Source organism: Callorhinus ursinus, unplaced genomic scaffold, assembly GCF_003265705.2.
Source record: "Callorhinus ursinus isolate GAN/ISIS: 27379988/994484 unplaced genomic scaffold, GSC_fseal_2.0 scaffold19, whole genome shotgun sequence".
NCBI lineage: Eukaryota > Metazoa > Chordata > Mammalia > Carnivora > Otariidae > Callorhinus > Callorhinus ursinus.
Window position 1 is genome coordinate 25,922,056 of NW_027397081.1, and position 70,820 is coordinate 25,992,875.

The window sequence follows — 70,820 nt, forward strand, 5'->3', positions numbered from 1 at the left end:
TCTGCTGATGTTGGGCTTCTCTGTCTTTTTCTAGTTTCCTAAGGTGTAAAGTTAGGTTATTGATTTTGATATTCTTCTTTTTTAAAATATGTTTTTATAGTTGTAAATTTCCCTGTTAGAACGGCTTTTGCTGCCTCCCATAAATTTTGATATGTTGTGTTTTCATTTTCGTTTTTATCAAGGTATTTTCTAATTTCACTTGTGATTTCTTCTCTAACTCATTAGTTGTTTAAGAGTATGTTCTTTGGGACACCTGGGTGGCTCAGTCGGTTAAGCATCTGCCTTTGGCTCAGGTCATGATCCCAGGGTCCTGGGATCGCTTCCCGCATCGGACCCCTTGCTTAGCAGGGAGTCTGCTTCTCCCTCTGCCTGCTGATCCCTCTGCTGGTGCTCTCTCTGACAAATAAATAAAATCTTAAAAAAAAAGCATGTTCTTTAGGGGAGGCTGGGTGTTGCAGTTGGTTAAGCATCTGACTCTTGGTTTCATTCAGGTCGTGATCTCAGGGTCATGAGATTGAGCCCCATGTGGGGGTCCATGCTAGGGGAGCCTTGGTGGTGCAATTGGTTAAGGATACCACTCTTGGTTTCAGCTCAGGTCATGATCTCCAGGTTGTGAGATCAAGCCCCATGTAGGGCTCCATGCTTAGTGGGGGGGTCCGCTTGAGATTCTCTCTCCCTCCCACTCATGCTCACTTGCTCTCTCTCTCTCCCCCAAATAAATAAATCGTAAAAAGAAAAGAGTATGTTCTTTAATTTCCACATATTTTTGATTTTTAAAACTTTCCTTCTGTTTTTGATTTCTAGTTTCATTCTATTTTGATAAGAAGATGCATTGCACAATTTCAATTTTTTTAAATTTATTAAGAATTGTTTGGAATATATATATATTTATATGTATATTTGGTTCTGCTGGTTAGTGCATATATGCTTATATTTGTTATATCTTTTTGATGAATTGACCCTTCTATCAAGATATAATGTTCTGGGGCACCTGGGTGGCTCTGTCAGTTAAGCATCTGACTCTTGGTTTTGGCTCAGGTCATGATCTCATCCTGGGATCAAGCCCCTGTCAGGTTCTGCTCTCAGTGGGAAGTCTGGTTGAGATTCTCTCTCCCCCTGCCCCTACCACTCGTGCACGCTCTCTCTCGCTCTCTCAAATAAATTAATTTAAAAAAGATATAATGTCCTTATTTGTCTCTTGTAACAGTCTTTAACTTCATTTCTACTTTGCCTGATATTGTTATAACCACCCTAGTTCTCTTTTGATTATTGTTTGCTTGGGATATCTTCTTCCACCCTTTCACTTTCAGTTCATTTGTGTCTTTGGATCTAGTGAGTCTCTGGTAGGCAGTATATAGTTGGATCATGTTTTTAAATCATTTCTGCCAATCTCTGCCTTTTGATTGGACAGTTTAATCCATTTACATCTAAAGTAATTACTGATAAGTGATGGATCACTAAATCCTACACCTGAAACTAATATTACACTGTACATTATCTAACTGGCATTTAAATATAAACTTGGAAGAAAAAATAAAGTAATTATTGATAGTAAGAACTTACTTCTGTAATTTTGCTATTTAGTTTTTGTATGTCTTATAGCTTTTTTGTTCCTCATTTTCTCCATTACTGCTTTCTTTTGTTTTCTTGATTTTTTGTAGTGACATATTTTGATTCTCTTATTTCCTTTGTATGCATTCATTAGTTATATTTTTGTGGTTACAATTATAATTGCATATAACATTCTGAAGTTAGAGCTACCTAATTTGAATTGATACCAACTTAATTTCAATAGCATACAAAACTCCACTTCTGTACAGCTGTATCCCCCTCCCCACCCAACTTTATGTCATTGATGTAACAAGTTACATTTTTATATATTATGTGCCTATATTAGTTCCCTAGTGTTGCTTTAACAAGTTACCAGAATTGGGTGGTTTAAATAGGAGAAATTTGTTATCTCACAGAGGCTAAAAGTTATCTCTGGAGGCTAGAAGTCCAAGATCAACATGTCAGCAGGATTGCTTCCTTCTGAGTCTGTGAGAGACAATCTGTTCATGTCTCTTACCTACTTCCTGGTGCTCTCCTGATAATCTTTGTTGTTCTTTGGCTTATAGAAACATCACCCCAATCTCTGCCTTCATCTCCAAATTTCCCCTTTTTACAGATTATCCTACCTGGAATTCATTGGCCTTCTTGGGGCTGTAAACTTAAGTACTCTTGCAGTTGTAGATTCATGTATTTCATCAAATTTGGGATGTGTTACCATTATTTCTTTAATCTTTCCCCCATTCTCTTTTCTAGGACTCACATAATGTGTATGTTGGTATGTTTCATGGTATCCCACAGGTCCCTTCAATTCTGTTCACTTTTCTTCATCCTTTTTGTTTCTCCTCCTCAGACTCCATAATTTCAATTGTCTAATTCTCAGGTCTCCTGATTTTTAAAATTGTATTTGCTCAAATCTGCTGTTGGAGCTCTCTAGTGAATTTTTCATTTCAATTATTGTAATTTTCAGTTCCAGAATTTATTTGGTTCCTTTTTATAATTTATGTCTCTGTTGATATTTTCATTTTTTTGTACATCATTTCCTTGGTTTCCATTAGTTCTTTATCCATGTTTCCCTTTATGTTTGTGAATATATTTAAGTTTCTCTAGTAAGTCTGATTTCTGGGCTTTCTCAGGAATGGTTTCTGTGAATTTACTTTGTTTCTTTGAATAAGCTATGTTTTCTGTTTTTATCTATACCTAGTGATTTTTTGCTAAAAATTAGAATTTAGCTATTATAATATGGTAATCTCTAGAGATCACATTCTCCCCCTTCCCCAGGGTTTGATTTTGTGTGTGTGTGTGTTGTTGTTGTTGAAGGCTGTAGTAGTCTGTATTTTTTGAGTGTTTTCCTAAGTATTTTTGTAGAGGCTAATATAATCCTTGTCATATATGATCACTGAGGTCTCTGTGCCTTTACTTTGGTAGAGATTTCTGTGAATCCCAGGAATTCTTCCAGTGTTTGCACATTGGTTCTATGCCAGGGCATTCCTGCAACACTTAGCTAGGCTTGTTCTGAGGCTAGCAATCAGCCTGAGGTGAAAGCTTAAGGTCTTCTCAGATCTTTTTGAAGCATGCATCTTTCTTGGGTGTGCTTGTTGCTTCCTAAATTCTCCCATATATTAATTTCCACTTAATTTCTCATTTGCACCCCAGCTTTTCTTTTGGGCCTTAGATAGACTCTTGTGTTTCCACCTGTAATCTCTTGCCCCAGAAGTCTGTGGGACTGTAGTCATATTTCAAATTTGAGTAGTACCCACTGCTTTTCCTATATGATTTCTGAGTTAGACATAACAGTAACAAGCTCCTTGCATCAGTCCTTCAAGTACCCCCCCAGACAATTTCGAACAGATGTACACAATAGTTTGCAAACAAGGTCTTCTCTGCTGCTTCCAGTTTGGGAGATAGTACTGGGAACGAGGCTGCCTTCACTTTCAGACCAAAACCATTGCCATGCTGGGGAGGGGCAGAGCAAGGGTGAATAAAAATGCCACAAAACTTTCTTACTGTTTGAAGATTGCTTTCTTTTTTTGATTGGGTGTTTGCTTGGTGGCTGTAAACCTTTGAGTGTTTTCCAGAGCTCCAGTAAGATTGGTTCAGATAATTTCTGACTTTAAAAAATATTTCTGAGGGGGAATGAAAGCTTGGAGCTTCCTAGCTGCCATTTTGCTGATGTCTTCTTTTTCAGCATAGTTTTGCCTTCACTTGGACTTTCACCAAAGGACATTAGAGGCCTTGGCATGAGACCTAAATGAAGGTGTGTGCAATCACAAAAAAATGGTGGGAATAAAGACACTCTTAGCCACCATAAAGAAACTTGGCATAAGAACTTGTTTGGGGAGTTAAAGTTTTATAGATGAGGAATCCAGTAGGATATTGGATGAACTGAGAACAGATAAGCTCATGAAATGTTCTGTCCAGGTAGTAAATTGCTCAGGGAGCTAGTGCTTGCTGACAATATGGGACAGCTGCAGTTACATGCTACAAAGGTTTGGGTCTGTTTCTGGATGCAAATTAATTCCAGCTCATGAAGGGTTTTGAGCAATGCCAAAAATGATCTAGTAGAAGAATATGTGAAAATAATGAGATGGCTGGTTCTGGTGCTAAATTAGAGCCTCCCCTCAGGGCTCAAAGAACCTGTCTGATTCAACTCATTCCTAATGGTAGCTGTCATATCAGTTTGTCCCAACCTTGACTGTGGTTCGCAGCCTTATCTCAGAAGTAACTTGGGAAGGTAAGCCTTTAACAATTGTCTCCATCTCTCTATTTCCACCACCACCCCCCCCCCGGTCAATAATACCCCTGCCTCTCCTCTCAGTCTTCTTCTCTGACTGCTTATCCTCCTTTGCTCCCTACCTCCTCAGCAAAAATAATACTCCAAGGAAATCATCTGCTAAATGAATTCACATTAAGGTGTACATAGTGAATAAGACTTGAGTGTAAACACTTTCAGGGGCTATTTGCATTTTAACAGAAATCTATCTTTCAAGATAAAAGAAAAAAATTTCTAATTGTGAAGCTCTAAGTGTTAACTGTTCCACAGGAAAGAGAATTTTTAGAGGAGCTTGTGCCAACTCAGTATTTTTCTGTTTTCTAGGTATTCACTACTCCAGATAGCATGAAGAAATACCAAATTATAAAAGAGCTTTAAAAAACCAAATTTGTCCTCCCAATGTGAAATGAAGCTCTGGGGCTGATTTGAGTATAATGTCATTGGATAATGACCTTTTACATTTTTTCAGGGAGAGACACCAGGGATAAAGCCAAGGCCTTGATGATATTGAGAAGTCAAGTCAAGTCAAGGAGATTTTCACCTTGATACAGGAAAAGCTGTTAAGAAGTAATCGAACAGATCTAATTTAGAATCTGGAATATTTTAGAGGATAATAAGCAGCCTTCATACCTTTATACGGCCTTTCTTCCTAGTCATCATCAGAGAATCTTCATTGGGATACAGTACATAAAGTGGGGAGCTGCCAGTGCTAGCAAAATGGGTACCAGGAAGTAAGAGCTAAGAGTGGGAAACACATTATTATCATGATTGCATTTAACCTCTCTTAGCTTCTGTTTCTTCCTCTGTAATGTGGGAACAATAATAGCTTTTGAAGAGAGTTAGAACTCTTTCGATTTCAAAGCCATATTGAACTAGGTTAAATGGGGGGAAAAAGGGAATTTATAGGCTTCATTCTGGATGTCCAAGGGGCATTGGCTTTTGGGTAAGGTTGGATCCAGAGACCTAAAGAATACCTTCAGAATTTTCTGACTCTCTATTTCTTAGTTCTGCTTGGTTTTGTTTGGATTTATCCTCACACAGTTTTAATTTATGTGTTAGCTAAGAAGATCTAAAAAATGTATATCCCAGCTTAACAATTCTAACAGAAAATCTCATTCAGATATCAGTCCCAGGAAGATTATATTGCCTTGCTCAGGTCAGATGTCTAAACCCTAGCCAATTGCTATGTGGTGGGATTTTTTGATTGGCCAGCCTAAGTCAAATGTGTAACCAGTGATTTGGCCAGTATACCATAGATGACTGCCTTTTCAGGATCACATTGCATGGAGGGAGAATTTCCTAAAGGATTCAGAAGGCAGAGGATGGGAAAGTATGCTGGGCATAAAAATATTATAGCTATTATAATTTATCAAACCTACCACTATAGAATCAAATGAGCAGACACAGGGAAAGTGTTTATAAAATACAATCATAATTAAAACTTTTAATTCAAATGATGATTAAATACCATGATCATCAAAATCAAGAAAGCTGCATTGTATAAGATGGCTTTATTATTATTCATTATTATTAAAGATGGGAAAAGATGAGCCATTCAATACCTGGTGCAAGATAACTGGGTAGGCCTCTGGAAAAAATGAAAGTAGAAGCCATACCTCCCAACTATAACAAATGGATTAAAGCTTTAAATGTAAAAATGAAGCCATAAAAGTATTAGAAGAAAACATGAGAAAACTCTTTTATAATCTTGGAATGGGGACGGTCTTCCAGTCATTCAAAATTCTGAACCCAAAGAATATGACTGATAAATCAAACTACATCAAAATCAAACATTTGTATGGTGAAAAACATCATTTGAGAAGAAGTCAAAAGGCAAAAACCAAATGTGATAAATAGCAGCAGTGCATTGGAGATGGCCTGCACTGGCTCCCAGGGGCTGATTATTAAATTTTCAGGAATTTTGAAAGCTGATTATCAAACACAGCCATTATTTAAAATTAAGTCAGACAAGCTTATAATTAAACGCAGAACGTTACAAAGGTAAGAAATACTCCAAACTCATCACTTTCTAATTGTTTAACTACATTTTACTGTAATCCATGATCTAGGGGTTATTTATGTTTATTATATCTCTACCGTGGAGATATTATATAATGGTCTGCTACTGCACATCTCTTTCCAACTCCACATTTAGAGATGTCATGTTGGTAGCTTGAGACTGTCTGTGGTGGGAACATTTACATCATGGAAGTTGGCAAATGCTATAAACCAGGGTTTATTTTCCCCAGAGACCATTGTTCGAAATTAACCAACACACCACTGGAAAAAACTTTTTGCAATTTATATTACAGAGAAAGGGCTAATCTCCCTATATAATGTGCTCCTGTAAGCCAAGTATAAAAAACTATTCCCCTAATAGAAACATAAGAAAGGTATGAAGTGTCCATTCATAGAAATAAAGAGGTGCTCTGTGTCCGAAGAGAAATGCAAATCAAAACCATACTGAGATATTATTTTTTACCTATTAAAGTAGCAAAAATCCAAGTTTAATAAAACTCTTTTGGAAAGGCTGTGGGGAAACAGGCATTCTTTTACATTGCTGATGAGGATAAAATTGGTATAACTGGAAGGCAATTTGGCAATATATATATATAATTACTAATACATAGACTATTTGACTTATCAGTCCTGTCTCTGGGAATTTATCCTATCATATACTATAGAGTGTTTTTGTTTTTTAATAGCAAAAGATTGGAAACAACACAAATGCCCATCCACATGGGCTGGTTTAATAAATTGTGGCACATTCATACAGCGGAATGGACTGGAACTGTAAAAAAATTGAAATCATTCTCCAAGTTGAGTTTGGAAGAATCTCCAAGTTGCATTTTACCCCTCAGTTTTATTGAGATATAATTGACACGTAACAATGTATTTGTTTAAGATGTACAACATAATACTTTGATAAATGTATATATTGCAAATAATCACCACAACAGGTTTAGTTAACATCCATCACCTCATATAGTTACAATTTTTTTCTTGCGATGGGAACTTTTAAGATCTTGTAAGATCTTAGCAACTTTCAAATATATAATATAGTATTGTTAACTATAGTCACCATTGTCAACGTCTAGTGCGTTGGGGTCCCTGGGTAAGGGCTGCGAAATCACCGGGACACAGGGGATGCAGAGCAAAGGCAGCACTTGCGACTGCATGCTGTCGTTTATTTTCCACATAGCTATATACTTGTAGCAATCAGGTAAGCATAACAATATGTACTTTCACACATAATGGGATTAAACTAACATCCTTGAAGAAAGATACATTAAAGAATTCTCTCAGCCACCCTTCCTCTGGAGACAGCATGTTCTTGTCCTAAGGAGGGACGCCTCTAATCTAGGCAAGAGCCACTTCTTGCAGATCCAGGCATTCAGAACCTGCAACATGAGATAAGGGGAAGAGAACATTTTCTCCTCCTTGCTCAGGTTTGCCTGGCTTTCCTAACTCTCACTGCAGTCCTTGAATGACCCTGGCTCGCAAGGGGCCTGCAAGCCTATGCCATCTTATTTCCCCCTTTTTTCTTTTGTTTTAAAAAAATTGCCTTCCAGAGGGTGGCCATAGAATTCTGGGACGGTTTTATATAGCAGAAATGTAGCAGCGTAAAGCATAAGATAACAACTAGCAACACAATGCCCATTCCTCCAGCAGTATGCCCTAAACTCTGAATGATACCTTTTGGGTCTAATCCCTCAAGTTGTTTAAGGAACAAGTCTGCCAAAGTGGCAGCATCTTCGGTCTCAAATGGTCTACCAAAGATCTTCTGAATATTTGTGTGCAGATTATTGATCATGTCAACCGCCGATGAATTACCTTCTAAGTATCTTTGGATAACGCTCCAATCATGCTGTGACTTATTATATTTTAAATTGGTAACATAAAAAGTCGTAGAATTCCAATCGCAACGAAGCCAAATTTGCCTCTCTAGTGTCAATACCTTCTTCTCTAACCAGCCCACTGTCTGCCTAAGGACATCTATTTGTGTTGCAAGCGAGTATCAATCATAGTTTGTGAAAGCCAAAGATCCCGAGAGTCACGGTGCCAATTTTCCACAAAATGTTTGGTTTGCAGAGAGGTATGTAATGCTATACCTGATACTGCGGCCAGCGTGGTAACTGTGATTAAGCTTAAAATAACTGCCACAATAATGCCGACAAAACGTTTTGTACGTTTCAGCATCTTTTTGAAAAACTCCAAAACTAAGGCGTCCACGGGATTTTGGGCCCACAGCCGTTCTAGATTCACCGGAAGCCAAATGTGAGAACGTTGTTGCAAAATCATAAGAGAATATCCCGGTTCAAATTCTATAGAATTATTAATACAAGAGTACAGTCGACATCTGGTACAGTTAATTCCATTATAGAAACTAAAGTTCCCAACCAGAAATAGATATGGCAGAGGTACACAAGCAGTTACATTCATTTCTTTAAAAATAGTGAAGTTATAAGTTGACGCAGAGTTCGCTGTGCCAGAAAAAGTTCCATTGTAAATTCTAACAGTCTTAAGCGTGGCTGCAATTTTCCATAAGTGTGTTTGAATATGATCAGGAAATTTCTGATGTGCTACACGAGGATCTGCAATGCCGCCATCTCCCCAGGCCATCAATTGATGATTTACCATTGGCTCACTCCAGTTGTTCTGCGGTGGTATCCTATAAGTTAAAGATAAATCACAATGTGTTTTATTCCATTCTGAGCAATTCCGAAGAAATTGACCATATGGCCCCCACATAAGCAAATTCTTGTAAAATTTTGCAAACTTTCCAACACATTCCTGCCATACAAACGGCTTATAGGCCAGTCTTATGTATGTGAAGTCAGGACAGACAGGAAATGAGGGGAACTTATCAAATGTAACATTTCCCCATGTCATGTTAAGAGACCATGCCTCAAATCTTTGTAAATGAGTTCGGGATCCATTAGACATATCGCCGGGTAGGATCCAGTTTTGCCAGTTCATTTCGGCACAGGGAGAGGGGCCAAGACAAATGTAAGGACCATCCCCTTTATGTAGAAAATCAAATAGGGAGCCATCATCTTGATTAAGGTAAGTAAGATTTTTCCAAGGGGGTGAAAGTATCACTGGGGAAGTATAAATAGGAATATCCGCACTTCCCCAGGGTGCAGGTTCCATCATAGGTGGGTTGGGTATATAGGCCCAATAGCTTACATCTGTTGCTTCAGCGGAGGATGATACAGTAAGTAAAGCGCACATGGCCAAAAACAAATTTTCGGGTGTGCAAGCCTTCCCTGTCCGCTGCAAGATTTTTTGCCCTTCCCCACCAAGCCTTTTAATTTGTCCCCAGGTAGGCAAAACAGTAGCAAATGTTTGCCGACGGCGATGTCGTCCCCCCAAATTTAGGTGTGCCATGGCCTGTATTGGAAGTTCATCGTGGTCTGGATTCCTTGTTCGTCGCCTGACAGGATACGGTGCCGTTCGAATTGGTCCTTGGCTGGATCCACCTCGCGGGGAGCCAGGAACAGGTCCGTCCATCCTCTGTGGAGACATAAGCATAACCCTTCCCTCTATAAAGTAATAGCCCTGGTTGCCATTCTGCATCTGCAGCCGGTTTAAACCATATTTTTTCATTTAACGGAGGAGGAGCAGCCTCTCCCTCTATGAAATGCTTTTCTGCTCGGGAAAGAATATCTCCTTGCGGAAGATTCAAGAAATTGAGTGTAAATAGTGCCTGTATCAAAATAGAACGCGCATTAGATTGAGTAAATGATAATATATGATCCTTTTTCCTCCTTTTTAATTTTTTTAATTTGTAACTTTAAAGTACCATGCGTACGTTCCACAATAGCCTGTCCTTGGGGGTTGTACTCAATGCCTGTTTTATGCATTATACTATATTGTTTACAAAAGGCTTGAAATTTTTTGCTGCTATATGCAGGGCCATTGTCTGTCTTAATGATAGATGGTAGGCCCATCACAGCGAAAGTTTCTAATAGATGGGTGATGACATGTTGTGCAGTTTCACCAACTTGTGCCGTAGCCCACATGAAATGAGAATAAGTATCTATTACTACGTGCACATAAGAGAATCGGCCAAACTGCGCCACATGAGTAACATCCATTTGCCAAAGTTCATTGGCATATGTGCCTCGGGGGTTTACCCCAGCTTTTGTAGTGCGCAGATGTAAAGGTCTACAGATTGGACATTGCTTCACGATAGATTTTGCTTGACGGTATGGAATTTTATATTGAACATGTAACCTTCCGGCATTGGTATGCAATAAATTATGTTCTTCCTCCGCAGATACAAAAGACACCAAAGCGTCCACTTGAGCATTACTATGTGTCAATGAACCAGGAAGATTAGTATGGGAACGAATATGAGTCACATAAATACGAGCATTCCGGCTTCTAAGCAAAGTTTGCAAAAGTAAAAATAGGTTAAGTAAATTGGACTTATGTGAATGTACAACAGCAGTGTATATATTTTTAAGGACTCCTACAGCGTAAGCAGAATCAGCGATAATATTTACAGCGGAGGGAAAATCCTTTAACACCTGAGTAATGGCGAACAATTCATTTTGTTGGACTGAATTAAAGTCTGTATACTGAACCCAATATTTAGTAGGGGTCCAGTAAGCACTTTTAGTTTTGGAGCCATCGGTAAAGACCGTGGGTGCATCAATTAGGGGCTGATCACTGATGATATCCTGAATAACAAACTCTTGTTTGCGAAAACAGTCCCATAATTTTCCTTTGGGAAAATGATAATTAATTTGACCAACATACCCTGCAAGAGCAATTTGTAGTTCTTCCATATTTCGTAACAAAAATGAAAATTGATCCTTGGACAGGGGGATAATAATGTCCATAATATCATAACCAGTTATGGTTATAGCCCTGTCTCGAGCTTGTTCTATCAGATATGCTATTTGAATACCATAGGGCGTAATATTTTTTGAAAAATGATGTTTAGTATAGATCCATTCAATGGGTAACTCATTTTGACCTAGTATAGCCGTGGGATATTGCCATGTATGAAGAATATACAATTTTAGAGGCAAGGAGGGATCAATTCGGGTTAAGAAAGCAGATTTAATTTTTTCCTCTACAAACTGTAGTTCAATTTCGGCTTCAGTAGTAAGTTGTCTGGGGCTATTGATATCAGGGTTTCCCTGTAGGGTTTCAAATAAGTTATGCAATCGGTAAGTAGGGATACCTAGAGAGGGTCGCAACCAATTAATATCCCCTAATAGTTTTTGGAAATCATTTAAAGTTCTCAAGTTATCCCTACGAATAGCCATCTTCTGTGGCCTAATTGTATTTCTTTCTATCACATATCCCAGATAATTGATGATATCTCCTTTTTGAATTTTCTCTGGGGCAATTATTAAGCCAAAAGGAGCAAAGTACTCAGGTAATAATTTTAAAATTTCATCCAATTCATTTTGATGAGGGCTAGCGAACAGGATGTCATCCATATAATGAGATATGTATACATGGGACCACCTTTGCCGTACAGGGCGCAAAGCAGCATCAACATAAAGCTGGCACATAGTAGGAGAGTTCATCATGCCTTGAGGTAAAACTTTCCATTGGAACCTTTGATGAGGTCCCTGTCTATTTATAGGGGGAAGGGAAAAGGCAAAGCGTTTTCTATCATCTTTATGCACAGGGATAGTGAAGAAACAGTCTTGCAGATCAATAACTACAGTATGCCAACCTTTTGGTAAGACAGCTGGCGAAGGTATACCAGGCTGAAGGGCCCCCATAGGGAACATGGAGTTGTTAACCCCACGTAGATCAGTAAGTAGACGCCATTTACCTGAGGTCTTCTTTATAACAAAAATTGGAGAATTCCACGGGGAAGTGGAATGCTCAATATGTTGCTTTTGCAATTGTTCTTGAACCAATTGATGGGCAGCAGTAAGTTTTTCCTTGGTTAATGGCCATTGTTCAATCCACAAAGGATCTTCAGATTTCCATAAAATTTTGATGGGTTCCATCTACAATTAGAATTCGAGATGAGCTCCCCACTGCTCTAGGACATCGCGGCCCAAAATATTTAAAGGAACATCTAAAATATATGGTTTTAGGACAGCCATCTGACCATCCTGGGAAGTAAATGTCACGAACTGAGTAGCTAGGCCGATACTGTGAACGGGAGTATTGCCAACTCCTTTTATGTGACAAGGCACAATAGTATAGGGGAGCTTCTCAGGCCAATCAGCAGTCTTAATAATAGCGATGTCTGATCCAGTATCTAGTAAAACAGTAATATCTTTAGTATTCAATTTAACTTTCATCAAGGGCTGCATATGAGTTATCTGTGTAGTCCAAAAAACATTTTTTGTGTCTGTACTACCGAATCCCCCATGTCTAATAACAGTAGACTGACCGACAGAAAGGTAAGGTAATAACAATAATTGGGCAATGCGTTCTCCTGCTTCAAAAGATATATCAACTAGGGAAGACATAAGAATTTGGATTTCTCCCATATAATCAGCATCAATTATGCCTAAATGAACTGTTACTCCCTTTGATGTCAGGCTTGAGCGTCCAGTTAATAAAGCAAAGGTGCCAGTTGGCAAAGGTCCATAAATGCCAGTGGGCACTCTCTGCGGTTTGTCCCCTCCTTTTAAAGTAAATGATTTTATGGCTGGTATATCCACTGTGGCGCTGTGTTGGGTGGCTGGGCTAAGGGAGAATATAGTTGGTTTCCCCTGTTCGTTTGTCCTGGGCCCCGGGGTAGGGCCCGAAATGGAGTTTCCCTGGTGCTTCTCTGCAAAACTGGTATTTAGTTTAGCACGACATTCTCGAGCCCAATGCTTTCCCTTTTTACATCGTGGACAAATTCCAGGCCCACGCCCTTTATCAAGTTTCTTCCCTTTACAATTCTTTCTCAAATGTCCTGGTTGCCCGCAGCCAAAACATTTCATCTTATCTAGTTGTTTGGACTGCAAGGAATGCCAAGTAGTGGCCATAGTTTCAGCAAATAGCTGCATCTTTCGACTTTCTGATGTTACATCCTTACAGGCCTTCATAAAAGTGTTAATGTCTCCTGTATCCTTAATAGGTAATATAACTCTCTTACAATCCTCATTAGCATTCTCATATGCTAGTAACCTCAACAATTGTTGTCTAGCTTCCTCTCCAATAACAGTTCTTTCTAAAGTTAATTTTAATCGTGATAAGAATTCAACATAAGGCTCATTAGTCTTTTGAATAACTTTAGTCCATGATCCATAGTGCTCCCCTGTTGGCCGAATACGTTCCCAAGCCTCTAAACCTATCTCCCGCAATTGCTCATGAATTTCTTCAGGGGTATTAACCTGAGTAGCAATATCAGAATATTGACCTATCCCTGCCAACATTTGATAACTTATAACCTGTATACGAGGGTTAGGACTTAATGCATTCTGGCGAGCCCAATCCATACATAGTTCAGAAAACCACATCTGCCATTGCAGATACTCAGGCTCCTTCAGAAGGGCTCTACAAAGGACCCTCCAATCTTCAGGAGAGAAATTATTATAATGTCGAGCTAATCCATTAAGTAGCTCCTTCACATAATGTGACTGTGGTCCATATAGAGACACTGCCTTTTTCAAGCGACCGATATCCTCTATTCCGATACCTTCATAATATGGCGCTTGTGCTACTCCCTGGACCGGGGGAGGCCTAATAACAGGAAAAGCAAAGACAGAATTACCAGCCTCGCTCTCATCATCGCTATCTTCTAGCGCATCAAGCTCAGCCAAGGCAGCAGAAAGGAAAGGATTCTTAAGAGAAAGACCTGGTGCGGGTGGCAGAGGTGGAGCGGAGGGTTTTTTAGGGGGCTTCTTAGATCCCTCTGCTATAGCTAGAACCCGCTGGAGAATCTTTTGTAAGTGCTCCGTCCCGGAATCCGATTTTACTTTTGGTTTTGTTTCAATGTGGCCACACTCACTCGGTTCCTGAGACGGTGCAAGCTCAAAAGTATCTCTTACTACCGCCCTTTTTTCATCTGTATCAAGAGGAAGATCTTGTATAGAAGGAGCCATCTCCTCATGAAAATTCCCAACCGTGCGGTCATCCTCCATTGCCTTAAGTACTGTAAATATAATTGACCAGATGGACCAAAATCGCACGGGAATTTTCTCTCCTTGCCTCATCGCCTTTTCGACATTATGTCGAACCCGCCGCCAGCTATCCATATCCAAAGTACCCTCGTCTGGAAACCAAGGATTCCATTCTCGAATTACTTTCAAACACATCTCAATATCAGTAGAAGCAACAGTAATGCCATAGACAGCAAGTCAATGCTTCAGCATTCGAACATAAGGAGTAGAAGTTTCTTGTCCCATAACCCTGTTATTTTAAGTTACTCACCCTTCCTGAACGTCCTTCAGGGTCCCTGTTCGGGCGCCAATTGTCAACGTCTAGTGCGTTGGGGTCCCTGGGTAAGGGCTGCGAAATCACCGGGACACAGGGGATGCAGAGCAAAGGCAGCACTTGCGACTGCATGCTGTCGTTTATTTTCCACATAGCTATATACTTGCAGCAATCCGGTAAGCATAACAATATGTACTTTCACACATAATGGGATTAAACTAACATCCTTGAAGAAAGATACATTAAAGAATTCTCTCAGCCACCCTTCCTCTGGAGACAGCATGTTCTTGTCCTAAGGAGGGACGCCTCTAATCTAGGCAAGAGCCACTTCTTGCAGATCCAGGCATTCAGAACCTGCAACATGAGATAAGGGGAAGAGAACATTTTCTCCTCCTTGCTCAGGTTTGCCTGGCTTTCCTAACTCTCACTGCAGTCCTTGAATGACCCTGGCTCGCAAGGGGCCTGCAAGCCTATGCCATCTTACACCATGCTATACATTACATCTCTAGAACTTGTTTACCTTATGACTGACTGGAAGTTAGTACCTTTTGACCACCTTCACCCATTTTGCTCATCCCCCCCACCCCTTGCCTCTGGCAACCAGTGATCTGTTCTCTGCTTCTATGAATTTGTTTGTTTGCTTGCTTTTTTAGATTCCACATATAAATGAGATCATATAGTATTTGTCTTTCTCTGTCTGACTCATTTCACTTAATGCCCCGAGGGTCCATCTATGTTGTCCAAATGGTAGGATTTCCTTCTTTTTTATGGCTGAATGGTATTCCATTATATATATATATATTTTTTTCTTTGTTCATTCATCAGGTTACATTATTAAGTGAAAAAAGGCAAGGTTGATATCAGAGTGTATAGTACATTCTCTTTTGCATAATGAAATAAAAATATAGTTGTATATGATTTGCATAAACAAACTCTGGAAGGATAAATAAGAAACTAATAAAAATGGTTATAGGGGGAGTTTGCTGGGCAGAATGTGGGAACTGGATGGGGGAAAACAGGGTGAGAACAAGACTTTGTATTATCAGGGTGGCTGATAGGTGGCTCAGTCAGTTAAGCATTTGCCTTCAGCTCAGGTCATGATCCTTGAGTCCTGGGATCGAGCCCCACATCGGGCTCCCTGCTCAGCAGGGAGCCTGCTTCTCCCTCTCCCTCTGCCTCTCCCCCTGCTTGTGCTCTCTCTCTCTCTGTCAAATAAATAAAATCTTTTTTTAAAAAAAGACTTTGTATTATCCTTTTTACACTGAAATAAATGTTGAACTATGTCAACACACTACCTTTTTACAAAATTAAGTGAAAAGAAATAAAAGCTTCACTAAAGAGCACCTGGTTCTTTGATTCACCGGACACTCAATAGTTATTGAGCAGTGACCGTGTGGCAGGCACTGTCTCAGGAACTGCTCCCAGAAGACAGCACCAGATCATATAAGTTGTGATCTAAAGCTAAGAGTTTAGTGGTTGTCTTTAGTCTCATAAACCACTCTTGAAATGCCACATCTTCTCTTATGCCCACCCAGCAGTGTTCTCTCATCCCATTTGGTCTCATATTCATGACTTCAGCATGGGAGGAACAACTCCCAGGCCCTTCAGGTCTAGGGACAATTTAATGCTTGTGTCTTTGTGTATGTGTTCTGTCAATGTTTTCACATCTTGGTTGCCTTTCTTTTTGAGTGTGCTGTTTAATGTAATCGATGGAACTTGATATTTTACAAGCTCAGGGCTTTAATTTTATGGACAGTGAACAAAATGGACAGCGATTCCAGTGAATTTACATTCTAGTGCTGGTCCGGGAAGGACTTTGTGAGGAGGTGATATTGAGCACAGACATGAAATGTATAAGGGGATGTGCTTGTCAGTATCTGGGATTATGCTTATAAATGCATAGTAATTATTATTTCTGCTGCCCTCGGGGGGATTGCAAAATTACACATGCACACTCGCTCACATTTACCCTTATTTGTGAGTATATACTGCGCCGAACTAAAGGCTATGTCCTACTGATGGCATATCTGGTAATGATGGTAGGTTTGAATGGAGTAAACCATCTCTGGTTTCTTGCTCTGGCCCCCAGTAACCAAGGTCACAGCAGACATTAGCTAGGCCTCTGGCTTTGATTGATGGATACACCTCTGGGGGTGGGGGCTTTATCCTCATTCCAAATGAAGCTAAATGGCCCATAAAATTAAAGCCCTGACCTTTTAATATCAGATTCTACCAACCAGAGTAAACAACACACTCAAAAAGAAAGGCAACCAAGATGTGAAAACATAGAGAACACAGAGGAGAATAAAACATTCTATTATTACTAGACCTTGACATTCACGGGGGATACTTTTACCATGCTGAGGTCACAGATATGAGACAGGTTTGGGGGAGAGAACACTGTTGGGTGGGCATAATGTTGGGGGTGGCACATGAAGAGTAGTTTATGTATGTTTGAAGAAACTCACAAATTCTTGAGCTTTAGATCACAACTTACATGATCTGGTGCTTGTTTCCTGGGCTCCTGCAGTACCCATGCTCTCTTTTGTCCCAGCTCCTATAGCTCCTATTGCATTTTCCCTTTTCTGTGATTGTTGACTAGGTGGCGAGCTCCTGAGAGGAAAGTTCTGTACATATTTCCTCCATATCCCTAGCACCCAGCACAGCCTTGACATTTAGAAGTCTCCATTGAAAGACTGGTAGCGACATGTCCCATGAAGCAAGAAACTGGATAACCTTGTAGCTATCTCTTTGGTTTGTGAGATGTGGAGTCCAAGAGGCATGCTTTGTTTTTCAGTCGGGTGGGCTGATGGACCGCAGGGTGTTTGTGGTAACTGTTAAGATTTCCTCCTCCCAGTTAGCCTGCATTCTGCATGTACCCACAGTGCAGCGGGCTCAGCACAGCTGACTGTGACAGTTCTCAGCTCCTTGCCAGCTCGTTAGGCTCTCCCATGAATCTGTCCCAGAGTCTCCCACACCCTGCGATCTGACGGTAATCCAATCCCCTTCCTTAGACTTCTCTGATCGCCCGCCCTGTGTTTTCCTCACCTCTGTCCCTTGCTGTCTGAGCTTCTCAGACTTCAGCAGCCATGCGGGACTAAAGCAAAAGTGAGTTCATCCACAGAGCATGTGCCGGAGCAGCCAAGTACTCCAGGTTTGAATAAAATGACCCAATCTGTTTGGTATTCGCTGGGCAGTCACACAGGGACATGTCCATTCTGGGATGTCCCTCAGCAGGGCAGATGCTGCCTCAGCCAGATTTGCCAAAGGTCCTTGAATCTGGTTCCCGGTGGAGGCTGGTGGGGGGTGGGGGTTGGGGGCGTTGTCCATAGTCTACCTTCCATGGCTGTTCTGCCAAGCCCCTTATTCCAATAGGAATTTCTACTCCCAATTCCATTTGGATTCTTTCCAATTTGAAATCTCTCACCTGGTCTGTAACTGCAAATTTAAAAGACTCAAAATTGCAGCTTTCATAAACAAGGGACTATTTTATTTCTGAGGGTAAAGAATTGGCACTGGCTAATGAGTTATATTCCAACGTACAATGCCCTCTGATTGTGTATTATATATTAGCACTCTGGACTTGAAAGAGACAATTGTGTAATGTTTGCCCATTAATTGAGAATAATCATCTCAGCTGCACAGTATTGCATACCAGCCAAGCTTGTCATTCCCATATCCAAAAGCTTTTAATTGTTGTATTGCCCTTTAATGGCAACCTTTCTCAGAGTTTGGAGAACAAAAACAGAGACTTACCTAAATATCAACTCCTTCCCACCCTGAGAGAAAAGAATCCATTTAGATGGAAAGGATTTGAGTTTTCTAATCCCCAGAGAGTGATCATGCCGTAGCAATTTCCATATCCATCAAATCTAAATGCTAAGGCCATGGGATTGCTTCTTCCTAATAAAGTTACGAAATGTATCAGACAAGAAAAAGACTTGCACGATTACATGGTAAGCTGGAGACTAAAATAGAAGAAATGCATTAAGATCATTGTCAGGACCCTTTTGAATGCAAGTAACAAGAAAATCTAAATCAAACTGTCTATGTCAAAATTTTCCTTGGCTCACATAAATGAAAAGTCCCAGTACGGGGTTGCTTCAGCATGTCTAGATTCCAGGGCTCAAAAATATCTTCAAGCTTTGGTCCCATGCTCTCCATGTCTCGACTCTTCTGTGCTCTCCTGCTGCATTCTTAGGTGGGCCCTCCCCATCCTCTGGCAAGATGGCAGGTGGCAGCTTAACTCCAGGCTCACATCTCTGGTGAAAGTCCCAAGATGGAATTTCACTGGACCAGCTTGGGTCATGGTCTTTATTCTGAATCAGTTATGATGGCCAGGGGGGATGGAGTATGTTCACTGGCCAGGCCTTAATCATGCTCACCCCTGGGGGTGAAAGGCAGGGTCAGATCCATCAATCCAAACCATGTGAGCTAGTAATAGAAGGTGGTGGTGATTCTCCAACAAAAAACAGGCACAGTTACCAGAAAAATGTGACTGGAGGCTGAACCTGAAAAACTGAGGTACTGTACTTTCATCTCCACTTCAGGGATGAATGGCTTCGTAGGTTGGTAATTCAAGCCTAATGTCTTCTTCCAGAACCTTCTCCATAATAAAGATGACCGTTTACTGAGTGTCTGATGTTGTGTGTGGGGTTTTACATATATCCTCCCATTTAGCCCTACCGGGCAGGTGTGATTAACCCCTCTTCGGAATAAGGGAATGGAGGCACAGGGAGATTAAATGACATGCTCTAAGCCAAACAACTATTAAAAAGCGAGTCATTATTCAACCCTGCCCTAACTCCAACAGGCATGCCTTCTCCCCTTTTGTGTGTTTCCCAAACTTACCCATTGGCAAGACTTTCTGGAGTTTTTATTAAAAATACAGGTTTTCAGGCACACTCTCCCTTCTCCTCCCAGCTCCGCCCCAGAGATTCTGATTCAATAAATCCCGGCTAAAGTCTGGGAATCTCTTTTGTTAACAAGCGTGCTCCAGTGATTCTTATAATTAGACTAGTTTGAAAATGCACAATATCATGCTGCCTCCCACAGGTTAAAAAAAACCTGCCAATGACCGCTGCCCAGTGCTAGCCCCGCTTCCTGTCCGCTCCCTTTCCTCCCAGAGCACCTGAGGGAATTGCTTTAGCTGCTGGCTATGCTCAGGCCACTCTCTAGAGCAGTGGTCTCCAAGGATGGGGTGCATAGAGGTTCTGCTGGTGTCTGGGGAAAAAAATATTTATCCTTTTTTTTTTCAATTTCTATTTGATTTTTATTAAAAAAGAAGAGAAATTCAGCTTTACTGAAGTCGATATCCAAATTGACACTGGCATTTTTCCTGAGGCACCTTTGAGACATCTATGGTACCTGAGGTGCCTTAGGAGGAAGGCGAGTGGTCTGACAATGCACAATGGTGCCCCCATCCTTTGCAGTTTCCAGGCCCCTGAGACCTGATCTGTACCTAAGGGGAATCGCAGATTATATTATCCCAAAGTCACCAGGCTCAGAGGGTTTGAGACAAGTGTTACAAAGTCATCAACAAGCATACAATCATTATATTATACCTGTTTCAGATGATAGAAAAGGGAAGAAAGCTACCCAGATCTTTCTATGAATTAGTATAACTTTGATACCACTGACAAGGACAAAACAAGAAACTGATCTATTAGTCACACTTAAGAATGTAGATGTAGGATTCCTAAATAAAGGGCTGGTAAATTTAATTCAGCAGTGTAATAAAAATAATAGGTATCCATTTGCAACAACTTGGATGGAGGTAGAAATAAGTGAACGCTAAGTGAAATAAGTCAGTCAGAGAAAGACAAATGCCATATGATCTCACTCATATGTGGAATTTAAGAAAAAAAAACAAGCAACCTGGAAAAAAAGAGAGACACAGATCAAGAAACAGACTCTTCACTGTAGAGAACAAACTGGTGGTTACCAGAGAGGAGGTGGATGGGGGATGGGTGAGCTAGGTGATGAGGTTGAAGGAGGGCACTTGTTGTGATGAGCACCGGGTGCTGTATGGAAGTGTTGAATCACTATAGTGTACACCTCCAACTAATATAACGCTGTATGTTAACTAACTGGAATGAAAATAAAAACTTAAAAAATAATAGGTAGCGAATACTTCAAATAAGTAGGATCCGTGGGACACAGCCATGCTCTGGCATTATTTCTTTCTGCTCTTGTCCTTATGAGCTGATTTATGGGGCTAGTTCTTTCTTGCCTATGAATAAATGAAAAGGCATGGACTTTTCTGGCCACTCTAAGTAAAAAGTCCTTTGCTCATGAAAAACAGTTTCAATTTATGAATTAAGATATATAGTCCCCGGTAATAGTTAAACTTATAGTATCCCAAAGTCAAAGCTTATCCTTAGCCCCAGCCTGAGCCTGCAGCAGGTGGAAAGCTTGTGGTGGGAATAGACAGCAGGTATGTGTCTCATCTGTTCCCCACAACTGGATTTCCTTCTCCTTCTCATGCACTTGTTAGTTGTCGCTGACTCCTCTAGGATTGAAGCAGGGGAAGGGAGGGGAGCAGTAAGAAGGTCCTACTTGCCCAGCACTGTTATGAACTGGCATCCGAACACCCCGGACTGGGTAGAAGCTTAAAGCTGACTTTTATTTTTTTTTTTAATCATGGAACTCTCTGTGGGTTTTCTTTGAGACCCTCTATTTCTGGGAATCTCTCACTTACAATTTCATTCATGCAGAAGAGTGCACCTTTTCTACTTAGTTTCCACCCATAGCAAAGCTAGTTCTTTATAGAAGCTGGCCCTCTTACATGACTCTAAGATGATTCCACAAAGGCACATATTCTCTTACGGCTCACAACTGGCCCATGAGAACTGTCTCCATTCTCTGCTCAGATAAATTCTGGGAATGTGGGATTTCTCTAATGCCTCTGTTTGCGCTGCATCGCAACAGCTACCAGCCAGTCTCTCCCTGCTCAGATTTCTCAGATGTTAGAAACAGTCTACACTGTTCTTCAAGTTCTAGGAGACTTCATGGAAGAGCAAGGATCCAAGAAACCCGGATGCCATTTTGAAAAAGGTGGTGGAACTTGTTCTATGAGATATGTAGACTTATTTTTAAAGACATCTTAAAAATTAGGACATGGGATAGTGCAAGAATTTGGAAAATTAATTGATGGATTAATTCAATTAATTAATTGAAAGATAGGAAGCCCAGAAACCCACTCACACATACATGGACACTTGACTTGGTATATGATAAAGGTAGAATTACAAATCTGGAGATATAATGGCTGTTCAATAGTGGTGTTTGGGAAATTGATTATCTGTATGGAAACACACAAAATTGGAGACCTCTCTCATCTTACGGGTGGGTTAAAGTCCTGCAAGTAAAAAAACCTAACTTTAAAATTTTAGAAGAAAATATTGGTCTTCATGCCTTTGTGTAGAGAAAAGATTTCTTGTTTAAGATTTTATTCATTTATTTGACAGAGAGAGAGAGAGAGCACAAGTAGGCAGAGTGGCAGGCAGAGGGAGAGGGAGAAGCAGCATGGCTCAATCCCAGGACCCTGGGATCATGACCCAAGCCGAAGGCAGACGCTTAACCGACTGAGCCACCCAGGTGCCCTGAGAAAAGCTTTCTTAGGGGCACCTGGCTGGCTCAGTTGGAAGAGTGTGAGGCTCTTGATTTTGGGGTTATGAGTTCGAGCCATATGTTGGGGGTAGCGATTACTAAAATAAATAAATAAACTTAAAAAAAAAGAAAGAGAAAGAAAGATTTCTTAGAGTTTACACCAAAACCTCAAACCATATAGGAAAAAATAAGGATAAGTTTTATTACATTATATTAATAGTAAATTTTCTGCACCAACTGAAGATACCGTAAACAAAATAAAAAGACAAAAATGCAGACATTTGGGGAAAACTATTTCAAATGCAAAATCTGACAGAGAAAAAGTATCCAGAATAAAGAAAGAGCCCTTACAAACCAATAATGATGATAATGGTAATAGCCAGGCACTGTCCTAAGCACTTGAGATGTATTAACTCATTTCATCTTTACTGTGTTCCTATGAGAGAGGTATTTATTGTCCCCACTTTATAGATGAAGAAACAGGCATAGAGAGTGTTCGATAATTTGCTTCAAGTAACTGGTAGGACGGAGTTTGAGCCTAGAAGTTTGGCTCGGGTTCCTATGGTCTAAGCTACTATGCTCTCATACTCAATAGAGATAGCAACCCAAGTAGCCAACACACATATAAGAAGAATCTCGATCTCACTAGCAATCAGAGAGGTGCAAATTAAAATATCAAGGAGAAATCATTTCACACCCGTGAGTTGGGAAAAAAAAAAGTCTGATAATACCAAGTTTGAGTGAGGATGTAGGAAGAAAATGAAACCCTTTATTTATTTAAAATTTAAAATTTTGAGTATAGTTGCGACGCGGTGTTATCTTAGTTTCAGATGTACTTATTTATTTATTAAAAAATTTAAAAAGATTTAATTAATTTATTTGTTTTGGGGGTGGGCAGAGGGAGAGGGAGAGAGAGAGAGTTTTAAGCAGGCTCCATGCCCAGTGTGGAGCCTGATGTGGTGCTCGATCTTACAACCCTGAGATCATGACCTGAGCCCAAGTGAAGAGTTAGACTCTTAACCGACTGAACCACCCAGGTGCCCCAAGGTTTTATTTTTTTAAAGTAATCTCTACACCCAACTTGGGACTTGAATTTATAATCCCAAGATAAAGAATCAAATGCTCCACTGACTGCGCTAACCAGGTGCCCCTAAAATTTTTTTTATTTGAGTATGGTTCGAAAATGAAGCCTTTTGTACACTGCTGGTGGAAGTATAAATTCGCACAAACTTTTTGGAGAGCAATTTGGTTATATCTAGTAAATTTGAAGGTGCTCATATCCTGTGACCCAACAGTTTTATGTCTAGAAATATATGCTAGAGAAATGTTCATGCTGCGCACAGGAAGAGGTGTTCAAGAATATTCATTTCAGTGTTGTTTGTAATAGCAAAATTTGAAAACCTAAGAATTCATTAACAGGAAAAAAATTGTCATAATATATACCATGAAATAACATGCAGCAGTTAAAATGAACCAGCAATATATCTACCGATATGGATAATTATGAAAAAAATAGTATCATGTAGGAAAAAAACTGGTTGAAGTAAGATATTTATAGTGTGATAGCATTCTGTAAGATTTAAACAACTGTAAAACAATGCTATTTAATATTTATGTATACAAAATATGTGTTAAAAAATGAAAACTTGAACAAGAATGATAAATAATGTATTCATGGTTGTATTTACCTCCAACAGAAAAAGAAGGGCAATGAGATCAGGGATATGTCTGCATAGGAAGTCTCAACTGTATTCATTAATGCTTAATTAGAAAAGTGTTTAATTAAAAAAAATCCTGAGACAGGTCTCCAAATACCATTTCACCTGGAGAAATGGCTGATCCCAGGTCTGGGAAAGAAATGTAAATGATGAGGGGCGCCCGGGTGGCTCAGTCAGTTAAGCATCTGCCTTTGGCTCAGGTCATGATCCCAGGGCCCTGTGATCAAGCCCCATATCGGGCTCCGTGCTCAGTCTGCTTCTCCTTCTCACTCTCCCGCTATGCTCCCTCTCTCTCTCAAATAAAAAAATGAAATCTAAAAAAAAAAAAAAAAAAAGAAATGTACATGACGAGCCAACTTGTTTTGCAAGGAAGTTCTTCCAGACTATTTGAGGTCATGTCAAATCAACACAGGAACCACTTCACAGGGGCTCCCACTCGCCAAAGTGGGGTCATTTCTGCATCAAAAAGAATAATAACTACAATGGATTAAAACCTGTCAAATACATAAAAACCATGAGTTCACAATGATACCTAAAACAACCACAAAAACAAAATACAGCTAACACTTTGCCTTTGGAAGTTGCTAGATAATAATTAATTATTCTGAAAATGAATAAATAATGAGAAAGCCTTTATTTTATTCTTTCTATGCCAACTATAGTTTAGAGTTACTAGATATTTGATAAAAGTAGGTCCTATATAGAAGAATTCCAAATAATAAATGCAGAAGGAATGATAGAATTTAAAAACACACACCATTTTTGACCTCTAATGAGATAGTTGATTTAAGCAACATTCGTTGATGAGGCTAAAACTTATTAGCTGAACTGTTGATGGGGAACATTATAATGGAAGGGTCAGGCTGACACCACCCACACCCTGTGATCAATCTTGGCCTCCTGAAAAGTTGGACAGCCTAAATGTTACATGCCTTATGAGATGAGATACCAGGAAGTATTTCTTATGATGTTTCTTGCCTAAAAAATTGAACCTGATTCCAATCGAGTCTTTAGAACTGCTACTCGTTTACAGGAAATATAAGGGATAGAAGAACTGCTCAAATGACAAGGATGTGGTTGGCTAGATCCCAAAGAGAGGACACTCTATGGGAAATGTGACCTGGTTTCTCCAAATATGCATTATGCTCCAACAAGAATGGCATTAGAGAAAAAGGGAGGATGAGTTATTATAGGATAAAATACACCGAGGAGAGAAAACAGCCAAACGCATTGTGAGGCCCTTGTTTGGATCCTGATTCAAACAAATCAACAAGAAAAAGAGCTGTTGGAGAAAAATCAAGGAAATATGCATAGGGATTGGTAGGAGAGGTCATTAAGGAGTTATTGTTATTTTTGATAAGTGTGTTGAAGGTATAGTAATTATGTTTAAAATGTCCTCGGGGCGCCTGGGTGGCTCAGTCTGACTTCGGCTCAGGTCATGATCCCAGGGTCCTGGGGTTGAGCACTGCATCGGGCTCCCTGCTCAGCGGGGAGTCTGTTTCTCCTTCTGCCCCTCCCCCTACTCATGCTCTCCCTTTCTCTCATAAATAAATAAAATCTTTAAAAAAATAAAATGTCCTCAACATTAAGATAAGGACATTTTAGACAGAGGGTAACATGGTGAAATACATGCCTTTCCAATGGTCTTTTACCCCAACCTTTTAGGGAAACTTAATTATGGAAACCACTCAAATACTTCACTCAAGGGTTGAAACGGTGATATGAGAGCGTAGGAAAAGGATGAATACAAATGAAGAGGGCTGGATTTCCCGTGCTTTGGTGAGGTGGTGTTGGGGTAGAGTACTAGGGTACCACACCCAGGTTTGTGGGGCTGGCACAGTCCCTCAGCCCAGAGTAGGGGCGCCAACAGGGTTGGTGCAGCTAGGAGAAGGGCACAGTGTCCTGGGAACATTGGGTGTATAGTGGGGGCTGCCAGGAGGAAGTGGAGCTTCTGGAGCACACATCAGATGCCCAAGAGCTCCTGGACTAGAAAGGCAGGGGAGGAGGACGTCCCCTCGCAGGGGAGGAGGAAGTCCCCTCTTAGGTGAGAAGGGTGTCTTGAATATTGTTCTGTCAGGGTTCCCACTCCAGGCTGATTTGGCCTGGAGACATTTGACCTGCACTCATAGAGCAGAGATTCAGTATTTTATAACAAGCACAACAGTCCTAACTCAGGATCAAACCCATTTTACAGCAAGAGAAACAAAGGCACAGAATCATTTAGCTTTTTATTTCTCTCTCTTTTTTTTTTTAGCTCAGGGTGGGGGAGTGGCAGAGAGAGAAGGAGAGAGAGAATCTTAACCAGGGTCCATACCCACCATGGAGCCTGACACAGGGCTTGATCTCACGACCCTGAGATCATGACCCGAGCTGAAATCAAGAGTCGGACACTTAACCGACTGAGCCACCCAGGCGCCCCTACTTAGCTCTTATAAAGGCTGAGTGAGAACTCCCTCTTTGTGCCAGGCTGCTCTAACCACCACCGGCCTGTAAATTTTCTGGGCACTTTTGTCTAACATGCAGAAAGACTGTCCAAAGAGTTGCAGGCCTCAGGCCAAGGGTGTTAATAGCTACTATCTTCTTTCTGGGCTTTTATCAGGAACTGCTGTTCTCACAAATCCAACTGTGAGAACATTTGCCAGAGATTTCCCAAGAGCAGACTTAACTCTTCCTGTTACATCAGAATTAGCCTCTGTAGTGGTCTTCACACATCTTGGGGCCTGGGGCCACTACTAGGCCGGGTCCATTCTGTCCCTAGAAGCGGGTGCTCTGCTCTTTTGATTTGATGCCTGCTTCTCTGGTTGGACCTGGGTCTGTTGGAATGTTTCTGTGGCAGTTTGCCAGCAGCAAGAAGACTAAGCTTGCCCTGAGAATTTCCATTTGTAGGCGCTGAACCAAGTCCAGGGAACCATCTACCAGGGAGAACATTTTGATTATATTTCTTTTGATTTAAGTTTCTTCCTTGCCATGTCCGCAGACTCTCATCTGGGAATTACTTTCGATCTTGAAAGACTTTTGCTTTCTGGACTTATGTAGACCAGGTCTGCCTTGTTTATAATGAGAAGGACATCATTCTACTATAAGTAAGTGTTCATCTGTACATTCTCTGAAGGCATGGGACCAAGAAGGGGTTATTGGAAAGAGGAGGAAAAGAACTAGGTGGGGTATCTTTTCTGCTATCCGTGAAGATAATACCACGATACGTTGCCAGTATTGAAAAGACAGATACTAATATAGAGCAGAATCGTACAGAAGAAAGAGCTCTACATTGGGCCATCTGACTTTGACAAGGCTTTTAGTCTATGTTGGCCTTGGTTGCCTGGTCTGTTTAAAGTGAGACTAATAATAACTAACCTAAGTAAAGGCAAGAGGTTCAACCTGATAAATACCTGGAGTGACTTTCCTTTTCCTTAAATGTGGGAAATGTTGACAATGCCTCTCATTCATTCAATGAGTTATTATTGCTTTATATCCTCATTCATTCATACATACATTCCTTCACTCAACAAATACTCACTGAGGACATAGTATATGAAATTAACGATGCATGATACTATGGGAGATAAACAGTTCTGCTCTCAGGAATTTCCATCTTAACTGTAGAGAGAAGACGTGCACGGGAAACTATAATGTACAGGATGCTAAATGCCATCAGAAAGGTGCCAGATGCTATGAGAGTTCGGGAAAAGAGAAATGGCTTCCAGGAGGGAACTTCAAGGAAGATTCCATGAAGGATGAAGTGGTTGGACTGAAGAATAAATAAAATGTGGATAGTTGTGGGGAAAAATATTCCACAAGCACAGCAAAAGCCTGAGCAGAGACCTGGAGAGGGGAACGTATGGGATATGTTTGGGAAACTGTAAAGCATCTAGAAAAGAATTGGAAACTCTCGAAGCTATTCAAGTCAAAGAACAATTAGGAGGCAAGTGCCACCGTTCAAGGGATAGTTAGTGAGCATTTGAATTCAAGGCATGAACTCAGGGGTGAGGGAAGAAGGAGATGTGAGTTTGGCCAGGAAAGTATGAAGGGATGGAAGTGAAGGAACTGGAGGCCAGAATCTTGATATTTGCTTCTTTTCTTCAAGGTTGGTAGTCACTTTCCAAGGCCTGCTGCCTCTCTATTTTTATATTTGAATAGCACTGGTTTTAATACCCAGTCATCTGTTCAGAGACGGTCAGAGTCTGGCCAAACAGCGATAATATTTGCATCGTGATCTTCATTTTGGGTGGTATTTGTGCTTTACTTAAGTGTGCCATTTTGCTCTAAAAGTCAATGAATGAGTCAGCAACATTTATTCAAAACCAATTGAGGCTTTACAATTTGTACGTGGTTTCAATTAAGAGTTTTCTTGAATGTCTCTGATGTTTAAGGTGGTGTAGGGGGATGGAGGAAATTATAGCTTGCCTATAGGAGTTTACAAACTCATTGGGGGAGGGAAAGCTGTGTATGTAAATAATTATATAAAACAGGATATGTAAAAAGTACCACGAAATTAGAACAAGTTCAATCGAGGGAACATTCGGGTCTCACAACCTAGGAAAGCTTTAGGAAGGAAGTGGCCAATAAAAATATGTGTCTGTCTGAAAAATGCTCAAGGGTGGGGAACTGGAGAGGAATGAGAGGCTGGTGGCATGGAACTAAAGATCTGTGTAGCAGCAGTGGATTTTGTCAGGGGGAGCTGCTCACCAGTTGTATCTCTCAGGGCCTTTGAACTCCGTTTAACCAGTCCCCACCCAACCAGCTACACCGAGTTCTGCAATCTGCTCTCCTTTGGCTTAGTCTCCGGGGGAAGGGCAGTCGTAGAATGTGTCTGATGAATCAGGGGATGAAGTTCGAGTAAAGTAGGGGCCCTCCCATTGGCAGGGTTTTGACAAGACTCTAGTCTGACAATGAAGCTGATAGGAATGAGACATGTGGTGCCCCCAGGGCCCCTGGCCTTGCCTCCCCATCCTTCAAAATTGGTGTGGTTTGTTTAAAAAATCCCACCTACGGCTTTTACCAAGACCAGCTTTCCACACTCTGAGAATGGATTTCTCTTTGTGGTCTGGTAGGCCACTGTGGTTTCCCCTGCTGGATTCCTTTTTGTGGTTGGAGGTCAACCCCTTTCTTGTCTGCTGCTTCCAGGAACGCGGGGTGTGTGTCCCGGCGTGCTACACGGGACGGTTTTATTTGATCTCTCTTGAATGGAATGGCAGTCATCCAGCAGGCCTGGGTGCATGTATAAATAGAGGGACGCGTAAGCCTGCCTTTAATATCCAGAACATAAACCAGCCTGCACTGCGTGTTACCCCATCATGTTTTGATGAAAGGCTGCTGACAGCACCACAGACCATGCTGTGGGGCCCAGCAAACCACCTAATCCCACTGCTCTACCCCAGGCATCGAAAGGACAGAGCTCCCTGCCAGGAACAATTTCTTTCCAGAGACCAGCAGCTCTGAATTTCTTTGGCTTTTCCTGCTTCTGTCGCCCATTACTCATGACCCTTGGGCAGAGAGGCCAGGGTGAACATGGGAAGATGGAGATGTACAGCTAAACCCCAAATCTTGTATTTCATTTTTCTTTAGGCAGAAGATTTAGACTCACTCACCTGTGAATCCCTGGGACAATGGAGCTAATGTCAAAAGGGCCCATTGAAAGTTCAGCATTTCGAGATCTCCTGCTGACTTCCTACAATGTGCCCCAGGAGAGCATCCCTTCCTGGCCCCTGCAGGATGAAGTATGCATTCCCGCCATTCGGGTTCTTTACAGTCTGGTTCCAAATACTGTTCCCATCTTATAGCGCACCGCATCCTTACTTTAGCTTCTGTTTAACTGGATTGCTTTACTTTCTGTTTTCCTGGGCCACTTATACCGCTATGCCGTTATTGTATTGGTCTCCTCCCCTAAAATCGTTCCCCTTCTCTTTGACTGTGGAAAGGCTTTCTATCCATCAGGCTGAGTTTAATTCTGGGACCTCCATGACCACTCCCATCCACAGGTGTCTTTCTCTCCATAGCATGCCTTATTTGTACTATTTACTCAGTGAGTATTTGTATTACTTGTGATATATTCCTTGTAGGCTTATATACTGATTAGAATTGACAGACTTTAGATTAGAATTCTGGTCTCCCCTGGGATGGAAAGCCCATGAGGTCAGAGGTCAGGCAGTATCTTCTTTGTCACTCTGACAGTGTTAAGTACTATGTTATATACATAAGCCGGGCCAGGAAGTACTTATTGATTGAATGAATAATAATCTCCTACTGAAAAATCAGAGCTTTGGCAGTATTTATTAGTGAATCCAGCAACCTTTCGAGGACATTCTCTGGCTAAGCAGGGCAATATGAGGTAATAATTAAAGTTATTCTCAGGTCCAGTAGGGAGCTCAGAGACTATCACTCCACTGAAGTTCCCTGGAGCCATCTAGAATGTCAGCTTAACTCAGCTTCCATGTTGGGTTGCTTCCACAGTTTTAGGTTTCCTGGGATTCTATGTTATGAACTCAGAAGACCTGATTTGTATGATTATCATCCCATAATGGCCTTCGTATTCATATTAATCACTACTTACTTGATGATTTGATTAAGCAAGGAGTAGTATGTCTTTTTCCTAGATCTCGTGAAGAATGTCTGAGATGTTTGTATCAGATGTGAATGCTTTTTATACAAAATTTAGGTTTTGAACACTGCCTTTGAAATTCTATAAGTACCTGCAAAACAGTCAGTGGTGGCAAAACTTTCTTTCAATAGTGGCTTTGGCTTTTGTAAGCTTCTAAATATAATTTTTGGATAAATCTGATTAATAAAATGCAGACTCAAATATCGTGATATTTTAGCACAAAATAAGGAATACAAAAAAAAACGGGAAAAAAATCTATGATTTTTGCATGTGGCTTATAGACAGGCTTTGAAAGTAATTTTAAAAGAGAACATTCAGAAATGTATTAAATTATAGAATCATTACTGTAATAATAATAGCTTCCACTTACTGAGCATTTGTTGTGAGTCGTTAAGTATTTGATATTCAAAATCTCATTTAATCCTAAAAGCAGCCCTGTGAAGAGGGATTTTATTAGCTCCATCCTAGAGGCATGGAAACTAAAGGTTGTAATGGTTAACCTGGATTTCAACTCGGATTTTTTAGACTCCAAAGCCCATGCGGCACTATGACGACCACCTTGGAGAGGACAAACACTCGATTGGATGTGCTCAGTTTAACGCCACTGAGGACTGCTCACTACAAACTCCAGGGGGCGGCACTGAACTCCTGTTCACAGCGTATCTGGATAGTTTTTATGACCAATTTCTAACAGATGGCTGTAGAGTGTCTTAAAAAAGATTTTGGTTTTTCCCCCCGTAGTTGCTTAAAAATTGTTCTCCGTGCTCTATTGTCACATCTAGAAGGCAGAGTCCTTAAACTGGAGGAATTTGAAATCCTGAGCAACTTCTAGATGAGCCACCTTGAAAGTGACAAATGAGAGTTCTTAGCAGGACCTGAAGTGATTATCTCACTTGCCTGTTATCAGGGCACTGCCTTTCTTCTGTCTTTGGAGTGAATGTATTCCCTCCTAATCCTCTTAGTTATGAATGTAATTTAATGGAACAAACACCATATTGAGAATCTCTTATGTGGGTGTTGCCAGGACAGACCCTTGACGGGAGGAATGTGGCATGGGGGGGCGGGGCGGGGGGTGTGTGGAGTGACGTGGTGGAAGTAGAAATTCAAGGGAGGATGCAGAAATGGATATGTGGCCTTGATTTCAATTTATAAATTGTAGAAGGGACTGGATGGCGAGGACCATACATAAGTATGGTAATGGGGGGGGTATAAGTAAAATCCTTTGAGAACAGACGGGAGAGAGCAGGTTATTCTGTCTGGGAGAGCTGGGCAAGCTTTCATGGAGGATGGGACATTTGAGCTCCTTCTTGAAGGATGGGCAGGTGCCTGACAAATGGGGAAGGAAGGAGGGAATAGCAGCAGGAAAAACACGAGGCGGAATGGTTTAATAGTTAAGGCAAAAGTGAGGTGTGTGTACAGGTGTTGGGGCAGGCAGGCGCAGGGGTTTGGGGTGCAGCAGGAGATGTAAAGACACTTGAATATCCTCTTAAAGAGTTTAGATACAATATGGGCAATGGGAGTCTCGGAAGATTTTTGAGCAGGAGTATAGCATCTATTCATCTTTTTGTTTTCCAGAGTTGGCTCCTGTTGTCTGTACAGCTATTGGACGGTGTTGGTTATATTATCTGGCACGAGTTGCACTTTTCCTTTTCCTTTTCAGGGGAGTTCTCTCAAGGAAAAGATACTTACTGTGCTTTTGTCCCCTTTGGCCTGGAAAAAAAGTTTAGTTTGATTTTCTATTTACCATTTCTCGTCTCTCCTCTGATGCCTTTGGCAAGGCAAGAGTTCTCCCATCGGTTCTTGCGATTGGCATCTGAGTCAGGTTTCTGACTTCTGCTACCACATGACTATTCTTTTCGGTGAATTACATGGGACATCACTGCCTATGGGTTGAAAGCTCAAGAAAGTTTAGGGATAAAAGAGTTGGGGAAAGAGGCACATAGACAAAGAGGTGGGACATGCATCAAAGCACAGGACAGCACATCGTGCATTGAGAGAGGTCTCAAAATAGAAAGTACTTCTCTTGGGATTCACACCACAGGCCTTGGCAGGCAGCCCACCCTTATCACCATTAATTTTTAGAGTTTGGAATTGGGCAACACACTCTGGTGTTAAGCTGTTAACCTCCAGCATCAAGGCCACAGCTGCTGGGAAGAATTCCTCTTTCAAGCCGTGGTCTCATCACAGTTCTTCATCTGGACACACCACAAAGGGCGAATGTTCCTAAATCCAGTCCCATGATTCCGGGATGCTATATATACCCGGGCACCTCGCACTCCTTTACTCCAGGACGTGCGCACACAGGGCAGAGCCTTCTGGTCGTGGATCGTGGCACAGCCGTTGCATGCTGTGCGCATGCGTGTGTGCGTACGTGCGCTGCAAGAGTGTAGCTCCTTCGATGCCTAGTATGAGAACCGCTTTGCAGACTTTTTGTCTTCTACTTCCATAAAGAATAAAACCTGAAACAACGTGCGTAGTCTGAGACAATTCAGGACTTTCTAGAACCTGGCTTTTCACAGCAGAGGGCTGCTCCAGGTCTAGAGACACGTTATGGCTCTCAGGTTGGAGAGTTGTGAAGACTGCCCAATTTTCCTTGCCTTGTGCTATGAATTTACACCCAAGCCATCAGCAGAGGGCTCCCTCAACCTTAGAAGCTGGTATTGATGCTTGCAAGGCCAAGCAAAGTAAATGAGAGAAGAAATGCAGATCTGACTGTGAGTTTAAAATCCAATGCCCCAAAGTGCTTTTGTAGAGAAGAAACCCTAACCCATCCTGAAAACAGACCACTTCAGCAAGAAGGCATTTGCTAGCGTTTACATTAAATGACACTGTTTAAATTCCTGGATCAAGGTCAGCATAATGTTTATGCTCAGAGTAACACGTAGCTAAGTTATCCTTCAGAGAACCTGAGAAGCTGAGCAACTCCCTGACCAATGGTTTAATTGCTTCTGGACTGGTGGCTCGATGCTTCCTAAGTGTTGAATCACAGCACTCTTGATCACCATGGGTCCCAGGCCTGAACCAAAGCTCTACAGATGCCAGATCCCTACGTGGCATTTGCCTAGATCAGGCTAAACATCAAGAGCACCAGATTGACAAAGCACAACGCTAAGGTATAGTGGTCACGATCTGTGAGGGCAACTGGAATTGGCCAACTGCTCTAAACTGAAATGGAGAAGGCTGCATGGTGAAAATGAGATCAGGAAAAGGAAACAGGACCCTGCCAAAACAACATCTATCTAAAGTTAATAGCTCTTGAGACAGTTCAGACTTTCCCCTCTGAAGACGCCGAAGCCTAGGATCCAATGCCAGGTATTAGTTAGAATCCTTCCTCGGAAGTTGCTAGACAACCTCTGTCCAGGTTTTATTACCTAACTCTTTTCCCTCAGCTCTAGGGAAAGAATGACATTCCTTTATCATAACTTCATCGGAGACGTGTTACAGTGAATGCCACCACTGCTTGTTGGACATCAGGTAGGCTTGGGAATTATAGAGGAATGCCCTGGGTTCCTTGACTACATTTGGAAGGTATTCTTGGTCTTCTCTTTGGGGGTGAGGGGGACATACACGGTTAGTGGGTGAGGTTTTCTGACCTTTTCAAATTCCAGGGAAAAGAGGCAGCACACTGTGGACAAAACTGACCTCCCACCTGCCTTGTATAAAAACGTATCAAGGCAACAAGGGCAAACAGCCAAGGGGCAGACTACAGCACAGCACACTGAGTGGACTTGAGGGAAAGTGGGATTTGTGAGGTCATGGTTAATCATCATGATCTGGAGACTTTTCCGAGAAGAAGCATGTGTCCTCCTTGTGATAGAAAAGCAAACGTATACGAGGAGAAACCAGGCTACTGCAGTGGGAAACTCGGCAGTTTCTGTTTGTACTGGCTTCTTTCATTCAGATGTTTCCCATCAGTACATTCAGATTGATTCCATTTGCAAAGCTCTCCTGGCAGCCTTGGTGGAGGAGGCTTGGTGGCAACATCTCTGGCATTTTCTGAGCCTGCCCAGGCCTTGCTCTTCTTGTGTCGTTTCTTGGCACTGGGGCTCCTAAGCAGAAATTGGCGAAGCAGACGCTGCTGCTGAACAAAACCAAATGCAAAACAGAACATTGGAACACTGAACGAAGAGGCTTTTCTAAATGTGGGGGGCGGGAATGCAGTGGAGAACAGCGAGGGATCAGGAAAGGGAGGGGCTTCCTTAGAACCAGGCTGAATCATGCTCTGGTGAGGTTTGTCATTGACCCATCTTGTCAGCATCCTCGATAATTGTGCCAGGTCAGAGGTTACATCTTTTTTACTCTTCAATCTCACCTAATGGATGCAATATAAAATATTTGGGTCCTGTTTCAGGGCCATTCTCTCATTTTCTGGCGCTTACAAAAGTTTGTGACCCACGAAACCCTGACACCACTTATTTGTTCCCCCTAATCCTTCAGCTTAGCCTTGTCGCCTCGTATCACCTTCCTTCTGGGCATCCACCTCCCCAGCCCCACAGTTTTACACGTATGACCCATCTTTGATTCCTCCACCTGATGCTAACTTTCTTTGTACTCTTAGGGAGGACGCTTGTCACCAAAGCAGCGAGAGGACATGCGGTTGGAGAAATTTCCAATCCCTCTCTTCCCTCGGCTGAGACCGGGAAAGAGGGGGCTGTGTCCAGAGCCCGTGGCTGTCCCGCCTGGAGACCGATGGCATGTGTTCTGTTGTTCCTGTCCTTCACAGTGCTGTCTGGATTCGGTTTCCCCCCACATGGGTCACGGAGTCTGAACTTAGGGTGGGGACCTAAGTATTAGGAGGTGGGGAGCCCACTGACTTTGGGTCCAAGACGTTTATGCAGTCCAATAACACCACACGCACACACACACACACATATGCATATGTGATGCAGGCTCATCGTTATACAGTTCAAAATTCAGAAGGCACAAAAGGGCAGAGAGTGAAAAGTCTTCCAGCATTACTACTCTCCCGGCTTCTTAGTCCTGGCACAGAAGGGCAGAGACTGAAAAGTCTTCCAGCTTCCTACTCTCCTGGCTTCTTAGTCCCTTCTGTAGAGGTAATCAGTGTTGACAGTGTCTTATATATCCTTTTGGACATACTTCATAAGTCCATTAGCAAATAACACACACATACATATGCGCATACATTCCCCACGATTGGTAGCATACTATGTATTTTGTTCAACACCTTGTAGTGTTTTCCTTCTTAAATGGCTGCATAGTATTTCATTGACTGAATTTCCATAATTTATTGAACGAGTCCCATCTGGATTGGCATCTGGTAGTTTCCAATCTTAGGCTATCATAAAAAAATAAAGTTGACATTTTGGTCCTCAAATCTTGTATTTATTTCCCAAAGACTCAGTGCTCAGAGGGGAGAGGAGGGTGGTCCATGCTCCACATGCCTGCCAAGCTTGGTATTGGATTTGAAGTCCTGGACCATGAGTCAAATACGGCCAGGTTTGCCCTTTTGTTCTCCCTAATTCTCTCCAATGTGTCATCCTGCAGCGAATTATGCTGTGCGTCCCGGTGTTCACTCAATTAGGTACTTTTATTCTTTTCATTCTCTTCTGCCTACATCCTCCTCCTATTCAGGGGTTTGATTGTAACCGGAAAACTCTTCCAGCAAGTGATGCCCCCAATCTCCTAATCCTTAAGGCACTGAATTCCCTCCATTTCTGTAGAATGTTATGATTTGCCAAAATAACTTCCTATAACATTCTTTCCTTTGATTCTTACACAGATTTTCTGAGGTTGGCGGGACATTTTCTAGATGAAGAACCTGAGGCTCAGAGGGACTTTGTGGCTGGCCCACGGTCACCTAGTTGATGAAGGACAGATACACATCTTGAAGCCAGATCATCTGATGATTCGCCTACTGCTTTCCTAATACACATGCTAACCCTTTCGCCAGGTATGTAACCTCAGGGTCAGGTTTCAATTTGGAATATGGTGGGAGACCGGAGTTCTAGCAAATTCTCCCCCAAATTTCATTTCAGTCAGCAGATAGATTGAAGCTATTCACACAGGAGGAATTATGGACTAATTCCTGCAACGATAGAGTATACACTGGGGTAGTCCATAACACGATGAGGGCAACGCCAGTTGTCCAGGGAGCAGGAGGAGGTATGGTGGGAGAAGTACCAGGGCTGAAAGCACAGGTTTAATGTGGAAGTGGGGGGGGGGATGGGCTTGCAAGAGGGGGGACAGGAAGAGAGGCAAAGAATGTATGCAGATCAAGTGTCTGCCGTGCCACGCTCACCCATTAATCACTCACCAACCTGGGGAAGGACACATGCAGAGATAGGACAGGGCCGCCCCAGTTTTCTCAGGGTGTGACAGCGGGGGGTGATGGTGGTGCTGGGGTGGTGGGACTATCTCTGCTCCCCCCAGCAGGCAGGCGACAGTTCCCTAGGGTAGCAAGCGGCTGTGTGACTGGTGACACCTAGTGCTGGGGGATAGACACCATGCTTGTCACAACCTCCTCCCTCCAGGAAAGAGGGACTCAGGTCAAGCTCACATGGGTGGCTCTTTCCTCCCGTGGATGTGTTTTTTCTCTGGAGTTCCTCAGCTCCTATGAGGTCAGGTTTCTGGCAGTTTTGCTACATCTGGTGCCGAGGCCTCCTCAGTTGCACCACCTCTACTTTAGTGCTTTATGCTTTCAGGAGCTTTGAACAGGGTCCAGTGCCACCACAGAGAGGAGGGCAGCCCTGAGATGGCAGGGAAGCGGAAGAAGACAGGAGCACCCAACATGCTCCCGAAGGAGAAAGGGGAGCTTTCCAGGGGGCACCGTGGGGAGAGACACTGGACAGAGAGGCAGGGGCTGGGTCATCACAGGCTTAGAGGTTGTGCCAAGGACTTAGGAAATTATCCTATAGGCAGAGGGAATCATGAGGGAGCTTTGGGTGAAGGAGTAACAAGCTTAAATATGCATTTTAGAAATCCCACTCTGTCAGCAATTCACACATTTGTTCCCTGAACACCGAGAGCACGTACTCTGGATCCTGTCCCTGAGTTCGTGTGTTGCAGCCCTAACCTCCAGGGCGATAGTATTTGGAGATGGGGCCTTGAGGAAGAGGTATGTTTAGAGGAGGTCATGAGGGTGATGAGATTTCTGGCCCTATGGGAAGAGATTCCAGAGAGCTTGGGTTCTCATTCTCTCCCCATCAGTGTGAACCGAGGAAAGGGGGCCGTCTGCAAGGCAGGAAGTAGGTGTTCACCAGGAACTAACCATGGCGGCGCCCTGGCCTCAGACTTCCAGGCTCCAGAAATGTCTGCAGTTTAAGCCACCCTGACTACGATACTTCATTAGGGCAGCCCGAGCCAAAGGAGCCCACACACGGCCATGTGGCTGGTTCTAGCTTGGCTCTGGGTATCCAGCGGCAAACAAAGAGTTCTTGTCCTCATGGAGGTTCCAGTCTAGTGGGGAGGAGAGGGAGGCATGACATGAAAAATGCACATAAGATATGTATAGTTATTAATTATGAAAGAGAGTAATGGGGCCTCGTTTAGACTAGGGAAAATGTGGGAGGGCTTCCTGAGGACGTGACCCGCAACTTGGGACGCCGAGGATGAGTTGAGGGGACCCAGGGGTGGGCAGAGGAAAGAGCATCCTAGGCGTGGGAAGGGCATGTGTGAAGCCCTCCGATGAGAAAAGGCTTGGTGAGAAACTGATAAGACACAAATGTCACCAGAGGGGAGAGAGTGACATAAAATAAGACTGGGCGCTGTTAGGTTCACTTAGGAACTTGTCGGTCTCGTTAAGAGTTTTAGATTTATATTCTTCGTGGACTGGGGAGCCATTATAAGGGTTGAGTGGGGAAATGAAGTGATCCAATTTTCATGTTCAAAAGCTAACGGAATAACGTGAGCATCAGATTGGAGGGATATCAAGCAGAATGGGAGAGGCCTACTGTAGCCATCCTAGGGGGAGGTGACACTGAGCAGCAGTGGGAGTAGAGAGGAGTGGTTGCATCTGGGAGCCAGGGGGTAGGGTGGGTGGGGAAGAAGGGGAAATGGCAGATAGGTCATAGTCACAACAGCTGGGAGGAAGAGGGTGAGTTTGAGGACAGAGTCTGGTGGGAAATTGGAAAGACACGGGTCTGTGGTTTGGGAGATAGCTCCAGCCAGAAAGGAGTCAACACAGCCGGCCTGCCACCGCTGTCCTTAGAAAGACCTGATGGCATGGTGGGCCCTTGGCTGGTGGTGTCTGGGAACTTGGCTCTCAGAGTGTCCTAGTCAACAGTTGACTGATAAGGCTGGTTTCCTGCACTGTTTGTGCAGACAAGATGATTTATGCTGAACATCTACTTCCCTTCTGGGAGTCTGGAATTTTGGTATGTGCTAGGCAGAGGCTGCTTACCTGACTGTCCCCATTTAAAACATAGGGCACTGAGTCTCTCATGGGCTTCCCTGGGCAGAAACATCACGCGCAAGTTTTGGAGCAAGACTGGGCTCTGTGTGGCCCCTCATGGGAGGAAGAGAGCACAGGGAAGCCTCCTGTGGATTCTTCCAGGCTCTGCCTGTGTCTCTGTCTCTGTAATAAACCTCAGCCATGAGAATAGCTACATGCTGAGTTCTGTGAGTTCTTCAGCGATTCTCCAAATGACGGCATGGTCTTGGGGACCCCTGACACAGCCTCAGGATTTAAATTTGGGAGTGATCAGCGTGTGGAAAAGACTGAAACTGTGGGAGTGTATGAGATCACCCAGGAAGACTGAGTAGATCCCTGAGGATCTCCACAACTACGAAGGAGGGCCAGAACTCGGGCGGTAGGAGAGCGGACTGTCTGGATTTAGCACAAAGTCATTGGCGACCTTGGCAAGACAGTCTCTGTGGGCAGTTCTGGAAGGAGCTGGATTGTTAGGGGGTGAGGGGTGTAGCAATCTTCTGAAATGTGACTTGGAAGGAGCAGAGAGGAATGTGGGGGTGGTGTAAACCTACTGAAGTAGAAAAAGACTTGATCATTTGTGTTTTCATGTATGAAGTGCCTGCTGTATGCAAATGAACACAACATGTAGTCTGGCTATCATGGACTATGGGTCTGCAGTGAAGACTGTGTGCTGCGTATTTGAAACGTGAAGTGCACGATGCCATGAGGGTGTTTAACCCAACCCCGGGGGGTTTCTTTGAGGAAGTGACCTTGAATCTGGGGCTCTATGAATAAATAGGAGTTTGTTGAAGTGAGGAGAGGAGAAAAGGGGAAAAGGACATTTCAGGGCAAGGGAAGAATGCATTTGGAGGTCCAGAGGGAGCAAAGAGTGCATACGTTGGAGGAGCAGAAGGTGCTTAGCAAGCGAGGGGAGTGTGAAGAGATAGGGCCGCAACATGACAGCGGCAGGATGAGGCAGCGCCCTTCAGACTCTCATGGGAAGGAGCCAGCCGAGAGAGGGAGAAGCTAAATCTACAGGAGAGGGAGGGATCCTTGAAGGACTTGAAAAGGTGGACGGCGGTGGTGTCCAGAAGGGCTTAATTCTGATAAGGAAATAACTCATCATGTAACAGAAACAGGAAGAGAGGATGGGTTTTAAAAGGATAGGTGTAGCTACAGCTAAGACCCTAGGATTGGTAGCAAGAAATTGGGCATCTCGTATGATGACTTTCATTTTCCTGTGGGGCAGCTTTTTCCTCCCTCCCCCCCACCCCATCCCCCTTCCTGAAATCTAGCACATTTGGAGGCTGGGAAAACAAAAGGGGCCTGTAGTAAATAACTCAAGATGGAGAAGAGGGACACATTCTTTCAGCATTACAACACATCAGGGATAGGCTAGCGGGAGGCCGAAGTTAGCATGGTGGGAAGTCTATTGTCTTTAGGATATGTTGTCCTTGGATCTGTCCCTGTGAGGGCTTTTTCCTTTTTCCCCTCCTCCACCCTTGAGATCTGAAGACCCAACTCCACGTAGCAGTGCCTCTACATGGAACGGAATGACTGACAAATCCCGTCAGGGGCCAAGTCCAAGAAAAGGCATTTCGCTGGGTAGAAAAGGCACTTACTCTGTGGAGAACAGAGGGGTCAACAAGGATGGTAGGATGGGGAAGCTGAGCCATGTATGAGCCCTGGGTGTCTAGACCTGATGTGCTGCGACCTTCAGCGGAGCTGAGGGATTAATTTAATAAGGTAGAGAAATTATCTCCTGTATCTTCACCCTCCTGTGGACTTGACAGCAATTGGAATATACCTCTTGAATCCAAAATAAGGTAGAATTATAATGTTCCTCTAGATTCATGTCTGTACCTTGACCTGGCAACAGTGAGGCTGTCTCTCCTCGCTGAGCCTCTCTCCCTTCTATCATGGGAAATGTAATGTTTGGTACCACTTGGTAGTAGGAGGTAAGGTTATCTACTCATAGGAAGGGGAATGTGGCAGGATCATGAGCTTGAAGATAGTGGAGAAAGTGTATAATAATTTCCGAGAACAAGCAATAGAGCTGACTAAAGAAGCCTGCTTGGGTCAGAGTTTTTCCACTGGGGACCATAATTTTATAGTGGCACCTATGTGATTTCCCTCAGTGGTGTGAAGCCAGGCTGTTAGCATGATGATAATAAGCATGAGGCAAAGAGGTGAGGGTGTCTGGAGTGAGGCTCTGCTTGTTGAATTCCACAGAATGTCAGTGGGACAAGGAAGTTGGGGCTGTTGGCAAGACTGAGGTGAAGGTTCTGGAACATGGAGTCTAAACACCACAGGGAGAGACGAAGGGGAGACCGAGGAGGTATAAAGACCGGGCAATGTGTATGTATGGAGGTGGTTAAGGATCCGGGGGTCCCTAGAATAAATTTAGTGGGAGCTAGTGAGAGATCTGGAAGGATAGGAGGTCATGGTTGGTAGCAGGATATTTAAATTTATGACTTCAGAGGCGGAGAAGTTCTGAGTGGTAAGGAAGTGGGGGATGTGGCCTTGGGAGGGCCCACACTGACCCTTGTCATCACCGGGACCCTCTCCCTGATCCAACGTTCACATGGCTTTTCTCTCTTCTGTCAGCCTCTGCTGTACATCCTACCTCAGCTACCCTTTTCCCACTTCCTGGTCCAGCAAAGGGAACTCACAGCATCTTTTCTTACTTCCGGAGAAATTTTTTCCACATGTGTCTGATTCATTTGCGTTTACTGAAATTCGAAATCTCCAGTGTCCAAAACCTCTTTCAACTTATTTTCCCCCTGCCCTTTCTTAGAAACAGGAAGTTGTGTTTGGCTAAGGACAAACTCTTCCAGTGACCCTGGGACTTGCAAGAAGTTTGGAATGAGGAACGGTGAGGTCTGGGGAAGGCTTCTTTACTCACTCCTTTCCTGGGGCAAGTGTGTATCTGCCAGGGGTAGGCTGGTTAGCTCATGGGGATGGAAGACTAGCCAGAATTTTCCTGTGTCTCCTCGCTCAGCCCAAGGCCTGAGGGAAAGTGTGTTCTACAAGAGACAGGTGGCTTTGAAGCTTCCTGTATTTCTCTCTCCCTGCACTAGCATCTATGGTTCAGAAGACACTTCTACATTTGGTCTCACTTTTCTCTTCCCAACACTTGGGCAGTGTCTGTGAGGAGCCCTTTAATTTAGTTTTTGAGAGGTGTGGGCTCAATTTTAAGCAAGGGAGGCCAACTACCTCCTGAAGAAGAATGAGCCAAGCTGTGAAGGGATCACATCTATTGTGATAAGCCTGGCCAGGTTGTTGGCAAGGCTTACCCTAGGAAGCAGACAGGTGTCTGGTGAGGGCTGATGTGGTACCAGTGAGGCAGGGAGGGCGTGGAGGTCACAACCCAAGCACTCTGCTCACTCAGCGCTCCAACATTCACTTCCCTTCAGTGTGTTATTTTCTCTTGCTGAGAATTTTTTCATATGTGAGCCCAACATGACCCCAATATATCACTTTCATGATGATCTAAATGGAACCAGCAGGAATGTCAGCTTAGGTGAATGACTTCTCTCTCTCACCTTCCACATGTAGCTTTCTTGAAGGACCACAGGAAAATACGCTGTGCCAGAAGAGAGCTTTCTCACAGACATACTGTCCTGCAGCCAAGGGCCACCGAAGGTGAGCAAACCCATTCATAGTTCTCAAGGGCGGGAGTGGGGCTCCCTCCCTCCCCTTCTCTGCCTTCTGTCCTGGCGCCCATGGGCACAACTGCTCGAGGCCTTGGGGTGGGGAATGCTGGCGAGGAGGATACGCTTCTCTTTACTTAGCGCCTTCCCTCTCACTCTGCATAGAGCAGAGCAGAGTCAGGGCGGAGAAGGACAGGTGTCGGGGACGGTAGCTTAACCTTGCCTAAAATGTTGCCTTCATTGTCCTCCTCATGCTCACTCTACCTCATGCTTTGTTTTGGCTCTATATCCCGTAATTGAGCTTCAACTGACCGAAGAGGCGCAAGGAAGGGATAAGGCCGTGGCAGCAGAAATCTGGGAACCTAAGGATAATACTACATCTGATTCTCACTGGTAGATTCCATATTTTTGTTCACTCTCACAAACCATTCCTCATTCCCCGAAGTGAAGGGGACATGGCTGCTTTTCGAAGGGGCTTGGTGATCTGAGGCAGAGCACGTGGAGCAGAGATTGCTGTGGGCTCAGGAGCCTCTTTTCCTTCACTCAGGGGAGACTCAGACCCTGGGAGGAGGGACAGTCCTTATTATGAGGGCCCACTTGGTTAAAAAGCCCAAACACGAAGAACCTAGTGAACATCATCAGAGGGGCAAGATGTGGAGCGTGGAGCTAGTGGGAAGATGGTCCCATCACCTCTGGACCATGTTCCTGGGAGGGGGATGGTTTGCTAAAGTGGGCTGGGGAGCAGTAATGTTGCATAGTTTTGGAACAAATCCTTCTGTTCAGCTACAGGGGAATAAAGGGCAGAGAGTAAACCCCAGGCAAGGATGCACTGATCCTGAGGATGAAAGAAATGAACTTTGATGCTAACGCACCACCTCTGAAATATTTCTGGCAGGTGTTTGGAGGATCCAGATGAATGACTGCTGCAGTTACCTGTCGAGTCAGGGCCTTAAGGACTTTAGGGGACGCTAGTACTAGCTGGAAAATGCAAACTCTCAGCAGAGGAAATGTATTCTTCCCTTCTCTGGGCTAAAAGAGTGGTCGAGGTTGGCCAGGGGAAATAATGGTGTGGTCTCTCTCTGCAGATCTATTTGCCGAGTCCCTGCACTGCAGCTGTTGAATTTCCAGACACAAACAAGTATGTATTCTGTGAGCCTGGCCGAGCCCACACAGCAAGGAAGAGCCAAGCTGGATTCCATTCTGCTTTGCACATCAGCCGCTCTGCCGCAAGCTGAACTCCAGGGCAAACGCTCTGCCAGTAGGGATGGCACCACTGGACTGATATGGGCAGTTCATGGGGGACACTCCTAGCCTTGGTTATTTTGGGGAGAATGAGAAACAGTAGATGAAGAGTTGCAGAAACATACATCAGTTTCAACAAAACTGGTGCACAGCAAGGAAAAATCTGGTTTTACTAGTCATCCTCAACATGCCTGTGTGTGTGCTTGTTTATGTTTAGGTAAGCCTGGCCTCCCACTCCCTAACGAGTCAGCAGACAGGGGAAAAGTGGCCAACTCCATGTCGAAGGCCACAGTGTGCACCACACAGAGGTGACCAGCAGCGACCAGCCGAGGGCACGGTAGGGGCTGAAATCCCCCTTGTTTTGTCTCGTGCCCCCAGGGCCAGTCCTCCCAGAGGGCTCCTTTTTCCTCATTCACCCCAGGGCTCCATATAGCACCTTCTCTGCCCAGCCTCACCAGTTATTTGAAGGGGTCTTGAGAGAAAGTGAAAGAAAAGGACAAAGGGGTCAAAGATGATAAAAAAAAGGGAAGATGTAAATGTATATACGTTCCTTCTTTTCACTAGAATGTCAGTCCTTGATGTGGTCGCCTGCTTCATGTCGCCCATTTGTGACCAATGACTACGCTTCCTCTACACTAGACCATATGGAAGACTGAGCCAGGAAGAGGTGAGGAGATATGGAGTGGAAGATGGGATTTTGGGGGCTCTCGGGTAGGTTTCAGGTGGCAGGTGGGAAATGCAGTTCTGCGTAGAAAGGGCCGATGGGGGGAGCCTGGATGGCTCAGTCCGTTAAGTGTCCGACTCTTGATTTCGCTCAGGTCATGATCTCAAGGTCGTAAGATTGAGCCCCACATCAGATGCTGCACTGGACGTGGGGTCTGCTTGAGATTCTCTCTCTCTCCCCCTCTGCTCCTTCCGCCGCCCCCCCCACCCCCTGCTCACATAGGCACATGTGTGCATGCATTCTCTCTCAAAAAAAAAAAAGAAAGAAAGGGCTGAATGGAACCCTTGCACGTTGTTGGGGCCAGAAGAGTTGTGAGGTGGGGATAAAGTTTGATATGAAGAGAAGGAGCTGAGGTCCTTGGGATGATGGTGCTTAGATACAGTCCAGCATTCCTCAGGTCCTAAGAGAATCTGGGATCTCTGGCTGGTCGGTATATCAAAGGGAGGATGGGATGTTTGCAGAGTGGAATGGGATCGTCTTCCTCAAGAATGATGAGTCCAGAGACATCACGTTTGCCACTGTTGCCTCCGAGTCGGACATTTCCTCTAGCGCGGTGGTTCTCAAACCAGCAGGCTCCGCATCACCTGGGAACTTTCTAGAAATGCAGATTCTCAGGACCCCCTGCCCACCCCCCCCCCCCCCCCCCCGGCAACCCACTGAATCAGAAGCTCTTGGGGTAGGGCCCAGCAATCTGTATTTTAAGAATCCCTCTAGATGATCCTAATGCCCAGTCGAGTTTGGGAACCACTGGTCTAGATTATAAAGAAGAGTTGCTCGAGTGAGCCGGATTCAGCAGGAGGAAGGCCCGAGAGACGGAAGCAAGGTGCCAACTTCCCCAGGTGTGTTCAAGGTCTGCTGACCTAGTTTTCGCCTCTGTCCTTGGGCTCTGGGTCCTCTGCCCTTTCCAAAGAAATACTGAACCAGCTCAGACCACTGCATTGGCACAAGATCACACTTTAGTTCAGAGACACATTTGCATAAATACTTGAAATGGATCCACCCCTGCAGGTGGAAGCCCGAGAACCCGTGGCTCTCCACAGTCCTGCGACTCTGCAGCCCTGCAGGCGATGGATTTGAATACCGAGGACAGTCACGTTCATTTTTGAAGACAGCCCCGGGGGCGCAGCTATGGCGCTTTGACATTCGTCATCGACCTCCCCACTCTGCACCTCTCTTTTACTAATTGTTTTTCCCCTCTGAGGTAGATTATTTATCGGGGAAACCAAACAGGAAAAATTTTTTTCATTGAACTCTGCTAGTCCCTTGCAAACAGGCTGAGTCTCCCGTTTGGGTCAATAAGTGCATTTTTTACCTTTTCACCTATAACCTCTACCTGAACCCGCACTAGGTCCAACCCACCAGATAGTAGACTTTAGGATCTATCGTCCCCATTCTCGTCTCCCCATCGTGAATTCATGCCAAATTGGAGTGGCTGTGGCAATGGCAGGCCTGGATAGGCCATGCCGCCTCCATAGGTCGGGTCACCGCAGTGGGTACGCCGGTCTGCACCCCAGCACCCCGAGTCCATGAGCACGAGACCGGCCCCGTCCCCCCCACCCCCCCACCCCCACCCCAGGGATCACAGCGGGCACGGCTGGGTTCCACAGGGCTTGGCATCCTCGGGTTTCAGAGCCTCACTGCAGGTGGCAGAGGCCTGGCCGTTGGGGTCCCGGCACTCCACGGTCCGCCGCTGCCGGCCAGCTCCGCAGCTGCTGGAGCACTCAGACCAGTCCCCCAGGACCCACTGCGCGTTGAGCAGGGGCTGGATGACGTTGGTGGTTGCCCTCTCTTTGCTGTTCTGTGTGCTGAAGCTCACGTCATTTGGAACGAAGAAGGTATATTTGACTTTGGGGGGAAAGACCTCACCAGGGACAGTCAGGAGCTGCACGGTCAGAGGCTCGGGCAGGGGCCGGAAGCTCTGCAGCCGCTCCAGGGTGGCAATGGAACCGCTGTATTTAAGGATGGTCCCCTTCACCAAGATGTCCTGCTCTATGGCAGAGATGGCCAGGTTTCCATTGAGCAGGTACTGCCCATCGGCCGTCTTCAGCGCCAGGTAGCTGCCGTCGTGCTGGACCCCCGGGTGGCTTCGTTGTTTCACATCGATGTTAGTAGCACCAGCTGGGATGGTGACAATGTCATTGTAGCCGTAACTACGGTAGGGACAGAAAGACCCCCTGAGGACCAGTGGCTACCCAGCCCAGCCGCCTCAGCAAGGTAGCATGTTGGTGACTAGGGTGGGTGGTCACAAAGTGCTAGCAAATCATCAAGTGATTGCCCCAAAGTTCCACATAACTTAGCTGCTGGGGCCGACAAGAATGTTTTGTACATTGGGATTTTCAAGGGTTTTTGCTTTGCCTGGTAACTCAGCTTCAAATGTTTGGAGTTTGGATGTGTGGATCTGGATATCAGCACAGAGGAAGACATCCCAGAAGGGCTTGCAAAATCGCATCGGTCCTGCCGAAGCCCACAGCTCTGGGCTCAAGTGAGATCTCAAACACACTCAGCTCCCTGCACAGGTATAAACCTTTGCTTGGCCCCCTTCATACCCAGGGTTCAAACCCATGTGGAAAAATCTGCTCCACACACCAGTTCCAGAATCCGACCAGAATGGACATCTCGCTCCACCTCTTAGAGCCAATCAGCCCCTACTATTTGGTTAACATGGCCCCAGGGCAGGAGCCCGGGCGATAAAGCTGCTTCTAGTTGCCTTCCTCCGTGTGTCAACTCTCTTGTAGGTCTAGAGCTTTACGTGGGATGGAGAAACCTTAGTTTTTATTCTTCTCTTCTGGGGCAGAAGTGTTTGGATTACATAGGCCGGGAGAAAAGCAAAGAAGATTGAGGACAGGCGGTCGGTTCTCTGCTACTCTTGCCTTCTGCCCACTCAGCTAGCTGCTGAGTCTAGGGTGGCTCTGAAAGAATGCACAGCCCCATATGTCTAATGCCTAAGAGGAAGCCAGCTAGCAGACCTGCTATCTGAATATCGCACACCACATGCTTCTTTTTTCTCTATCCTTTGAGTTTAACTTTGAAGACTGCCAAGCTGTCTGCTGTGGGCTGGTTCTGTTCTCTGAGGCCGACCAGGTGAGAGGTAGCGAGAGACAGAGGGGAGCACAGTGTGGCCACGTAACATATGCCCTGGCCCTTCCTCCCTGGGAACTGTGTGCCATGGCAGGAGAAAACCAGCCCAGGAATTAAGACACCTGGGCTCTCTTCCTGGCTGTTATTAACTATCAGTGTGACCTTAGGAGGGTCATGTGATCTTTTTGTGCCTTGGTTTCTTCATCTGTAAATGGGGAATAGTAGTATTGGCTACCTGATGGACTTATTTTAGGAATCAAATGAGGCCATAGGAATGAAAGCACTTAAGGAAAAAAAAAAAAGAAATGAAAGCATTTCAGTACTAGGGGTTTCATGAACATATGGTGTTCAGGTGTGCGAAAGCGTCCAGAGTTCTCAGATCCATGAAAGCACTAAGGCCACCAAGACCCCCCTCTTTGGACCCCCTCTTTGAAAGATCCACCTGCAGAAAGGATGGGACTCACCAGGTGTAGGGTGAGATGTCCTTCCCAAAACAGGCCTGGAAGAGCCACTTTCTGGCAAGGGCCCTCGTTACTCAGCATAGCTCTATTGCTGGTTGACTCAGAGCTGATACACTTCTATCCTCAGGGCCTCTGGCGGCCCTGTGCACTGTCCTCTCTGTGGGCCAGACCTTGTGCCAAGCGTTCCGCCCATCTCATGACTCGGTATGATGATTCCGAGATAGAAGGGACTCCCAAAGCTTTACAGAGAAACTACAGCTCAGGGCCGCAGGGGTAATAAGCAGCTGCCACGATTCGCATTTAGGCCAGTCTGATTCTAAAGCCTGTTCCGCTCTTCTGGAACCTAGGCACAGAACTATGGTGAGACTCACCTGGAGGGGTTGAGGGAACCAGACACCTTCCTGCATGAATTGCCTTTGCCCCCACACACCCCACATTTGTCCAGCTTCCTAGGCGAGTCCACCACGTGGTCACAGCCAGCCTTGACACACTGGCCACGGACGCAGATGGCTAGAGTCTCTGGTCCACACAGGGTGCCATCGATCACCTGGAGCAGGGAAGCAGAAGGTAACAGAGAGCGTGGTGTGCACAGAGGCCACCCACAGGTGGGGTCGGAGCAGGTGGCCTTCCTCCCCACTTGTGGTTCTGAGCTCCAGAAGGACTCTTACCTTGGCCTCGAACACTTTGAATTCACTCCTCCCCCGGGCTCGGCAGAACAGCTTGCAGCGGTCCCGGGGGGACACCCCCGCATACTTGGGGACCCACTGTAGGAGGTTCCCATCCATGTCAGTGTAATTGTAGGCATTATACTTCTCACACTGCTGCTCCCTGAAGCTTTTCCCTACAAAGAGTAAGAAACGGCATGCAGTTAACATGCCTTGCTGAAGCAGAGAGGACCCAGCGGCAGAAATGCCAGCATTCAGGGCCCTTTTCTTCCTCCTGGTTTTGACCCAATCCCAGGACATAGGTTCAGTGTCATCTGGGCCCAACATTCCTAGACACTCCCGACCTAGGTCCACGTGGCAAGGAAAGGAGCATCCAGCCTCAAGCTGGGCTTTCTGGGATAAATATCCTTTCCGTCTGGGGGAAGATAGCAATTCTATCTTACAGATGAATAAACTTAGTAGGAACAGGGGACAATTCAGTAAACTTGAATGATCCGTGGAGTATATTTTTGGGCCCCTGCTAATCGTGCTTGATTTTGACTTCCTTCATGACATTTAACTGGTGACCAAAACCCTCAAATCGACATCTCTAGTTCTGATCTTGCCCCTGTAGCTCACCCGCTGTAATTCTGGATGTCTCCGGGGGACCTCCATGTTTAGCAGGATGATTACCTTTCAGCTCAGAAAAAGCCTAACCCCATACGGCTCCTCCACGAACTGGTTTAATTTTCATTTGGGGATACTGCCACATTCTGGTGTGAGACAGGCATCTGATGTCTGCTGAACACTTGAGTATCTACGTCGACTATTTCCAACCTGGTCCTTAAGTCCTACACTCTATTCATGACAATCTGCGATTTTACGTGTCTCCTTCCCACTCTCACCATCTGAGTCCACCTCCCACAAGCCCAGGCCTCTCGGTTCCATGTGAGACCTAGTGCCCAGCCTCTTCTCCCATCCTGCTGCATGCTGCTTCCGGAACAATCTGTCGGAAGTAAGAAATGGGTTTTTTTTTTGCCCCACAATCCTGAAATTAAACCTGCTCTTACTACTGAGGTTCTCTACCCCTGCATCTCTGCATGGCCTGTGGAGACTTTTCAAAACACAGATGGCCGTGCCCTACCCCTAAGATTCCGATTCAATGCATCTGAGCCGTCGGGGACGCTGTGTTTCAACAAGCTTCCCAGGTGACGTGATGGGACAGCCTGCACGGAGAACCTCCAGATACCATTTCAGCTTTGACAGACCTTTGCTGTGTAGCCTTAAAATGCTAGTATGCTGCTTGGCTCCACTCAAGTACATGCTAGCCCCTCTCAAGCCCCCCGCCATCTCCACGCAGGCACGTGCCCTCCCACACCCCGTCACCATCTCCATCCTCCAGGCCCTGCTCAGCCCTAACTCCCCGTGAAGCTCTGGACTAGCCCAGGCTTTTCCTTGCTCTGACTTCTTCATAAGCCGGGGGTCCGGGCCTCAGAGCTTAGGCTTTAGTTGCTTTGCAAGAGGCATGTGGATCTCTAACTAGATTGCGAGTTCTTTGAGGACAGAGACCATGCTTTGTGCATTTTTACGATGTCATTTGTAACATCTATTATAGTTCAAGCCACACGAGAGGCACTAAAAACCACTTGTTGACGGAGAGGATGATCCTGGTGCAGCTGAAATCATTCCGTCTACCTTGTGCCTTATCTTCATCCCCTCCCCTTCTTCTCTCTCTCTCTTCACCCCACGTGCCAGGCAAATTCTCACGATTCCGGGGCAAAGTTTCTAGAGCCGCGGGCCGCTGCCGATCCTTCCTGTCTTGCAAAACTGCAAAGCCTACAGATTCCCTCATTAGACACCAACCCAATGTCAGTGTGTCTTTGCACTTGGATGCATCTCTCTTAAAACTCTGCTTGTCTTTTGCCGCCTGCCAGTATTTCCTGGAGCTGCACAAAGGGGAGTTGGATGGGATGGTGGGGAAAAACTGCTAATGGTTCCCTCTCACCAATTTTGCTGCTACCCCGGCTGCCTCTGAGTTAATGTGTGTTTTTTCCAGTGGGTACTAGGAGGTAGGAATGTATGCCAAGGGGAGGTAGAGGCAGTGCTGCTCTCTGGTAAGGTTCCATCAGGCAGTTGCCACGGGCTCGAGGGAAGATGGGCAACTCTTCTCAGAAGGAATGTGCGTTAGAATCAGATTCAGAAACCCTCCCTCCACCCTGGGCTGAATGTTGGCTGGAAAGACAGTGGAGGTTTGGCTCTGACACTTGCTTTGGAAAACACTTCTATTCTGCACACAGACAAGGGTTCAGATGCCTCCAGGAGGATTATTATCCTAGATGCTAGCCCCTCTGCCGAGCTCCTCCCAACTCCTTGAATAAGTTTGGTTGGGAATGTCATCCTCTATTTCCACATCTTGGAAGATCGGGGCAATTTCTTTCCTTGACTTTGCTACACTCTCCCAGCACAGTGAGAGTTGTCTAGCGGCTGCTAGGCTTTGCCCTAAAACTTGGTGCCTTGCAGGGTCCATTTATGTCTGGCTCACAGGACAGCTCTGCATCCCGGGAGGAGACCCACCCTACTTTTTGTCTGGGGATCAGCTGCAGTGACAACAGTAGTGGCCATCAGTGGCGATTACCATCAGGGGGGCATTCCTCTGTGTGGCACGACTGATACTTGGCTCTCCGACCCAGGCAATATCTTCCTCCATTCTGAGGCTCAGGGTCCTTGCATTCACGGTGTGAAAACTGTACTCCTCCTCCGCAGGTCCGGGAACATTCTCCCCAGGGTCCCCATGGGGCCCAGCCTCCAGCCACCACAGCCTGCAACACACAAGGCCACCCTGAGTCAGGAGCGGGGGTCGGGGGGGCTCAGCTCTCAGTGTAACAGGGGTCCCTGGCCCTGACCTCTTCACCTACTTATGCTCATCCTGGTGGGTGTTGTTCAGTAAACTGCTCTAATCATTTGTTAGTGACTGTGTGGCTTGCTTGGCGATTGGCCTCTTGAACACAGAGGATGTGCTAGACTTCTTCACTGCTGACTCCCCAGTGTCTAAAACAGTGCCTTGCCATTAGTAAGGTGCTCGGTATTAGTTGTTGAATGAAACAACATTTTATGGAAATAAAGTTGTGTCTAATGCAGCAGTTCTCCATCAGGGCCGTTTTTATCCTCTGGGGACATCTGGCAATGTTTGAAGACATTTTGGTTGTCACAGTTGGGGAGGGTGCATGCTGCTGGCCTTTAGCGGGTAGAGGTTGGGTGCCGCTAAACATTCAACAAGGAGCATTCAACAGTGAACACCCACCATGAGCAACCAATAATGAGGTATCCAACAATGAACATCCAATAACGAGCATCCAACAGTGAACATCCAACAATGAGCATCCAACAATGAGCATCCAACAATGAGCATCCAACAGTGAACATCCAACAGTGAGCATCCAACAATGAGATTCCAACAATGAGCACCCAACAATGAATACCCAAGAATGAGCATCCAACAATGAGCACCCAACAAGCATCCAACAAGCATCCAACTACAAGCGTCCACCAATGAGCATCCAACGAACATCCAACAGTGAAGAAGATAGCCTCCTACAACCAAGACTTATGCAGCCCCAAATGTCTCTAGTGCCGAAGTTGAGACGTCCTGGTTTAAAGGAATAATTGCTGGGAACTGTTGCTATTGGTCTACCAGCTACCAGTTCCAATGGTAGGATAATGCCTGGGAAATAATCAGATTTGCTTCCATCCTTACAATCAACCTATGAGAACAAAGCTTTGCCCTTGATTGGCTCACAGAATTTTCAAAAGGGAAATAATTTAAAAAAATGACAAAAGTTGCTTACATAAAAAATGAAAAATACAGAAAAGTATAAAGAAAGAAAACAACACTTAAAAAAAACCACTACCCAAATAAAATCACTGATGTGGTTTTCATCAATAACCTCTCACACTTTTGCTCTGAATAATCATAAAGATGTGGTGTTTTAATTTTACATAGTTATGATTCTGTCATATATATAGTGTTCTATGATCTGTTTTTTGCCCTTAAAAATAGATGATAAACATCATCCCATGATCATTCCATGTCAAACTCTCCCTGCATTGAGCTTGGCTCTGGTGCCGAGGAATGTTGGACAGACCTCCTCCCCTCAGTAATGTGTGAAGCACGTGCTTTGGACGGGGTAGAGGGAGTCAGTACACAGAAGAGAAACTCAGTGTCTGAATGGGGAGGATGAGAAGTGGCTGAGGCTGAATCTGTGAATCCTGCCCTGGTGCAAGCTTAGCAAGAGTGTGGCTTACCTGGCCCAAGCAGGATCCTGAGCCTCAGGGCAAAGGACATGCCACTGAGGACAGCCCTCTGGAGAGTGAGTGCTCAGGCCACCCTGGTGATTCAGTGCTGGGCCCAGACCAGGCTGCGAAACTCAGCGGATGCTGTTTCATAGGCAGGGCTCAGTGACTTGCAGTAAGAGAAATGTGATCAGCCTCACAGTTTGGAAGTATTAAGAGCAGGGCAAAGAAGCGAATCACTTAAAAACTCTCGCTGGCATTGCCTTGGTTTTTCGTGTAAGTTTCCTCAGTCCTGGGCCAGGTTTTCTCTGCCTGGTCAGAGACAGCTTGATTCCTTCTCCCCTCCTGAGTATGGAATTCCCACAATTAGTCTCATTCTCCTGACCTCTGAAGATGAATGCAGCTCAGACATGGGTAGGTTATGAATACTTTTCCCTCAGCTCTTGACTGAATGTTCCTCTTCTGCCATCACACTATCTGTTTAGAATGGAATGCATAATGGCCTCCCTTTATTGAACAGCCACGATCTGGTCTTTGTGCTGGAAAGCTTCATGCCTATCACCTGTCCTCATAAGCCTCCTAGTCCACCCCAGAACAATTGCAGAGGGGAGTTCTCAGAAGGCCCTGAGCACTGGTGGTGTCATCCATCTGCTCTGAGTCCAGCCTCGAAGGGCTCCTCTTGACTTTGGGTAAATATGCTTTGCTTCGTTTGTTAAAAGACGAATGATTTTACTTAAGACGTCCTAGTCGCAGCCTGGCCCAAAGTCTCTTAGTTCATGGCTCTCAAGTGTGGTTTCTTCCTTGAAAACAGCCCTCCCCCTCCCTCTCCTCCCACACCCCCAGGTGGCCATCCCTCACCTTGGGCCTGTCCACTTCCTCCTCAGGCAGACAGCTGCCCTCCCAGCAGAGGTGCCCAGGCCCACAAGGCGTCCCATCAGCCCATGGCAGACTGCCATTCTTCGTGTGGCAAAGGGGCTCGGTGCCATCCATGTGGCACCAGAGCTGGGCGCAGATGTCCTGTGCAGAGGTGTTGGGGCAGTGGCGGAAACCCAGCCCAAAGATCTGCTTGCACTGCTGGTCCAGCTCATAGAGGGCCCTGCGGCCTGGCAGGTCTGTCGGGAGGGGCAGGGCCGACGTGGGGGCATCCAGGAGACAGTCTCCTGAGAAATGGAGGAAAGCAGAGGAACAAGACAAGAATGAGGAGCAGGAGTTTCCCTCTCTCAGCTCCCCAGTGGAGGAGCTCCCACATTACACTTAAATTCCTACTGATGGGGTGTAAGGCCTAGCCGTCATAATTTCTTTGACCATAAGCTAAAAACTGTCAACACTCAATCATCTATATGAGCTTATCCAATTTTTGACTATCAGTTAAGTAAAATTTTATTAGGATTGAATTTTTTTTTTTTTTTTTTTGTTATCCAGAACATCTTATATACATTCAGTGTGTACCTAGGGAATGCCAGCTAACTGTAATACTAATCTACAGCACACGGAATGGGGGATGCAAATATGCTCTCAAAAACCATGGCAGGCAAAATAAAGCCTAAGTACTGATGTTTGGATAATCTATTACTTTTGTATCTTAGGTGTCCCTGTCTCCTTCGATGAGAACAATCAAGAGTAAGTTGTGTTTTCACTGCTTTACTGAATAAGTCCAATGCTTTTAACCCGGCATGCCCCCCACCCCCATCCCCCACCCTTGCTGTCGCACTGACCTGTTCCCTGCCTCTTTGCCATTCCTAAGCTACAGCAGGATCTATCTCTCCAGCCGGGATGCTCTCTTCTCTCCTCTGTACTGCGTTCTTTCATTCCTTCAAGCTCTGTTCAAACCCACCTCCTCCAGACAAACCTTCTCAGACTAATTCTACTGGCTCTGGGACTAATCATCTAAATTAGCACAGCACGCTGGCTGCTGGAAGACAGGGCTAGAAAGAGTATGCTTTGTGGGGATGGTTAGCCTGCCACAGCACAGGAGGAGGCTGGGCGAGGAACACCTCTCCGACATCTGTCCTATCCGAAACGTCTCTGCTGCTCTCTGAAGGAGCTCCACCAGAAATTGCACGGGTGCCACTAGCACTCTAGCCCTCACGGAGGCGGGCGGGGCAGACCTCAAACACCAGCAGCGGGCCAGAAAAAGCAGGGAGAAGCCTGCGGGACACCTACCGTGCCCACCGTCCAGGAGCTCCGTGAGGTACATGGCACTGCAGGGAGACCAGGGCAGTGTCTTGTTTAGGTGGACGAAGAGCGGCGCCATCATGTGGTGCTTGCCCATGGGCCCAAAGAGCCGTGTGCAGGGCTTGGAGTCGTCGTGGGGCATGCTGAGGACGTGCCCTGGGGTGGAGAGAGACCTGAAGTCCACCCTGACCAGTCTCCACTGCCCTCCAGCCCGCCCTGTCCCACCCCAAGAGCTCCCCACACAGCCCAGCACCCCTCTCCCTCTCTCTGGCGAGACAGCCACCCTCCGCTGACAGAAGAGGGCGTCTCGGGCCAACCAGTCACCAGCTCCTCATGGGGATGGCCATGCCCTTCTTCCTTAAAGATTTTTGTCTGGGGCTTCACTCTGGGCTTTTCTCTTGCAGAAGCCTTTCTCAGAGTACCGGGGGAACCTTGATATCCCTTTGTTTTCAGCCTCAGCCTGTCCTCAATAATTCACTCCCTGACACAGCACTCTCTTTACAATTGATCTCCCCAGAATTCTTACTGTGACTGCTTAGCTTGGGCAAAGCATCGTAGCTTTACCCGAGCATTTGTTTCATTTTGGCATTTTCCTGGGGACCCCTGATGATGATCCAAGACCCTATTTTAATATTACGGCCTCATGCTCAGGGTGGGAATGGAGAAAGTACAGTATCTATTTACATATAATCACTCTGTCAGAACTCTGAGTAGAATCTGGCCAAGAGTGAGAGCTGCATCTTCCTTAGACCCTGGGCTGGCCTGGATTTGGAAGAGGCAGATCCCCCTGACAGAGTACAGTAGGCTTGGCATGGCAAGTCTTACCTAGCTCATGGGCCAGGGTGTAGGCCGCCTGGAGCCCCTCATCCTCGATCACAGAGCAGCTCTTGTTGGGGTCACAGATTGTGCCAATGTCCGCCACACCCAGGGTGTCACACATCCCCTCCTTCCCACAGAAGTTCTGCTTGGCAGAGAGAGTGAGGGCGTGAGAACAGACATACAACAGAAAATCTTCCTATTTCTGCTCCTCCTGAGTTGAAGGAAATTTTTTTTTTTTTTAGAGAGGGGGAGAGCGAGGGAGGGGGAGGGGCAGAGGGAGGGGATGAGAGAGCATCTTAAGCCGACTCCATGCCCAGCAAAGAGGCTGACATGGGGCTCGATCTCACAACCCCATCACCATGACCCGAGCGGAAATCAAGAGTCGGACGTTGAACCAACTGCACCACCCAGGTGCCCCTGAAGGAAAATTTGTAAGCCGAAGGCCCTATTTCTTCACAAAGGCCACTTCCGTGAGGAAGCCCGTTTCTTTTTCTACACTGGTGTGTCCTAGGGCTGGCTGGGACTTCGTGTCCTAGAGTTGGCATGTCCTAGGGCTGGCTTGTTTTGGGAGGCAGGATAGCACAGTGCTGAAGAGTACTGACCCTGCAGCAAGACTGCCCTAGGCTTGACTATGGGTGCCACCGCTGTGTGTGTGGGGGGGCAATCTATGCCTCAGTTTCCTGAGTTGTAAAATGGGGCTTGGTGGGGTTGTCCTGAGGACTGAAAGCGTCAACAGGGCAGCACATATTATTAGACTTTCCAGCCTTCAGGAAGCTATCTGTTTCAATTGCACCAGCTAGGAGGGCAGGCCTCCTGATTTGGAGAAATCTCAAGGTGACCCCCAGTTCCCTGCCTCTGTGTTTAACAGTCATTGTAGATGGACCTTCTCTCTACATTCCAACTCCAGATCTTTTACTGGGCAGTTTGAGCCCACTTCCTCTTGTTATGACCTCAGTAGACAGCTGGTCACAAACTTTTGGAAAAGAGCCCTTACGAGATTCCTCTCCTTCCCTTGCAAATACCTCACACTTGTCCTCATGACCTCCCCCTCATCATTCCACACACGAGGCTCCTGGTGTCCAGCTGGGGCCAGCAGGGAGACATTTCCCATGTTTGGGCAGGCCTCATGGTCCTCCCTTTGATCCACCCATCCTGCCCCCCTTCCTGCCTGGGCTCTCTGGAGCCAGCCCACAGACCTGTCTGGTGAGCAGAATGGCTGTGTCAAAGTGTTCTGGGTGCCGGTCACTGGGCTGGTTGAAACGCCGCTGCCAACTGCAGAAGTTGCGCAGGGTGAGCCCCCCGTTGTCAGACACTTCCGGGCCCCACTTTTCATCTTCCACGATCAGCACTTTTACCACCATGAGATGGATGGAGTTTCTAATACTGGGGTGCTTGTAGATTCGGGCTGCCACGGACATCAGCGTCAGGATGTGGTTCTGTAGGGAAGACGGGAGCAGGGGGAGGGAACGGTTCGATCTCCCGGCCCGTTGCCTGCCCGCTGCCACCCCCCTCCATGTGCTGGGCTCTGCGCTGAGCGCTGGAGATAAAGCATCTTGCTGAAGACTCACAAAACCCCGGAGGTCCCAGTGTTATTTCCCTTCATTTTACATATAAGAACAGGGAGGCTCAGTAACTGGCCCAAGATCCCAAAGCTAATGAGTGTACAGCCAGGCTCTGAACCCAGATGGCCGGGCTCCAAAGCTTGTGCCTTTAACATCTCAACCAGCCACATGTGGCTGTGTAAATCGAAGTTAGTTTAAATTCAATAAAATGGAAATTACAGTGCCTCGGTCACACGGGCCATGTTTCAAGTACATCAGTAGCCACCTATAGCTCAAGGCTTCTGTATTAAACGGAGCAGACAGGACATTTCCATCATCACCAGAAGGTCCTATTGGACTGCACTGGTTATTATTCTGCCTTAACTCTGACACCAAGCAACTTCCTGCCAGACCCCTGCCCGCCCCCTCCCCCCCCCCCGCCCCATCCCCTCTCTGTTCTCAGCCCAGAAGCAATTATTTGAGTGTTCAAGGTTAGTAGAATGTGTCCCTTAGAATCCAGTGGAGCATTTTCCTGATGCCTGCTGGGGTAACTTCTACTCTGCAGGATGGGCCCTGTTAACCCTGAAATCATTCCAGTAGTCACTAATAGTTAGTCTGCACCTGTCACCAGACCCGCACCTCATTAAACGCTCACACTCACTCTGTGAAGTAGGCAGTGTCATCCTGGGCTTACAAATGAGGGAGAAGAGGTTCACACGAGTTAAACAAGCTGTCTAAGGTCACACAGCTCTTAAAGCCAGGACACCAGCCCAGGCACGTCTGTCTCTGAGGCCTACACTCGTCAAATGAAGTTGCCCAGGGCTTGACCGCTGGGTTTCTGGACAACCCCGAGAGGGTTCTTCCTTTCTGCCAGGGGCTGGAGAGGGGGCAGCGGGCCTAATGAGACCCAGGCGCAGAGGATCACACCTGCTTCCAGTTTTGTCCAGACCAGCTGAAGGAGTTCACATCATTGCTGGGCCTCTGTCCTATCCCTGGGCTGCCAACTACTCCCAAGGCTTTGGAGGCGGCCAGATGGAGCTCACTCTCCTGCCTCAGGGACCTCTAGAAGTGAGTCCTCTTGGATTGTTTTGCAGGAAAGAAAGGGGCAGGGGCACGCAGGCCTTCAGCTGGGAGCGTGGCCAGCCGAGCTGCCATTCATTTGCCCCCGCTCCCCATTCCCTAGGGCACCATCTCCCGTCAGCCTTTCTTTTTTCTCTCCTGTGGTCTGGAAGGTAGGAGGAGAAGGGGAAAAGAGGGTGAAAGGCTAAAGAGGGACACTCCGTCGGTTGAGGCCGTGTGTGGGCGTTCCAGACGAATCCTATTATTTGTGAATGGGATCTGTCTGTTCACCTCGCGGGCAACAAGCCAGGTATTTTGTAAGCCCTACAAACAGGGGTTGGCAGGTTTCTTAGCGTGTCAAGCACTCTAGCTATGTTTAGGCTGATGTAAACATCTTATCAGCAAAGCTGAAACTTGGCGCTTGCTCCTAGAGCTGGATTCCTGAGGGAGAAAAGCAATCACATCATTATGCAACTGGGGGTGAGGGCTGAGGAATGGGAGCTCGCTGAGACTACTTCCTGGCCAGGCCTTTGCTGCTTCCAGGGGGCAGACAGAGTCTCCTGCTCTCTTGCCCTAGGAAGGGTCGAATCTGATGGGCCAGGGACCAAGCCGTGGAATTTCTTCAGAGGCAACCTGCAACTCTCCTCACAAGATCTCTTCCCTTTGAGTCCCAGTTTCACAATCTCAAAATTGGGGAGACAATGTTTTACAAAGAAGGTGTTACCACAAGAGATACCAGCTGCTCAGCATCGGTCCTGGCAGGCTTGAGGTTTAAGAGGGCTCGGCGTTCTCAAGCTGACCAGATCAGACTGAGGCTCCGGGGCAACGCGGCTGAGTGGGGACCATGCACCGGCCACGCCCCCAGTGAAAGCCAAAGGCACACGGGTGTCAATTTCTGCACAAAGGAACGAGGTGAGGCATCAGGGGAGGCTTCCCAACATTAAGATTTTCAGAGAGCCTCCCTTGCGGTTCAGGGAGCTCAGAGCATCTCCGGACACTAAATACCTGTCAGGCTGAGCGGGCTTGAGGGCCATTTCCCTTCAAGGCAGATGGTTAGAGTTGAGAGCTTTTGGATGTCCTTCTGGATGCTATTTCAGAAGATAATTTCCATTGCAAGAGAGCTGCAAGGTCTGTGTGGTCCAGTGTTTCTGTTAAAGTCCCCAAACCTGGTCCTGCTCATCTCCCTTTTCGTCTAGTCTCGCTGAGGTTTTGGAGGTGGGAAGCACTGCTATCCCACTGTTAGCTCCTCTAAGAAACCATGGCAGGAATGCCTGACATTTGCAGTGCATCTTACAGTTCCCTCGGGGGAGGGACCTGGTGGGGGCAGTGGCCGAGAGAGTCTGTGAGCCTCCGAGTCTTGGCAGTACCCTGGGCCAAAAGGCCAGGCCTGACTTACAGTTCCACAGAGAGAGGGCTCAGGAGCCAGTAGAGGAGAAGGTCAGACGGCTCACTCCACCACCTGGTGTCTATTTATACTTCTTTGTGCACCACCCAAGTGTGGGCTGCTTGCTGAAGAATGTGAACAAGATGGCGCCCCTGGTGGAGTGGGGGTCCCAGCACAGCAGACAACCTCCCAGAACCATGTCAGGTCCGGGGGGGTGGGCCATGACCAGCCTGGCCAGGGATGGTCAAACAACCCTGCTCTTGAATGACTTGGGGACCTCATGCCCTTAATTCTCATTAGGAAAAGACACAGCATTTTTTAAGGGAGTCTCCTTCTTCATCGGTGCCCCTATGACCTGAAGAAGAGAAAGAAATGCCCTAGGCAGCTAGGCTGGGATGCAGCCTAGCTCTTTGATTTGATTCTTTGTGATACAACTAGGGACATTCCTCCCCCAGAGCTCCCATGGCAGCCAAAGCCAACTGCGGGGAGAGTCTAGAAGTCTGGGCCGGGGCCAGATGCATTTCTAGCAGCTCCTTCTGCTCAGAGTGTCATCCCTATGCTTTGCTCTTTTGCTCTTCATACTGTGCTTCCCATCGCTTCTCCTTGCAGCACGCCTGGGAGAGGCAAGGAGAAGAAGAGTGGCCACATGGAAACCTTCTGACCTCAGCAACTGGTGCCACACTTTTGCTACTGGGGGTCTCTCTAGGGCCCAAGACTGCTGAGGAGGTGGTGGAGAAGCAAAGAAGCAATTGGAGAAAAGAAAGGGTCCTGCACCAATGTCCTTCATCTTTCCTCATTCTCAAAATAGCAAGGGGCAGTGTCACCTCTCCAGAACCACACACACTTACCACAGGAGTCAAGCTTAAACACTCTGAGCCAAGCAAGCTGAAAAGGAAGGTCTCCCTGCCGCGTGGGACAACAGAGTTGACGTGGCAACGGGCTGACTGTGAAGGCACGTCCTACTCCGACAAACGCCATCACCAAAGGCAACTCCACTATTAGCTACGCTTTATTGAGCACCTACTATGTGCCAGGCACTGGGTCAGGCGCTTTCCATATTTTATTCTGTCCTCAGGGTAATGCTGGGACATTGATATAACTGTTCCTATTTTGCTGGTGAAGAAATCAAGGTACAGAGAAATCGGTAACTTGCTCAAGGACACTCAGCTTATTTCGATGACCCTTCAAAGTATATGCTCTTAATCACCACACTGACTGCCACCTATCCTTGCTGCTACAAGGACAACTGCAGCAGAGCCAGAGCAAACCCAGAGCACGCCAGCAAGCAAGCTTACCCCTGGCATCGTCTATACCTGCGGAGGCAGAGGTGGTAAATCAAAGACCTTTGAATATTAAGGCATTTTCTTTGGGAAAAGCTTCATATTGTTGATCATTCTGACTGGAGAGAAATGAGAAAAGAGACAGAAAAGACTCATCCTCTTGCCAGGAGGGGAACAGAGTTCACACACAGGTAGAATACAGGTCTTTCCCCCGTGAGGATGTAGGTAGCTACAGAGCAAGTGGGGCATGCGTCTGCTTCTGTCACTATCCAAACCAGGACGCTTTTGAGAGCGAAGATGATGCTATTAATAATCATGCCAGAACAGGCCTAAATGGGGACTGTGCTGGGAGATGTGGTCCCTTTAGTGTTAGGGCTTGTGGGAGACATTTTCCCAGAGGATATGGGTAAGGGGGAGACGGAATGGCTGGGATTTAACCCTTCCCTGAAATCACTTGCTGGTAGCCTGACATCTTGGGGATCTTCTGGTCTCTGGGGACGAGGAGTGCCACTCCCCGGACCCTCTCTGCTGAGCAGAGAGTTCAGAGTTCAGCTGATACACTGGCGGGACGGATTTCGAGTCCGCCGTGGGGGGCACGGCCCAGCCTGCCACTCACAGCTTTCCTGCGGCAGCTTCATCCAGGCAACAGAGGCAGTCCGATGCAGACAGAGTTAATGGCCTCTTCCGAGGTGGTCCCTCCTTTCAGAAAGCCCCCTTTGTCTGAGCTCATTAACTCTGAAACCAGATAAGAAGGTGGGAGGCAGGGGCCCCTTCTGTCAAGGGATTAAGTGAACTCAAGTGTACAGAGTTCTGGAAAACTTCATTGTCGCTTCACAGTGTGACCAGCCTCGAGCGTGGCTAATTCTTTCTCTTGGCCTTGAAGGTGGTTTCTTCCCAGGATAGGGCCTCCCACTTTGGCTGGGCATCTTTGGACTGCTGGATTCAATGCCCCATTCCCACAATACAGACAAGTGTAGGGGGTAAGCAGAGCCACTGTCACAGACCCTTCTCGGGCTAAAGAAACCTCATGGCACAGTAAGAAAGAGCACTGCTCCCAAGTTCAGGAGACTTGGGTCATGACCCAGCCCTGCCACTTACTAGCTGTGTGACCTTCAGAAAGGCACAGATTCCCTGTGAGCTGAACCTTCTTCCTCTGCCTCTCTCACTGGTATTTCTGCTGACGTGATGCATGCAAACCATTGTGCAAATTGAATGCACTCAGACAATGGCTGAACTTTCTAGAAGACTCATCATGAAGCAGCCTCACTGATGCTTATATTAGTCCTGATGAGCAGGGTCTGGCTTCACAGAGGAGGAAATGCAAACCCTCAAGGGGGTGAAGTCTCTTCATCCTTACTTACACCCCTGGTTGCTAAGATACCCCAAACTGCCTTCCATCCATGTGAACGAAGTCTCCAGGAGATTCCTTGAAGAATAAAGAACTGGATTCTATTTTGGGCAGGCAAGGTCTTGGGGAACTATAACTTGACATTCATTCTTGTCTTGGCTGAGCTCATGGACCTGTTTAGGAAGCCCAGGGGATTGAGCTGAGAAGTTCAAGTCTATCCTGTGGCATCTCCACAGCTGGTGAGCAGTCAAAGCAGAGGGGTCAGTGGGAGGTCATAGAAGCAGCCGAGCCTCAGTCCCTGCCTCATCCCAACACGGCGACAGCAGGGGTATAAGTGGGCAGTGACATAGGAAGACCAAGGCGGGGGTGATGGAGCTGGTCAAGCCAAGAGAGCACTTTTCCTTCGGGCGTAGGACCCAGAAGTAGATACCCTATGGAAAGGACCTCAGCCTACACAGGGGCCTGATGTCCTTTCCTGACCCACATAGGCTGGCTGGGTGCAAGGAGTGTGTCTGTGAATGGTCCAGGAATGGTGTGTGTGGAGGGAGAGGGGGGTGGGACAAGCATGCACTGGGTCATCCACCCAGAAATCTATAAGGGTGGGAGCACTCCGGGGTGTCTCTGTGAGGAGAACCTGGGGCAGACCCAGCCCAGCCAAATACCCCCTTGAGGCAAATACTCAGTGTCTTAAGTTACTGGGTGATGATGGGCTGAGAGAGCTAGATGGTAGGAAGGCACTAGAGAAAACATTTTGGCTCTGAAGCCTGAAAAGTCTTTTTTCTGCTGCTTCTTTGTGTTGTCATCTTTCCTACCTCCTGGTTCTTAGGCAGACGTCAGAACCTGGTCCCTGCCTGGGGACGGGCTCAAGCATCTCAGCTCTGGGTTTGCAGTGATTGTACTTTTAACCTCTCTTTGGTCAAGCCCCCTAGTAGCCAGCTGTGGTGGTCCTAACCTGTGATGGGAGAAGCCCCGCTAGCTATGCTCTTGAGGACTTGCTTGAGGAAAAGGAGTCAGAGGAGTCAGCTGGTGCCTCCCCCTGCTCTCAGGGTAGTCATGGAAACAGATATTCAATCTTCATAGACCCGAAGCCCATTGGGAAGACCACACTGACTGCTCAAAGTTGTCTTACCGTGCTCTGGGAGAAGTGAATACTCCAACAGTGTGCAAAGGAGCCTGCTCCTGCAGGAGCCAGAGAAGCAGCCCACACGGACCTCTCACCTCTAGCTCTTCCCATCCTTCCATCTGGACGCACTTCCCAGTGATTGCAGAGTGATGAAGATGGTGTGCATCAACTAGACTGTTCTGCACAGGTGATACGGAAGCACTCGATGCCCCCAACAGTTGGGCATAGGCTGAGCCTAGAAGAGGGTCACTGGCCAAGACTGCCATTATTGAAAAAGCATTAACTGAGCTGCGGCAGTGGCCAGGATCCCTGCCGCAGGCATCTCTGACCTCTGGGCAGGTCAGGTCTTCTCTACTCTTCTCTACCTGGCACACCTCTGGTTTTGTGCTCCCCAAGGGAAGAGAAAGTATAGCCCTCCCCTAGAACCCTTGTACTTCACCCTGTTCTTGGGGGAGGTGTTGGGACATAGGGTGACACAGACTCCTCCTGCTGAGTCTGCACCACCTCTGAATCTAGTTAGACATGGTCTGGCTACAGGAGCTGTCCCCTGAACTCAATTTTCCTGCCCAAGTTCAGTAGAGAGCTGTGTCTGGGCTGAGAGCAGCTGGGGTGGACCACGCAGAGTTCTGGCTCCACAAGGAACATTAACTGAAAGCGTTCATATGCCCTCCCTTTTCCACTGAAGCTTCAGTTTCCCAGGCTGAGCCCCCAGGCAGAAATTCTGTTCCCCTCCCTTTTTGTGCTGATGCTGGCACTGCCAAGTTCGGCCGGGGCCTAGTGCCAGGTTGGCAAGGTAGTCCATGCCCCTTGATCAGAACCAGCTGGGCACACAGAAGTTGGGCAGCCCCTTTCCAGGTTCAACTCCCTCCAAACAATATCTTTTACTTATGGCAACCTCAGTTCTGTCCGCAAAGGGAATGAAATAGACACATCTTTCCCTCCCAGCTGACTATCCTTGGGAACCTCTCAGGTCTGGAGACAGTAGAGGGCTGAGAAATGGAGGATAGGGTGGATGCTCTTCCAAAATGTCCAGTTTTCATCTCTGTTGGGAGAGGCAGGTGCCTGGGGGAGGGGGGTGCGCTTTTAAACCCACTTTTAGTTCAGTTTGCCAAGTGCTGAAGGAGATTCAGGATGCCAGGGGTGAAGGTGAGTGGCCGAGGTCAAGGAAGCGCCAGGACCTCCACTCTATACTGGAAGGGACACGGGGGAGAGGGGCAGTAGGTAGCCCAAGGGTCAGAGGTTAAGAAAAGAGTTACTGCGCTTTCTCAGAAGGGAAAGAACCTTGTTTGGGGTCGGTCTTGGGAGGATGAGGAGCGTGAAGGATTTTCCCAGAGGAACTGGAAAGGGGAGATTTGGGAAGCTCTAGGAGGTGACGGGGGGCCTCCAGGCAAAGTGAGTCCTACCTGTAGGTCAGCTCCATAGAAGGCAGCCATGGACGCATCGGCCACCAGCAGCGTTTCCACGAAGCGAGCCTCGGACACAAACCGCTTGGTCCTACTCGTGGCCCCCAGGGGTGGTGGCAGATCGCGGACGCCTTCTGCCGCCTCTTCTTTGCCCCCCTCCTCCTCCGTTTCCTCCTCCTCCTCCTCCTCCACCTCTTCCTTCTCCTGTTCCTCGTCTCCTCTCTCCTGCCTCTGATCCTCTCCCTTCACCTCCCACTCGGGTCCTCCGGGGAGGGGGTGGGCTTCGGAGGAGGCGAACCCGGGGGTCCCGAGGCGCGCCCGGGGCCCCCAGCGCTGCAGGCGGTGCGGCTGGCGCAGGGAGCCCCCCGCGCCCTGCGGCTGGATGGTGAACTCCTCGCCGTCCAGCAGGAAGGAGCCGCTCAGCCCGCGGCACAGGCTGACGGCCGCCAGCGACTCGGGCTCCCCATTCACCGTGCCGGAGAAGAAGCAGTCGCGCAGCTCCCGCTCGCCCCCGGCCGCCCGGCCGGAGCCCCCGAGGCGCTCGATCTTGAACTCGGGCGCCAGGAAGCTGGCGTCGGGCGCCAGGCGCAGCACGAAGCCCTTGCCGAAGGCGGACAGGTGGAACGCGAGCTCGCCCGCGCTGCCCGGCAACCGCGTGGGCTCCACCAGCTCCGAGGCCTGCCCTCGGGCGCCGGGCCGGGCCGGGGCGCCGCGGGCGAGCGGCGGCGGCGGCAGCAAGAGCAGCAGCAGCGGCAGCAGGAGCGGCGGCCACCGGGGGGCGGCGCGGGGCATGGGGGCTCCGGCTGCGGCGCGGGAGAGGGAAGAAGGCGGCCCGGCGCGGGCAGGTGCTGGCGGCGCGAGCGCAGCCCGGCCGCTCTCTCCAGGAAAAAGCAAATCAATCAGCTCGCTGGCCGACTCGGCCAGTGGGGGCCTGGCGGCGGCGGCGGCGGCGGTCCCCGAGCGGCCCCTCTGGCTGGCGCAGGCCGCTCCTCCCGCGCCCGCCCGCCGAGCCGAGCGCGAGCAACTGGCGCCCCGGCCCGCGTGCGCCGGTCCTCCGCCCCTGCCCTGCGCGCGGTCCCCGCGCAGCCGCCTCCTGCCTCCTCCCCACCCCGGGAAGCACCGAGTGGGCTGCCGAGCCCTTCGTATTTATACTTCCTTCCCGGCTTTGACATAAGAGGTTTATTTTTGATCTCTCACTATTCCCGTTTCCCCTCCCCTGGGATCAGAGAGAGAAACTGAAAAGAGGGAGCGAGAGAGGAGAGAAAAAATTTTTGGATGAAATGTAAAACCAATCAGGAGTCAGCAAGACTCGCCCCCCCCCACCCCCCCTCCGTAAGTGTCAACTCCAACTTTTTTCCCCTTCCCATTACGCGCGGTCCCACATTAACTCCTACAATGCTGGACTGGCCCTTCAGGCCGAGTCCTTCGGGAGGCCCCAGTCCCTACCTCCGTTAAGGCCAAGTGCCCAGAAAAGAGCCTTCAAGAGGCTCCTGCACTGGCCCCAGAGACAGTGTTCCCATCCCTGCAGAGTCACTCTGGGGATCCGACAGTTGTAGCTCTGGTGTTGGGGATCCGATGTGTAGAAGAGAGGTCTCCGGAGAGGTTCCAGAGCTTTTCATTGTAAAGCAAAAGAGGGAGGCAGGAAAGGTCATACTAAAATCCTGCTCCCTACTAAAACCCACATTTTCACCGCCAGCTTCTGATCGGGGGGAAAAAATACCACCTGGTTAACGCAGCCAAGGACTCTGTTACTTGCCTTGCCCAGGGGCTGCAGGGCAGAGCCCAGCACAGTGGTTAATTATCAGAGGTGTGGTTGGCAGCAAAGTGGAATCACCCCAGAGGGAAGGTAAGCGTTTCCCTAGGAGGGCAGCAGATCTTCAGGAACTGCACGTTGGGCCCTGAAAACTTGATGTGAGTACTGCTCAGGTCCCCAGGGGGCGTCACGAAAGGTTGCAAGCTCCCTCTCATGGCACTGTCCACAGCTGTGGGTACAAATGTGTGAGAATTGATTTCTTCTGCCCCACCCTGCCATCTCCCCCTAGGATGAGGGGGGTTGCAACCCAGGGAGAGGAGTGGCATAATCTGCCTTCTCCACGGAGGACCAAAAATCCCAGCAGTTCATGGCACCCCCATCTTAATGGCACAGCTCTGAATCGGATTCAGTGTCTTGTTCTCTCTAAGGATAGGCTCTAGATTCGCCCCTCTCTGCCCTTGCTCCAAGTTGTCAGTGTGGGAGATTCACTGGGACCGGGACCTTTAAGTCCTCTGCCAGCTCTGCCTGTGTTGGGAGTACTGACAGTTGAGGTCCTTCCTGCTTTTTAGCCCATCGAACTGACAGCTATGGATGTTCAACATGCATGTGAGACCCTCAGGGCTTGTCACCTCCAAAGAGGAGGCTCTCAGAAATACAAAAGTACTTTTGGGACTACAGAACCAGGGGTAAACCCTGCCAAATTCCCTCCAAGTGTCCCCTCTGTCTACTCTCAGAAACACGGAAGGATGGCTTTCAGTTAGATGAAAGGATGAACTAGCAAGCTGTAGGATTGTTTTTCCAGGATAATTTACAAGATGGGAATAACTCGAGTCTCGGATGTTTCGGGCAAACACTTCTGGAGAGAGGGGTATGGAAAGAATGGCCTCTACAATCCTTTTCCAAAAAGGAGCAAAGTGCTGCATCCCAGCACAATGGCGTGATAGTCCTGGGAGAGTCTGACCTGATAGGCAGTTGAGTCATCCTATTTACTTCCAGCCTTTTGTAACATTTTGATCATTGGCCTTTGCTTCTTGAAGCCCCTTATCACCATCTCCCAGAGTAAATCTCCTGACTTTCAATAGCAATTATGTCCTATACATTTCCCTTCTTTTTCCTCTGTAAGCATCTGAAAGGAGAGGGATGGGGCCATTGTGGTTCATACCGCTTCCTCTCCTCTGGAATGTATGAATAACTGCAGGCAGGAGACTTATCCAGAGCAGGGAAAGTCTTGAATGTCCTTGGAGCCCTCTGGTCTCAGTTGTCCTTCCAGTCCTCTGAAGTTATTTATTTTTTCAATAGAATGAAATGCCCCTAAAGACAGCCCTTTGGAGAGAGAAGTCAGACAGTGATCTGTGGACTTTATCCTGCCCCATTTCAACAATAACAACAGCTGCTGGCTGGCTCACTGCTGAGTTGAATCTGTATGGCTGCCCCCTCCTGGATTCCTACTTCCCAGGAGATGGGCCTTGCTGGTTAATTTCCAGGGTGGCACCTGCCACTTGCAGAGCGACCTGAAGGTGTCAGGCTTGCCTTACTTATGCTTAAACCCAGTGCCTGCCCTTGCCCTAGGACTGAGAAAGGGTCCCTGGTTTGTGGTGAAAACCCTTCGGAAAATAGTAGATGAAAACAGTACAACAAAACAAACACCAACCAACCAACCAACCAGTGAAAATCCCAGAGGGGTATTCTGCTAATTCTGGATTTCCTACATTATCACATTCTTTCCCAAAGTATATAATTACAGCAAGGGATGGCAAACCTTGGCCCATCGGCTAAATCCTACACTCCCCATTTTTGTATAGCCCACAAGCTAAGAATGGTATTAACCCTTTCTAAATGGTTGAAAAAAATGAAAAAAAAATTCATGACGCTTAAAAACAGTATGAAATTCAAATTTTAGTGTCCACAATTACTGATCTATTGGAATGCAGTCACAGCCATTCATTTACACATGGCTGTTTTTGAACTACAAGGGCAGGGTTGAGTGAGCCTAAAATATATTTACTGTCTGGTCCTTTGCAGGAAACGTTTGCTGACTCCTCAGTCACAGTAAAGCAGCATTAGCTTGGAGTTCTCACATTTGGAATATGGGGTTATTTAAACTCACTACATGATTTTTACAGAATGAGAGGCTCAAAATAATTTCTCGGTGTGAATATAAAGGAAATTATATGAAAATTGAAATTCAAATATCTATGTTTGTGCTTGATTCTGTATCTAGCAATTATTCATTATTTAATCAGTCCTTAAATAATGAAAAGACTTTTATGTTTATGGTACTTTATATTGTAGGGCTATTGTGAATTTTAAGTTTTTAATTCTACTATTGGTCACTGGTTATTTCTTAGTTCACAGCTGGAGTTTTACAGAGTGCATATTATACATTTATTGTGTATACTAAGCTCTGGTATTGTCTAGAACCTCCTTCTAGAACCAGGTTGGAAGACACATAAATGGTCATCTAATCCACTTGCACTCTCATTTTGCAGAGAAGAAACAGAAATGCAGAGGTTTTAGGGACTTGCCCAGAGACACATAATTAGTGGTGAATTTTTTTCCCAAGATACTATGATACTGCTTGTATGAAGGTAAAGAAGCTATATTACTTTAAATTCCATTTGTAATTCATAACTTTTCATTAAAAATTGAGTGCTTACTCTGGGTCAGGCATTGTTCTAAAGGCTCATTTTCATTTAATTTTCATTTACTCGTCAGTAAATGAAAGCTTCCCCCTTTTGAGAGTGCTTGCTAGGGGATAGGCACTGTGCTGAACAGCTCACAAACATTATTCCACTCTATCATCAGGATAGACCTCTGAAAAAGGCATCCTACAGATAAATAGATTGAGAGAGGCTTGCTTAGGGTCTCTCGGTTAATAAGTAGTGGAGACATTGTTTTTAACCAAGGTCACATTCATAAACTACCAATTAAATATATTATTTTCTGGTGACAGTGTCCTGTACTGAATTAGGGTTCTTTTATTTGCTTAGAACCAAGGATTAAATCATGGCCTTACAGAGCTGGAAGGGATTCTAGGATTCATCTTTAGAGATCCCAAAGAAGGGAATAAACAGATTTTCTCAAAAGCCTGGTCTTGCACTTAAATATAAAAAGAGTTCTTTCTTTCTGAGCAAAATAATAGTCTTTTTGCCACAATTTTGTTCATTTTCTATAATTTTGGCTATTGTGTAAGCACCATAACCCTGCATTGCCTAAAACAGAGAGACAATTCCCCGGTCTTTATCTGTCACACTACTGAGCACCTATCCCAGGATTATGGTTGGCTTTTGACATCACTTTTGTGCTAAGATTCACCTTATTTTCCCTCTGACATACAAGTGTTACTATGTATTTTTTTTATTTAATTAGTTCTTATTTCTATATGTTCTATCTTTTGGAACCATTGGAACTTCACCCAGTATTTGGGAAACAACCAATTCATATTCTTGAGGGAACTTTAAGTTCAATTTCCTAACTCCTGTAAAGTGCTAGCTACTTGGAATGTTTTTCCTACCTTCATCAGGTCATTCTGGTGCTTACAGACACCGGTTCAATGGATGTGCTCCCAATTCTGTTATCTCTATCTCTGAGAACCAGATCTAGCACAAACTTTTGTGTGATGGTGACACTGACTTGCTTGCTGACCAGATTTAAATGGATTTTAATACACCAAGATGCAAAGAAATAAGCCTTTTTGTTCTCGCTGTTTGTATTTTCAGTGACTTAATTGCCAAGTTATTGGGTTCAGTGTTGGGCACCCAACATATAAGGTTGCCCAAGATTCCATGTGCAGTGCGTCTGTGATTACTACTGTAACTTGCGCATTCTGAGTCTTATATGCAATAACAACGGGTATTGTGATAGTAACAGTTTA

General features: G+C 46.2%; 2 protein-coding genes and 1 long non-coding RNA gene across 3 annotated transcripts; 1 reads left to right on the forward strand and 2 right to left on the reverse strand.

Moving 5' to 3' along the window:
• Positions 1-7,478: 7,478 nt before the first annotated feature.
• LOC112840535 (endogenous retrovirus group K member 25 Env polyprotein-like) lies at positions 7,479-15,147 on the reverse strand. Its single transcript, XM_073903988.1, has 2 exons — positions 14,672-15,147; positions 7,479-9,838 (listed from the first exon to the last, which is right to left on the reverse strand). Exons 1-2 carry the CDS (start codon positions 14,825-14,827, stop codon positions 8,318-8,320), a joined length of 1,677 nt encoding a protein of 558 aa, XP_073760089.1. The 5' UTR covers positions 14,828-15,147; the 3' UTR covers positions 7,479-8,317.
• A 27,627-nt stretch (positions 15,148-42,774) lies between these two features.
• LOC141374553 (uncharacterized) lies at positions 42,775-44,756 on the forward strand. The gene is made up of 4 exons (XR_012381557.1): positions 42,775-43,015; positions 43,708-43,760; positions 44,082-44,201; positions 44,429-44,756. It is a non-coding gene; the product is annotated as an uncharacterized lncRNA (long non-coding RNA).
• A 1,385-nt stretch (positions 44,757-46,141) lies between these two features.
• On the reverse strand, positions 46,142-66,129 carry ADAMTS8 (ADAM metallopeptidase with thrombospondin type 1 motif 8). Its single transcript, XM_025893969.2, has 9 exons — positions 65,194-66,129; positions 57,252-57,491; positions 56,062-56,197; positions 55,225-55,392; positions 53,920-54,221; positions 51,407-51,590; positions 48,796-48,968; positions 48,499-48,674; positions 46,142-46,738 (listed from the first exon to the last, which is right to left on the reverse strand). Exons 1-9 carry the CDS (start codon positions 65,983-65,985, stop codon positions 46,168-46,170), a joined length of 2,742 nt encoding a protein of 913 aa, XP_025749754.1. The 5' UTR covers positions 65,986-66,129; the 3' UTR covers positions 46,142-46,167.
• Positions 66,130-70,820: the final 4,691 nt, after the last annotated feature.

Excerpts from the sequence above, each read along its gene's own strand:
- ADAMTS8 (XM_025893969.2), bottom strand. The coding sequence starts at position 65,985 with ATGCCCCGCGCCGCCCCCCGGTGGCCGCCGCTCCTGCTGCCGCTGCTG. Across the intron at positions 48,675-48,795 it reads TCAAAGTGTTCGAGGCCAAG|GTGATCGATGGCACCCTGTG; the intron begins GTAAGAGTCCTT and ends TCCCTGCTCCAG. Across the intron at positions 46,739-48,498 it reads GGTTCCCTCAACCCCTCCAG|TTACGGCTACAATGACATTG; the intron begins GTGAGTCTCACC and ends TCCCTACCGTAG.
- LOC112840535 (XM_073903988.1), bottom strand. The coding sequence starts at position 14,827 with ATGTGGAAAATAAACGACAGCATGCAGTCGCAAGTGCTGCCTTTGCTC. Across the intron at positions 9,839-14,671 it reads CTGAAGGACGTTCAGGAAGG|AGGATGGACGGACCTGTTCC; the intron begins GTGAGTAACTTA and ends ATGTCTCCACAG.